Below are 72,089 nucleotides of genomic sequence, written 5' to 3' on the forward strand. Positions count from 1 at the left end.
CGCTTCCTGTTAAAAGGGATTTTGTCCTTCCTTTGCCAGGTGCATGCTCTCAGGGAATTGTCTGATCATTGGGGAACGTTCTCTATGGTCTTCACCTTAGATTATAAAGCTCCCTGATGATGAGGGTTGTGAATCGGTGCTGCTAATTGAACTGAATTAGTAGAATATAATCAATGCCTAAATTAGCTTGAGCTAACTTGTTATTTTTTATTTTGTTCATTTTTATGAATTCATTTATTTATTGATGGATACAATATTAATCTGTGGTCTCAGAGTTAATTTAGTAGCACAGTTAGTCATTCATCCATAGTCATATGAGGAAATTATGCTCTCCCAGTATTTTTGAGGGTATTCAATAATCTAATGCATGCGCTTTTGCTACAAAAGAAATTCACACAAAACATATTCTACAAACTGTTTGCTCTAAGTCAGGGATGTCCAAATCCAGGCCTCAAGTGCCGGTGTCCTGCGGGTTATAGATGTGTCGTTTATCTAGCTATCTGTCGTTTATCTAGTTGATTTAAATGGCTAAATTACCTCCTCAACATGTCTTGAAGGTCTCCAGAGGCCTGGTAATGAACTAATCATTTGATTCAGGTGTGTTGACCCAGTGTAATATCTAAAACCTGCAGGACACCGGCCCTTGAGGCCTGGATTTGGACACCCCTGCTCTAAGTAGCTCTTCATTTCAGCGTGTTATGCTCCCTCCACTTCCTTTATACTTTGCAGGGTTTTCTCTTTCTGAGGTCGTATGTTGGAGAAGATGGTTAAACTGACTGGGGTTTACCTGTGTAGGGCTCACAACACAGCAATGGTAGAGCCTAGTAGTACATGCAAAAAAAGGGAAATAACTGTGTTATTCCCCAACAAACACATAAATAACAGTTAAAACTGTGTTTTGTTTATAGATTTCGTTTGATCAGGTTCCAAGGCTGGTAGTAGCTGTGACGGCTTTTTACTAGTTGCTGCTGGTACTACTGTTGACAGTGCAGCAGCAGCAGCCCTGACAGCTGATATGTTGGTCATTTTCTACACTTGTTTCTAGTTTCTTTTCCTCTTTTAGCTTTTCAGCTCCAACTTTTCACTTGTTTGTCCACCTTTATAGACCACTTTTTCCACACTAACCTGTCCTATATTGCAATAAGGTAGTTGATTGGGCAATCCAGTGTCAGCTATGAAAAAGGGCTGCTGGAAATGCTTGTAGGGCTGGTGTGCAACTGCCCTTCAAGTCACCCAGTAGCCTGTATAATTATATTGACAAAGAAAAAAAAATCATATTGACCATCAGCCCACAAGTGTGTTGGCCCACTGGGCAAACGCCAAGGAATGAAACCACCGGGTTTTAGATTTTTTTCTTGTTTTGCTGATACACTGCACTAATACGTCAGTTGTCCATTCATGCATACCATGACTGATTCCTCTGACTCCTCACACCTCATGTTTATTATTTTGACATCGCAGTTTGTCTTGTCTCCCCTCTTTGTCAGTGGCTATGAGCTGGCTTGGGACAAATTCTGACATTCAGTTTTCAAGTAAAACTGCACAAGAAAAACAATTAAATTAAATAGAAGGATTGAAATTGGATTTGTAAGCTAGCTCTAATGGCAGGGTCTCAGTGCAGCCTTGTGTCTCTCACAGTGTTGACGTCACACCAGATTTTCTGCTTTAAACAAAAAGAAAAACCTGTATTTTTTATTGGACGCGTTGTAATCAGTAATTATACCTTTCCTACTATGTGAGGTAAGAAAATCAGTAGTCAATGTCAGATGGCACATGAACTAAAGGGTAAATTTTCCTATTATACTTGATGTAGCACAGTTTGCTTTTCCTAGCGAGAACTTGCCAACAGTACACAATTAAATAATTCATGGTCAACTCTGCTCCAGAGATGTGGACAAACCGCCAGTCAGCCACAAACTTCCTGAAGCTGATAATCCAAGTGGGAGAAAATCCTGATTTTTTTTCCTGGAAATGAAATGTTCAGTTGTTGTGAGCCTGTCCAACCCTGTAATTTCCCCTGTACCCCTTTTTTCTATAATCAGAATTGCACTTACAATATTCGATGCTGGAATGCAGCGTTCTGCCTCTGGTGGTTTATGTTCTCTCTTATATGTAAATGCACACACAGGCACAGCAATATTTTCAGAGAGACTTCGAGATCAATTACACACATGAGCACACATTCCTAGACATGTATGACTAACTAATACATAATTCATCAACTCATTACCTTCTGCACTACAATACACAGATATATGAGTAACCATTTCACATTGCAGTAATCTCCACTGGAAACATGGTAATAATAAGGCCGCTAATCGGCTATGTCACATGTAATTAGCAATAACTGAGAGTGCTATTCATGCATGTGTGCACATAGACCATTTCATTAGCTTATTGTGTGCTTGTTTAAACTAAGGTTGGAACTTGGATATTGAACAGGAGCAGTTCTACAGAAAGTCACTGCAAAATATCAGTTAAATCCAAGTATTTCTTTTAAATGTCACAAAACTGAGACAGCTGTATTACTTACCTTTCAGTCAGAGTAGCATCAATGACTCTCTGTTTGACACAACATACACTGAGACTCTTTTTGCTGACAGAATCAAATTTAATTGGATCCACAGAGGCATATGAAACACAATGATGTGGCTTTTATACAAAACCTCTTCCTTTTCTTAATGACAATGTTTGCTTTAGGGCTGTTTTGACAACTACAATACTTTAAGCAAAGAGACACAATCTGATAGTTACAAACATGCTTTGTGAAAGAAAAATCTTTTCTCATAATAATTCTTACTGCTTTCATTTTTGAGTCACCTGCACTGTAACCATTAGCATAACAATACACCCAATCACCCACCTGCTTTTGTCCATTTAGCTTTATTGATATGTATAGTTAACTCTTTAAAGAGTGTCTATTTTCTGTTCTGTATTTAAAGAAAAAAAGGTCATTTAGGTATATATGCTGCTCAATAAAACAAAGGAACCTTCATCACAATATAACACATAATCAGGTAAACTGTCAATTTGACCAGCTGACACACATAAACCGCTATGATTGCATTTCACCTGCTCTGGTGCAAATGAGAGTGACAAAACATCTGGAGATGCCAGAGTATCCAGAAGCTTTCACGCCTGTCACAGATAGATCAAGAAATTGGGGATCCATTGTTTGACCTGCCATCACTGGTGTTCTCAGGTGAATTCCTACACAGCTGCACAATGCTGGGCTGTAAGCACAGGTCCTGCTAAAGACTGACTTCACGCCTTCCTCAGTCTCGTTCTAACATTTTAGTCAGAGGCATGTACATGAGTAGCCTGCTGGAGGTGATTTTATAGGGCTCCTATAGCTCTTTGCGTAATAGAAAACATGCTGGTTTTGCTGCTGGGTTGTTGCTCCTATATAGCCCTCTCCAGTTCTCCTTATGTAGCATCCTGCCTCCTGGTATGTCCTTCACTCTCTTGTGACAGGATATGGATGTACCATCCTAGAGAAGCTGCTTTTTCAACCAGAATGGGCTGCAGTTACCATCTAATGCCAATGGTCCACGGACATCAGCTATTACTACTTCCTTTTTGAGAGGTGTCTTGGTATTACCACTCCAGTGCAAGTGTTAGGACTGATGCACTGGAGAGAAATCAGCTGAAACTGATTCACAATAATTTCTTCAGTTCAAGTCAATTTTATTTATATAGCACCAAAACAGTCGCCTCAAGGTGCTATTTCTTGTTTATATGGTTTCCTGTATATCTACATATAATATATAAATGTATTAATAAAAATATTTGTAATAAATGTCCACATTTATTCTAAAAAATGCAGTGTCAGGTTCTGCTTTCTTTGCACAAACTACAATGACACAAGAATTAATTTTGGTACCTTTGCTACAATAGAGGTACTGATAGCTTTCAAATTCATGTGTGCATCATGCCTGTTAGCAATAGTTCACACTTAGTGAACACACATTTTAGAGGAGTTTTATGTCGTTTTTATTTAATAATTTTGGATAAATTAGGATGACCATCATTGCTACAGCCCTATAAAATGTATGCTTCCCAACTAGACAAATTGATATTGAACAGGTTTCACTGGTTTTGTGTTATACTGTGAAGATTGTATCTTCTCTTAATTTTTTTAAGCAGTGTTTCATTGCTGGCTTCATTTTTTTCCGGTATCAAAAAATATCCCAACAACAAATAAATATGGTGGGTGGGGCACAATTTTTGTTCTGCGTTACTAAGTTTGACATAGAAAGCATAAAAACAATCTAACTTTCATTGTCAATGTGGTGCATTAACAAAAAATCTTAGTCATACATTATGTTTTTAAATGCAAAACCTTTTTCTTTAAAAACCTTCCTGGAATATAAAACAATCTTTTGACATCTGTACAATGTAGATGTAGATTTTGTGCAAAAGTTATATTTCTAAAAATTAAAGTACGCCTGAAAAATTGTGCAGCTGACAGTGACTGTAACCGTGTAAGCATGAATCTTACAATGAGTAATCTTGAAGGCAAATAAGGAATTTTAGTTAGGTGTCAGACAAATCCAAGATGCTCTGAATAGAGCGTGTACATCTAATTACATATATACAGTTAAATATTCAATTAAAATTCAGTTCAACCAAATTACTCCTCTGTCCATATACATTCAATCAATATTTGTTCAAAAATGGAGTAGATGAATAAAAATATGGATTTAGTGCTTTATGCAGTCAATAACAAACCTGTGATATATTATTATTTTCTTGTTTGGCTTTGGCTTGTTAAAACCAGAATAAGTTAAACTTTGTATCATGTTCCTTCTAAAGGTGAAAGAGTCCATATTCTGTGTGCCTGCCTCAGCATAGCAAACACTGACTCTTATCACAGCATGATAAGATAGAGAGGTCTCCAGTAAATTGCAATTCCTGACCACTCAGACATCAAGAGTCTCTCATGGTGCAATTCACATTCATTTCCATCGAACCAAAAGTTTAAATAAAATCATACTTTGACACCAAGAGGTTCTTCTGTACCACAGATTGGTGCCAACTGCTGCAAACACACACGACACAAGCATGTCCCACAATGGTTACACCGGATAAGATGTGAGAAGGGTTGGTGTTGAAATAGCTGTCCTCCATATGTCTACAGGCAGACACACGTACGCACACTGAATGCCAGTGAAGTTTTAATTTATTTGATCATTCCTAATGTCTGAAGTCAATAAGTGTTTTTTCCTCCATCTCCCAGAAGCAGTAAATACTCATTTGCAGCTGGGCAGGACTCAAAGGTATTTCCTGCAATGTTCTGAATCGGTGAACATCATGATCCCTGTTTGTTACTTCCTCATCCTCTTCCTGCTCAAGCTATACAACTGCCACATGATAAGCACGGATCCGAAACAAGAAGCGCAATCAGTGAGAGTTTTTGCGATGAGGTCCCAGGGAAGTCAAACATTAGTTTCCTCTCCTTCCAGAGTATATGAGCGGTACTTCACGCGCTCTTCCAGACACACATCCTCTGTGGCAGTGCTGCTGGTGGCGCCTCTGTGCGATTGGAAAGAGAAGTGCAGGGTGTGCCTGCTTTTGGCAGGTCTGCATTTCCCTGTCCCGTTGCTAAAGGAGACAACGAGTTTGCGGTTCTCCTCAGTTGCAGCGGAGCAAACCGGGCCGCTGTTGGCTTTGTTGAAGCGAGGCCAGTCAGCATTTGGGTCACCGGTGTTGGGCACATTGCCAGTGGCGATACTGCCGCTTTTAACATGTGGCGTTTGGCTGTGTGTGTGGCGGTACTCCTCATCAATGTCCTTACCCAGTTTCCACCTCTTCCACTTTTTCAGCATCTCCGACTGCACCTGAGAGAGGAAGTGATGGGAGAGACAGGAGAAACAGTGGTGATGAAGATTGAACAAGACACAGAGGACATCAATAGATGGATGTTCCTTGCCAAAAACTGCATTTAAAAGACTACATATTAGCAGATGGATCCTGTTGTGTCTGCTGGTCTTTGCAGACAAAAGAAAAAAAAAAGTGGAACTTGAAGATGTTTTTAGAGATACAAAAGAACAAATAAAGGAAGGCAGCAGGAACAGAGAAATAAAAAATGTAACCTCACAAAGAAGATACATTTAAAATTAAAGTGGCTTTTGACATCAAAACAAATCTGTCTCACCTCTTTATTGACAAAGCAGTACAGGATGGCAACCAGCAGGCCCTGAAATGGAAGAACATTTAATATGCTTATTGTACTTAAAATACATTTTTCCATTATTAGAAACAAATACCCAGAAAATCACTATTTTTGCCTCATTACTCTCATCTAGTCCCCACAATAAAAGAGTAAAAACAGTTTTTTTCAACAAGAGGAAAAACAAAAACAAAAAAAAGTCATTTTATTGCACTGGACAGCTAAAGCATTTGATCACTGAACTGCCAAAGGCAGAGGCATAGTATGAATGATGGAGAATATAATTAATGCAGCCCAATCTCATTCCTAGGGTGTCAAAATCTCTATTACTATTTTGTCAGAGCTGCTGGGATCTCACAGACGCACCGAAACTTGTCTTATAGAAATAGAGAGACGCTCTCTCACTCCCAGCTTGTCACATATGGATGCTTGCAAACAAGCACGTAATGCCACATTTAAATGCACCGCCATTTTTTAATGTGTAGAGTTATTGTTATGAGGGGGCGAATTGTACCACAAAGTAATTTTTTTGCTAAACCCAATCAGGTAAGTTTATGGTGCAAAGACCTAAATTACAAGCAACAGCACAAGAGCATTCAAAATTAATGTGCAAACTCTTGTGACTTACTCCACCTTTCATCTCCACCTTAATAAATGTACTTTCTAGTCTTGCCAAAAAAGAATTTTATCTCTCAGCCATGAATGCTGCCACATCTGGTTCATCAAGTCACGGGTGCCAGGACAGCTTGATCACATTTCCTGCAACACCAGCAGTATCTGACAGAAGGGTAGGATTTGTGTGCTGCCTGAGTAAGAAATAGTCTAAAAAATAAATTGTGAGGATTAAGAAGGAGTTTGCTGGGCAAAAGAAATGTCGAACCCAAGCTCTTCACCTATGTTTGCTTTTATACGCAAATGTACAACATATAAAAGTGCCAATTTCTTTGTTCTCTGTGACATCTTTGAGTTATACAGACAATTTATTACTTTAGCGTGCAGTTTATGTCTTCCTGGGTATTAATCTTCTGAGGTCCGTCTGTTATATTTATGGGCACATGTGAAACAAGTGAAAGTTGAACTTATACCTGGAAGGAGTTGAACAGGAGATCACAGAAGAGGCGAACGAGGCGCAGAACAGAGCCTTTAGGAACAGATTCATCAATGACAAAGGTGAAGAGGATGGCATGAATCCCAAGCAGGGGAATGAGAGTCAGGGTAGATTTTGCCAGTCTGGAAGAAAGGAGAAAGGGGAAGCAAATGGGTATTAGAGATTACAAGAAAACTCTGAAAACAGGGGACTATATATAGAAATGGCTATAATACCAAAAAAGTTAATTCCAAAGCAAAAAGCTACTAGGGCTAAGTAAATGCTTGCTGTCTGCACTTTCTTTAAAAAAAAACAAAAAAGAAAAGAAATAAAGGAACACATTTCTCACCTGAACTTGTAGTCAGTGTATCTCATCTGGTGAGCTCTAAGTTTAGACATTAAGATTTTAATAATACGGATAAATATGAAGAAGTTAATCTGAAAAAAAGAGGATAAAGAAAGTCACTTTGAAGCAAACACAATGCAATATGTTAGCATATGGTGCTAGAGAGAAGACTACTGCCGCTTTGGTACGCGTTAGTAGTTAACACAAAGTCTGACTTTAAACGAACAAGTCCTCACACTGGGACTGGGCAGACGGATTAAAGTCCCCACAACACAAGCAATTCAAGTGCTTGCGCACAGAACAAGCATGTGCACGTGCGCACACACTGTGATCTAGTGCAGGACACTTACTGATGGCAGGTCATTTATTATCACAGCACTCAAGTTTTTTGCGCTCCAAGTTTGGTAAAGCGTGTGTGCTGTCTCAACACAAGTATTTGTGTAAATATGTATAGTGGAGTGTACGCAAATGCAGTTTATTTAGGTGTGAATCAGGTTGTTTGCACAATAGTTGTACTGCAGAATAGCTCTGGGGTTGTTGCACAATGATGAAAAACTTTACAACAACTTTAGATTTTTACCAACTATTTCAGCAACTGCATTAAAAAGTAATGCTCCCACACAGTAAAGCACTGCATATGTTTAAGTGCACTGGTCATAAGTGTGTCCATCCATAATGTTATTTGGGAACAAGAATCAGAAAACACACAAAAGAAAAGCGTCAGCTGGTTTTGGTATGTGATGTTGTTCAGAGGGTGTGTAAACACAAAGATGTTGTCCTATATAAAATTTTAAATACTGATATTTTGTGAATATTGCACATGTGGTTGTATAAAGTTACATTTTGTCATCAGACTGAGCAAAGTGAAATAGCACAGCACTGAATGTAGGAACTGATAAAATATCAGCTGCAGAAAATAAGAGTCACTATTTTTACACGACTTACATTTTTCCTGCAGTCCTATTTTCAACAGCTGCCTCATCTACACACATTCAAATACAAGTAGGCAGACAAAAGCATTTGGTATCTTTATGAGCGCTCCTAAGCGTCTGCCAAGACATAGATTGTTTTGAATTGTCTTTAAAACATTATCCAAATGTAAACTGACAAAGTTAAACACAAAGGTGAGAGAGAGAAAAAGAGATACAGAGAGTCTTACCAGATAAGCAAAAAGTATAGGAGATCGGATAATCCACCAATATCCCATGTTAATATTCCTCTCCCAGCACCTAGACACAGAAACAAACACACAAACTTATGGGCATAACACATTTTATCAACATTTCCTCTGCAATATAAATTCTTTAAAGGAAACCAGGAGAAAAAAGACCCGCACTCATCTGTCTCCTCAGGGGTCACGGATAAAAGCGGCAATAATTAAACTGTCTTCCATTTGATGTAAGAATTTCATGAATTGATTAAACTTACTCTTCATTCTCATACAGGTATTTCACTGCGATCCATGGCAACACAAATATGAGAGGTGCACCTGAGAATGACAAAAAGCAAAGATTAAGGATCCCAAATCATTTCCTCCAAAGCACACGCAGTAGTCCTAGCTAATATTTATACTTTAGTCTAGTAGTCAGTATCAAGTTATATTATTATGTCACTGCCCATGATACAAAATTTCAATATTTTTTTCTGTCCTTGTGAATTTAATATCTCATTACCTCTTCAAATATTTCCGCTCTCGTCTTATCCAAAGCAGACTTTAAAGGTCTCTAAATATTAAAATCATCTCTGTCATGTCTGCCTTTATCTAAGCTTCAATAAGCTCAATCCCTATGTGTTTATGAATGTGGTCTCAGAATTTTATCAGTCCTGTCAGGCTATAATAACACATCAAGGTGAGCTGGACAGTTATTATTTTAGACATGGATGAGTTGTTTTCTTCAGTGAGTATTTTTAAAAGCTATACAAGAACTTAACTATGGACAGCTGTATAATTAAGTTCTTATTACAGAACAGGAGGCTGAAAATCATACATTCAATATTCATTTGAAAATGTAAAAAATGGTGGAATCTAGGAAATCTGAACTGGAGAAGCACATCTGCTTTTGAATGCTTGTAGTTATGGAATCTGAGGACTTGTTAAGTAGTAGTAGCTAGACTCATTAAATTTTTGTGTCTTTCAAAACAATACTTGACAGAGTTCCACGCCGTTAGGTGTTTACAGTGATATAAAAAACAAAAACAAAACATTTTCTTTCAGTGTCTCGTGGGTATGAATTAGATATCTCACAGTCTTAAAGACAACTGGGTGTTATACATCAAAGTCAATTTGCAGGTCTTGCAGAGTGCTACTGTCTAAGGAAATGTAAAAAAAAAAAACTGTATAAAGCTTTCTTTGTCTCCAGAGAGAGACACACTAATGCAGGCTTTAGGTTTTTAAAAAGGATGAAGAATACATTATTTGGTTAGTCAGAGAAGTTTGAATTCAGGGCTTTTTTGAAAACTTTCTATTTTCAGTCACAGCTTAGTTTTAAGGTCTAAAAACCATTTGTAACTGTCAGTGGTATCCCTCAGCCTCCTAGCAGAAACACCTGTGGTGTCAATTTGAAAATCCTGTGTCACCTTGTTTTCAAGTTATTGCATTCACAAGATTTTTAGAAAACACTTTGAAGTCGAGGTCACTGAGATTCAAAGCCGCCTAAGAGTCTTCGAAGGCGCACCTATTGTATCAATTTGAAAACTCTATAGTGCCTTGTTCTCAGGTTATTGCATTCACAGGATTTTCAGAATACCTGGCTTCTGACCTTTGACCTTTAGCTTAAGGTCACTGAGATTCAAACTTATCCGCCCGCCTGGTGGGGTGACGTGAATTCCCCATCAGCCTTTAACAGTTACGGTCTGGGGTAAAATACACCCTTCTGCTGTGTGTTACACAATATTTCTATATACAAGAAAGTTGTTACACCTAGCAGCTGGGAGACAGACATACAAAACATATTGGTAGCAAGAGAAAACCACTAAGGATACATTCCCACTTCAAACATGAAAAGTAGGTAAGGTGTCGAGTTTTTAGTAGTCTCGAGCTGTTTATGGGATACAATAGCTAGAGGCCGCAGATTTTCTTGCACCTCCTCCTTGCTCTGAGAGCTATTAACATAACTGTTGGCTGACTTCTTGTTGCTAATGTCTGTCGTCTGACTAAATCACCCATCAAAAGACTGGCTGAAAGTCAGAGAACTGTCACTGTTGGACCTTTTGCATTACGTTGATAAGCACAAAGCCAAGTGTTCAGCTGCTGTTTAGCAGATTATGCTCTTACCCCAACCAATGGCCAGGTAAATGTAGAAGTACTTCCTCTCGCTGAATACAGTGATGACTAAGAGGCTATGAAGATAGATGCCTTCCACCAGAAGCCAATAGTTGTTGGCCATTACACTGTACTGCATCATCACCATGGCACCACGACACCACATCACAGCCTGACACAAGACAGATACCATGGGAACACAAACAATAAGCCAAGTTGTCCTTGCTTGCACAAATGTAGCAAATGCAGCTTTTAAACAAAGCTTCACAGAGTAAAAGCTGAAAAATATTTCAGTTCAGATGAATTAGTTTAACGGCATCAGGATATGTTGTTCCAGTTCAGGGACAACAACGACAGTACAGCACAGTGAGTGTTTTATTGTGGAATACATGGGTAGTTCCCCCTTTGCTGTACACCACAAAAATGAAAGTTAAAAAAACTGTTTAAGCAACCGATAATATTTTTAAGTGATTTTTACTTCTTAATGATTGAGCTAAATGTGGATTATCTGACATCTTCCTCGACAAATGTGGAGTGTTTCATGTAAATAGAAGCAAGGGGAACTTGAAGATATCCATAGCTGAGTTTTCACTGTCCACTCTCTATACATTGAGTCACTATCTTTTTGTACTGCTGTATTTCTTAACTGAATTTTTATTCCACTTATAATGTAGTAGAAAATCATCCCACAGTGTAGTGTGTAAAAGGTATATGCCACTTTGCTCTTCAGCTGTAAAGTTAATGTTATTTTATTACCCATTAAGAGTGGCTACAGAACATCCATACAGTGGTTCATTTAATTTATTGCCAGTGATGCAAATAAAGTTAATTTGTGTTACATATATTTTACTTCTATGTTGTAGAGAGATGTATCAAATGAAATGTAAAGTAGTTTTCCAAAAATACAAGCAATGTTAATGTGCCCATAGCCTCTAATATAGTGTGTTTTAGCAACAGAGATAATTAGATGGGCAATAGCAGTATACATTTGAGTGGTATCAGATATCAACAGGTGTCTGCCCTCGCTCATCTTCTGTGTAACAAATCCTAGATAGTGGTCAGACCTTTATGTTTCTTGATATTCTCTTGCAACCGCATATCAGAACTTTAAATTAAATTCTTATGAACCTTTATGAACTCATGACAGGTTAGAATAGCATGTGAATTTCAAACATATATAAACTATATACTATATGGACAAAAGTACTGGGCCACCCACACATTACACCTACTGGAACTGCTCGGCTATGGAAACACATGATGTTAATGCCAGAGGATGTTTGGAACTGAGTCAGCACTGCGTTGGCGACTTTTACGCACTATACGCCTCAGCAGTTGGCGACCCCGCTTTTCAACTTTACGTGGTGTGTCAATTTGTGGCTGAGATGCTGTAGTTTCTTTTCCCTTCTTTTGCAATAACATTACTTATAAAGGTTGTTGGAAGAAAGTCTATAATCTATACATCCTATAAAGTGCCATGTTAGGGCTGGTGTGTTCTTTAGAAGATACAATTCTTTCACAAATGTTTGTAAAAGCAGGTTGCATGGTCAGGTGTTTGATTTTATGCACCTTTTGCAATGAGACTGAAAACACCTCATTTTGAATATTAAGAGGTGTGACCCATTACTTTTGTCCACATGGGGTATATTCGTTTACTGAAGCTTTATTTACAGGAAATGACATGAAAAACAACACCAACAGCATCAATAATGTTTTGTAGAATATGTCTTTCTTATCACAGATTTGTTGGTCTAGACATACCCAATCAATATCTAATCAGCAGTTTATTGAAATATATGTGTGGTGGTTGTTAAAACCTACATGGAACTTATGTTCAGGACGAGCTGTGCAAGTCACACTGTTGAATATAAAAATTATATCATGGTAGAATAGTCTCTGTATGTGTTTGTGGCACATACTGCACTACATTACATTTGCGATCGACCTTTAATAGCAACATCCAGTGAACACTGATGTTTAAAGTGAGGGATTAAAAGTAACGGATAATGTAAGTTATCTATACGTTTGTCTCCTCCAATCACTAATCACCTTAATGTTATTATTTAACAGCCTCTACACTCTATATCTACTGTAATATGGTGGCTATGGCTAAGGTTTCACAACTGCAGGTGAGCTGGATGTGTGTTTGTTCGCTGACCGGTATGTTGACCCAGCTTCGTGCCTGTGAGTCACTGTTGCTTCTCGGATCCAGTGTGAGGGTCAGTAAAGCATCTTTAACCAGAATGGACACAGCTCTCAGGATGAATGAGGCAAACAGGTTCATGTGGATGTTGTTTCTCATACAGTGGAGCTTCCTAAGAGGTAAGAAGTGAGAGTAAGAAGGTAGAAGATGTAAACAAGATGCCTTAATTCAAACCAGGTTTGCAGATTGTGCAGAAACGACTGGGCAGCTGTGTCAAACGCAGCTCATAAATCTAAAATGACAAATCGATTTTTTCCTCCTTCCATTTCTGCTTCTGTAATTATTCTATTCATTCACTTCTGCTTTTTTATAAGTATGTAAAAAACTGTAAACATTTGTCAGTCATTATCCTTCTTATTTCTCTCAATTATCACTCTTTCTTTAGCCTTTTCCTTTCACTTTTCTCTTACCCTTCCTGCTGCTTAATCCCCTTAACATGTCATCTTTACATGATGTACCTGAAGAAGATGAGAATTCCCAGTGCCAGCAGCAAAGCCCCCAGTGAGAGAGAGTAACCCACTGTGTACATGATCCGCAACTGATTGAGGATGCGGCCATACTGCTGCTGAAAGAGATAAAGTCATTTACATACATGCACTGCATACAAACATAGATACAAACACACAATTTATATTCAGCTTTATTTAAACAATACAAAAAGATCCTAATAATTTACTGAACATACGGAGGATTTTCACATGCGGCAGTAAGTTCAGATCATAATGAGTTAACGTTTTAAGTTGCAGTACCGTGTAACAATCTGCCACTGCAGGCAGCTTCAAAAGTGGCCACTAATTAACAAGAAAGCCACACACAAAAACACAGTACTGCACTGTGTACACAGACCTCACCAGGGTCGTCCTCACATTCACTGGTATTCTTCTGTGCCCATTTGCCATCTTCACTGCAGAATCTGTAAACCAGACCATCCTGAACTACACACACAAAGAAACAACCATTGTAAGATTTTATATTAGAGTGGCATATGTAAACTATGCAAATAGTGCTGTCGCCTAAACACAGTGACACTTTTGGATTTAAATTAAAGTTATGCAGTTCAGTTTTATTTCAGTTTTACTTCAATTTTAGAGTTTTACCACTTCACAACACTGACTATTTTATATTGTGAGGCAACTCTTAGTAGATTTGCTTATGGTATCAATTTCAAAATCCTACGTTACCCCATAAACCTTTTCCAGCTGAGGGTAAAAAGATACATTTCATCCCAAAGTTTAACAGATAGCTACAATAAACATAGCCATTATTTCAGAAATTCAGATGATTGTGTCTTTCTTTTTTTATTTATTATGATATTTGATAGACACTTTTTACCCCTCAGCTGGAAAAGGCTGATAGGGTATTGTCATCACCCTGCTGGGAAGCAGACGGGGAGTTTGTGAATGTGATAAATCAAGAAGGAAGTCACCAATTCATTACATGGGTGCATCTACTAAACATCTCGGCTGTGTTCAAAGCTCAGTAACCTTGACCTCAAGGTATAGGGCAGAGGTCAATTTCCACTTCAACCTCCACTTCAGATACACTGACTAGTATTTAAAAAATGTATTGAAAAGCATGTTATTACCTTTCAGATATGTAAATTATGTTTTCCATGGAGTTTTATCTCAGAGTATTCCCTGAACATATGTATGGACCTCTTAAGAATTAGAAGGAATTCATTAAGAATTATGCTGGAATGGTGGTGTAGTGGTTTGCATTGCTTCGTCATAGCATGAAGCTTCCAGGTTTGAATCCACTGCTTATTTTAGGACTTGGCAGAGAAGGAAAATGTGCCTTTTTTAACAAAATTTAAACAGAAACAGAAACAAACATCATTTTCTATGAGTCTTTTCAACAAGTCAAGAAGATGAATTTTCACATTTTTAACAAACTCTCAATTTGTAGCTTTCTTGCAGCAGAATAATATATTTTCGAACAAAAGTTAGTGAAACATAGGTTAGGTCTAAAGTAGTGCTGCACATCAGATGTTTACACACACCCCTGCAAGGCTACAAGTCCTCCAGAGATAGCAAAGATAAACCCCCCTTCACACCTATTCAGAGGCCCTAAACAACTTGGAGGAAGCCTGTGCATGGAAACAAAGATACTAGACAGACAGCTGCAGTCAAAACCCGGGCTTTTCATGCTATGAACCAAAACTGTTAAGTGTTTGAAGCAAAAGCCCGCACACCACAGGCAAATGACTCAGAAAGCTCCACAGGACAGGTGTGCTGCCACCGGAGACACAGTGTGAAGTCTTTACACCACTCATAGGTTGAGAGTAAAGTCAGGGCTGAGTAATATTTGGCCTTCACACTCAATTAAGCACTCTCTGAAACCTCAGTACACCTCAGTACATTGTATTCAGTACATCATTCTGCCAACCGATTGCCTGCTGTACATGAAGAAAAGAAACCAATCTGTCAAGTGTTTGTATACATTATATGTTTTGTTAGAAAACTGGTCGTGTTACCCTGAAATGCATGAGTAATTTTTGAAACATGTCTTCTTACAGTGGGTCATTCACTCATGTAATGCAGATTGACCGATTAATTATTAAAAACCTTGATCTTATAGAAATATAATAGAAAATGCAGCACTAAACCCTGAAACACAGGTGCAGCAGCATCAGGCTGCTATGATCATAAGCTTTTATTAACTCCCTTTTTTTTCACTGTTTCACTGTTTGTACTTATTCACATTAATAGTTAAAAAAAGCGCCAGAGTGAGCACATGGATGTCTTTGTTTTGGTGAACAAGCTGTCAAACACAATAATTACATATTATCACCTTATATGCTTGTTAAGTAAACCTTTCAATTAGCAGTCAAACTGTGCAGTGAGTTAGGTATAAGCATTTTATCCATGTAAATGAAAAAAAAAACAGGTTAATATTATGGCATATAATGAAATGCTACAGATAAGAGTGATAAGACTAGATTTAAATCGTACATTTGCAAACTGTAGCAACAGTACATTGTGATGCAGCAGTGACTCTTTTGTTATTTTTTGTCTACCTCACACAGATATACTCACACAGACCTTTATGGTACCATGGCAGGAACCATGGGCAGGAGACATTTACAGTGGTTCCTGGAAGTCCATCAGGCCAGCAAGCATACAAATCAAAGGTTCTGTTACACACCAGCCCTACAAGGGAAAGCAAATCTTTAAAGTCTGTGCTGGTGCAGATGCATTTTATGGACATGTGTGCTGGGAGGAAAATGAACCACCTGTTGCAGGGGGCGTGGCACCGAGGTGGTCAAGGCACTGGTTCTTGTAGCTGCTCCACTGCTCCTTCACAAGCTCAAGAGAGTTAGCAGAGCAGACCTGAAGGGAGAGAAGAAATTTCTTTTGATGACTCTCAGAAGTAAACGGTGTGAATCAAGAAAAAGGAAACATATTTGAGAATTGGCGTGTGAAAGTGAATAATGCTGGGAGTCATACCTTTTTGCAGCTGCAGAGCATGAGCAAGGCCAAGAGGAGACACACCTGGGACATCCCACTGACGCTGGGAGGATGGGGGTGGGGACCAAAACACAGAAGAGGCCCAACTCATGAGGCAGTCTCAGCTCTATTTCACCACTTGGCCTGCAAACAACATGGAGAAGCTTGTTATAGGCGTGTGTTTGTGTAGATAACTTGAAAAAACAAAGGGACTGTGAAACAGGGAACAGAAAAAGCAGGCAATAATCAGTGATGCACTTCTTCTTCACAATCACAACAGAAATAATTTATATGCACCTGCAAGATAACTGCTTAAAAACAAACACCTAAAAGTCTTTGTTTTTATTTTATTTTTTACACATCCTTTGCCATTAATGTGTTTTATTGACCTCAATATTAGGAAATAAAATCTGTAACACAATCAGTAAGATGGGCTACTGAGTTGCTGACTATCACTTTGTTAGCACAATAATAATATTAATAATAAGAGGAAGAAGAAGAAGATTTATTATTAATAAAGTAATAAAAATATGGGAGAGTCATATCAGGCCTTTGCTTTTCTACATATCTCTGAAAACATGCAGTTTTCTGAATCTGATTCTGATTCACTGGAGCTCAACAGAATGAAAAATGAAATGAAAATAGTATTGGGCAGGGGAAGTGGGTCAGAGGACAGCTTTCAGGGAGATTTTTCAGACTCCTGGTATGTTTGTGTACTTGTTTATGCCAACCCTCACATCTAGAATTCCACACTACAACTATATATACTTCTGAATGAAACCCATCCTTTGTCTATGTCTTAAATTCGACGAGCAGTGGCTTTCCTGTGGCATCAGTTGACCAGCTTCACCAACGCAGTTGGAGAACAAAACGAAATCTGAAACGTTTCTGCAAAAAACACCTTGAGCATGGAAACATTTTTAGCTAAAACGTTTCAAATTCCATTCTATTCCAGTCTCTTTGCTTCTGCTGAAGTGCTTCTTCGGGCTGTGGGTGTGTGTTTCTGTGTGTGGTTACCCCATGGCGCTAAAATACTGTGACAGTGATCTAAAGTGAACTATACTCGGCATAAATAGCCTGTCATGTTATCAGGGCACAAAGATTATCACCTTCATTTTAAGAGCTAAGAGCTGAGAAAAACAACAATACAGCAAAATACCGCTGTGCTTTGTTGCTGCAACAGACCTTTTATCTTGTGGCGCTGGAACAATATTTTTCCTTAGAACCACATGCAGTTTTTACTGACTGAGCAACAAAGTCAAGCAGACAGACAGAAGAAGGGCAGACAGTTCATAAACTCTTACACAGGACACAATCTGAGAGATTAGACTATGCTACTGTTTAAAAATATGAGTGAGCCAGTGGTTTGCACTGTCACCTCATAACATGAAGGATCAGGGTTTTAACTTCCTTGTTAGAGGAGGCCTCTCTGAGTTGAAAGAAAAAAAATGGAACAGCAGCCAAGTGCCTGAGATGACCATACTGTGGATATTTACTCTAACAAACTCAGCAAAGAGCCAAGCGTATATAAAAAAACTGAAACAAAGTGTTTAGAACCAGCAATAATTGGATCCTGTGTTCAAAGCCTGATATATCTTCCTCCCATGTGCTTCACAACACAGCTGTCGTCCAAAAAGTGTACATTACCTTGAACTACACAATTGCATAAGTTTGCGTTTCACTTGGAATTATCATGTGACTCATTTGAATTCATCTAATTTAAACATGTTCCATAAATACTCCATAGAGTTCTAATAATATCAATAACAGTGTTTTTAAGTTCTTGTTTTATTGTTTTAAAGTTTGGTGGGATTATTACTAAAGATGGGTTTCAAAATAAGAAAATATTGACACAAGCTACAACATTATTGGATTTATCGATTTAATGTTCACTTGTTTTTCACTACTGAGTGAAACTAGAAAATTGTTGTTAATGTTTCCAGTTCTCTAATCACATAGTATTAAATCTGAAATTGCAGTTTTATGACACTTTTGGGCACCTCTGGGCAGCGCCTATGTTTTGCTAATTTTTAAAGCACAAAGCAGTAACTAAACCTTCTGTTGCAAATGCACAATGAGTCGTTCAAATGCACAGTTAGATTCAATTTTTAAAGTACTCAGCACAAATTGAAAACATTTTTACCTTTATAGCAAAGGGTTTTTTAGACTTTTCTTGCTCACACAGTTTATGCTCTACAGACCTCTGAGAGCCACAACGAGTGGTCTGTTTGGATCACTCTTAATTTGTAGGAGAAGCTTATTTTCAGATTCTTGGCTGAATGGAGGATATTGTGCTCAGTATTTGCTGGCAATCGCTCTATTCTGTTTTTCCTGCTTAAGTTGGTGTGTGTCAAGTGTGCATATAACCGTATGTCTGTGCATGCAAACCCCACTGGGCTACTTGCATCTGTGTATCTCTTTTTAGATATTAGCAGTGAGGAGAGGACAGTGCATATTACAAGACTGCTTCAAACTGATAGCCTTATCGACCACACAGGGAGATTTTACATTACACATACATAAAACACACGTGCATAAAACACTTGCACATGCATACGCCTACACAAACACATTAACACGCTGTGGACTGCTGATATTTGAATGTATTTCAGCATTTATAAAACTTAGTTTCAGGCAGCACTGTATGTATACCCTAATTTCCAACCCTGCAAACACTTTACCTGCCTTTCACTGGGTGTAGATAGAATATTTAGTGGCAGTTAAATTTAATGTTGGTATCTACAGGCTACAGGATGTATTTAAAGCAGTGAGCACCACACTGTGTAATGCTGTCTAATGCTGCTTTTACTTGATTTCCTTTTATTTATATATCTTTTGTTATATGGTACATTTACTCGAAAAAAAAAAAAACTTTCTATGTACTTCTATTGTATGTGAACCAATGCTTGCATTCTTTTAAGTATCCAGCTTGGGCCCATTTTACACGGTAGTTAAATGGAAAGGGCTCAGCGCTCTTGTCCAATGATGATATGATGAATACAGGAGTCTGTGTGTGTGTTATTAAGCAGAGAGAAAAAGCCAGAGATGGAAAGTGAAAAAGATATTTGCCCAGCTTCTAATCTGTATTACAAAAGCCCGTATGACTCAACATTTCCCATTAAATTATTCCTGAAAAATATCCTTTTCATATGAATGCGCATGTAAATCAAAACAAATGACAGGCCACAAACAATGTGAATGTGCATGTGTATGGTGAGTACTACTGTTACTGTTATTTACTTGAAGAAACTGAGTGTCAGCCTTCACCTGCATTATGCATTTGTATTTATCGCTCTCACACACTCTCTGCCTCTGCTTTCTAGGGAAGAAAGAGATGTAAGTGTAACATCTCTCTAATCACTGTGTTGTTAGCTCATAACAGAAATTATTGACAGTTGACTACAGGAGCTTCCTACGTACCTCGTATGGACTTATACCTTGCAGCAATTCTGTATAATTTTGTTTAAACTGTTAACTATAAAATGAATGAAGAAAGTCAAATGGTCAATCTGATTCTTCCATTAAAAAATGTCATCTTTCATTTTCCTCTTCTGTCGGTATCAGTGTACCAGATGCAGGCTAAGGCCGTGCCTGTCACTCTCTTCCTCCCACACATCTCTATTTAACCGCACAATGTGTAAAGCGCACAACAGACAAACAAAAACAACAACGACAACAAAAACATACAGAAACTGCAGGAAGAGAAAGTGAGGGAAAGAAATATAGCCCTGTGATTACTGCTTCTCGGGCATCATGGACTTTAAGTTCAACTGATCAAAGTAGATCGATTGATCAAAATTAGCTGTTAAACACATGGTTCCCCCATCACCATAATTCAAACTGTACATTTGTATTCAGGCCATAGTTTCTATGGATAAGTGCATTATCTGCTGTGAGTGCCAACCAATTATGTTGTTTAAATCAATAATCATTCCCTATGTGAGGAGGAGCAGGCAATTAGGCATAGTATGGAGAGTACGTAGGTGGTAGCAGAGACAGGAGTGCAGTGGCTGTAACGCAGAGCTGTAATTATGTTGTTTCTGCCTTGGTGAACCCTCCTGCCCCATATGGTGACTGACAGCCAAATGGTCTTTAACTCCAATAATATTCTTTGCAGGACTTTTCCGTAGTTCTCATTTTAGTTTGTTTTGTGTTTGCTTGGTGTTTTTAATGCTTCCTATCAGTACCTCCCAAAAATGCAAAAAACACGTTGCAGTCAGGATGAAACTATTAAAAAAAGATTTCTTCTGTCTGCACTGATTTATCTTTGACTCTGTTCTGGGCTCTCCCCGCTTTTCCGTGCGCATTTGCAAAGCCTGTGGCAGGCAGAATAAGAATCCTGCACTGAACAGGCCTCGGTGACACCGCGTATGACGCTGATTCATTCAGACACAGCATGAAAAGGAGGCACTGGAGTGGTTTTGGTTTGCTAAGCTGCTTGCATTTAAATACGTGAGCCTACATAAGATTAATAAACTAGATGTATAAAAGGTTATCACTTGAGTTAAATGAGTTGGCTTTTTAAATTAATAGTGATAATTTCTTTTCAGTGTTTTTCAAATGTTAAGTTCTTCATTAGAATTTAATTTAACCTGCAATAAAAGAGCTACAGCACCATTTTCTGTGCTATAGAAACCTTTGAAATAAATTTAGACCATTATGCATACAGTAATTCTACATCTAGCCTTAAAGTAGTTAGACTTATAGTAGCATCTGTTTATGTTTTTATAATATTTGCAGCACTTCTGTCTGCACCTCAGTATATTGGAAGTGATTGGAATTTGTGTTTGAGCTGCACAAAACGTTGTGCAATAACAGTGTTTTTCCATACAAAACGTTCCTGCTTCTCTCACAGACCTCACTATGAACATTTGGAAGTATTTTCTGCCAAATAAATAGTCCGAGTGAAAACCACTGTGCAGATTAACTTATTTAAAAGGGGCGATGTTTATGGAAATAAGTACTAATCTTCAGTTTTCAATCAATTTTAAGCCAAAATGAGACTCGTATCGAATGTGTTGGGTTGGCATCTCAAAACCTGAGCTAATACGATTCCAGTGTCTGCATGCTGTCCATTCGACTCTTATACACAGAAGGTGAAGTCACATAGAAGAGCTTGAATTATGGTCTTGAAGGGATCTCTGTTATCTTCATCAGATTAGGTGCACTTGGCATAAGAGTGTGTTTGAGTGTGTTTTGTGTGCGTGCATGTAAGGGAGTGAGCCTGTATTTTATGAGTACCTGAGGTGTGTGATGGAAGTGATCCAGAATCTGCTCCTTCAGCAGATGTTACGCTTCACAAACAGAACAAGTGCCATATTTGTTTTTTCATCTCTCACCTTCTCTCATATGTTCACCTTTTGCTTCCTCCATCCTTCTACTTTATGATCCTTGAACCACTTAGAAGCAAAATGGCTTGTCAGATGCAAGGAGACAAATGCCTGTGGCCAAAGTTTTCTGAAAATCTCCCTCTGTTCCCTGCCTTATCGTTCCTTCTGCCTCCTCGGGGGAGAATTCTTGCCTTGTTTCCTGTCTGATTTGGCTTATGTGGAAAATCTTTGCAGCGGGAAACACAGAGGTGACCAACAGGCACAGGCGTGTATCTTTTGCATGGACCTCAGACACATAGTTGGCATACTATTATTATGTAATTGTGAGGCTTACAGTTCTTTGCTATCCAGATTCATCAGCTACTTCCACACCGTGTGTTTACAATTTTCAGTATTGGCTTAAGAAAACTAGACAGTCAGCTCTCTTTTTCCATTATTCATATATTAAAATAGTCCTATTTTGCGATTCATGTGAAATATCAGGACTTCAACTTTGGGTTGGAAAGAAATCTGGGTACCACTGAGCCAATGGCAGATGGGCTGAGCAGCTTTTAGCTGATTGCTACATTCACAATAAGGTAGCATTTCTGTCTTATGTCATCAAATCATGGCAATACTGCACCACAGGGCAGGTGTCCAACTAGGGGATGACGCATAACGCAGTGTCCAGATGAGCATCATAAAAGTTGTGCGAAGAAAAAAAGAAAGACAGAGAGAGGGAGAGAGCACATGGGGGAAAGGCTTGGCCAGTACATACCATTCTTAGTGTCCAGTGGAGCATGCCAGAACTATGCTCTCTGGGCTTCATAAAATTATTGTCTTTACAATACAATGCACATGTCCTCCACACTAGGACTGCTTGTATAATGAAATGGAAGAATGAAATAATAAAAACATAAAAATAATAAAGTGTATATCATCAAGGTGCTAGAGCAGCCCGTTACTGTAGCTCAGTCTGGGATAAGGACAGGAAATGAAATAGCCAAAGTGACCTGGTTGAATTGTCAAATAAATCTGCTCCCAATTGCTTAATACAGTTGCTCAGTATCTTATGGCTCGTTTAGTAGATTTCTATGTCAAAGAAGGGGAGACCCACAAGCTCCCCTACATCCAAAAGTATAAAGTACTAGATAAAGAACTGAAGAGCTGACCTTATTGCAAAAAATAAACTGCAAAAATGACAGTTTGTGATTTTATGAGGGTTTTGTGATGAACCACTTCTTGGCTCTGAAGTCTCTGCAGACAGCCAGAAAATAATCCAGCACATAACTCCTTAGAAGTTACCGTTAGAAACATATTTTCTTACTTTTGCACAGAGGTTGGCAAGCTACTATATATTTATCATATATTTTCCTCATTACATTAGTTTCATTGCCAGGTGTATGAAGAGTGACTTCTTATCAAAGCTGTCTTGATTTAGTGCTTGGGTTTTTGCATGAGGGTCACACTGTTGTTTTTTGGGAGTGAAGCCAGAATGGGAATGAAGCAACAGTCCAATAACGTGTCTTGGCTGTTATTCAGTTACACAAGCTGGTGCATTCTTTTGCTCACATATCTCTCTGGGCATATGGTCTGTTGTGTGGGTTTTCTCTAGTATTAATTTCCTTTGCGTATTACACTTCCCTGTCTAATCATTCACGCAATGAAGACATAGTAATATTAGTGATCTTTGTCTTTACTCTTTTGAACAGGGTGTAACAAATTGGAGGCGTATAAGTCATGTCAATCCAACAGCTTACGTGTATCATTTGTCTTCATCTTTTTTTATGTGGCTAAAGATGGAGATGTTTTAAACTGTTCAAGAATGTTGAACAGCTCTTTAAACACTTTAACAATCGCTGCAAAACCCGCAAGCAATTTAAATAGTTTAAATTATTATTCCTTACCCCGTTAAACAATTACTGCAATTATGTTCCAGTAATGGATCCAATAATGAATTCTAGTTATTGATTACGGCTCAACTTTGTGGGCTGATACATACACATGTTCATGTGCAAAAGGACAAAAACCCTGATGAAGGCCACAAGCCAAAACGCGTTGGTCAGTCAATAAAGTTGTTCATCTTCCCCTAAGTGTTGCTGGAGTTTCTACATTGTATATTCTGTCATCCTCTGCATGCACCTTGGAAGTAGGTGAAGTTGTGCCAGAAATTTTTGCTGTGATTATCTTCAAAAGGACAAAAAGCCAGACAAAGTGGCTTTGATTCATTGTGTTTCCCACAACGTGAGGGTAATGTAAAGTGATGACATAGGATGATACACTACAGTGACCAGCAGTGACAAAAACATTCAAGAACACACTTGTATGCCTTTTGTCCTGTCTTCCTCCCCCTCACCCCCATGTAGCTACACCAGAGCCTGCTTCTCCTGCAGATTTCTTCCTGTTAATAGGAAGTTTCTCCTTTCCACTGTCGCCAAATGCTTACTTGTTGTCTCGCTGTCTGTGCCTTGATGCAACTGTTGTTGTGACATTTTACTGTATAAGCACAACTGATCTGAACTGAATTGAAATTAAACATATTATGTTATACCAGAAATGTAGTTATTGGAACCAATATCATTAGTATTACATGATGACAGGACACACTATCAAAGTAAAACATTAGCTGAGTTACATTAGCTTAGTACTTGTATGGCATTAGCCACTGTAAACATTTTAGTTTGTGGAACTAATGAGGTAACATGTCACGAGATCTGGACATTACTAGTTTTTTTCCAAAACAACACTGTAAAAGTGCCACTGATTGGGTTGTGTTTAAGGAGTTAGTCTGACACATGACATAATTGGTTAGTTTGGGCACAATAATTAATCAGAGACACAGCAGAGCCAGTGCCAATAAGTTATTCTTCTCATTGAAAAGCAATGAATAATTATGTATTTTTGATTGCTATTTTGTTTTATTTAATTGTTTTGTACAAACAACACTCATCTTGAATATCGTTTTATACACAGTTATTCCTCAAAAGAGGAAAGATGTATAAAATGAAAGTCCTTTCCAGTGTTTCAGATTTTCAGGTTTTGATTGCATTGTAACTCTGCATTGTAGACCTGGGATCTTCAGAAGTGTAGAAGATACATAAAATATGCAATAAAGATACAGTGGCTTGCAAAAGTATTCGGCCCCCTTGAACTTTTCCACATTTTGTCACATTACAGCCACAAACATGAATCAATTTTATTGGAATTCCACGTGAAAGACCAATACAAAGTGGTGTACACATGAGAAGTGGAACGAAAATCATACATGATTCCAAACATTTTTTACAAATAAATAACTGAAAAGTGGGGTGTGCATAATTATTCAGCCCCCTGAGTCAATACTTTGTAGAACCACCTTTTGCTGCAATTACAGTTGCCAGTCTTTTAGGGTATGTCTCTACCAGCTTTGCACATCTACAGACTGAAATTCTTGCCCATTCTTCTTTGCAAAACAGCTCCAGCTCAGTCAGATTAGATGGACAGCGTTTGTGAACAGCAGTTTTCAGATCTTGCCACAGATTCTGGATTGGATTTAGATCTGGACTTTGACTGGGCCATTCTAACACATGGATATGTTTTGTTTTAAACCACTCCATTGTTGCCCTGGCTTTATGTTCAGGGTCGTTGTGCTGCTGGAAGGTGAACCTCCGCCCCAGTCTCACGTCTTTTGCAGACTCCAAGAGGTTTTCTTCCAAGATTGCCCTGTATTTGGCTCCATCCATCTTCCCATCAACTCTGACCAGCTTCCCTGTCCCTGCTGAAGAGAAGCACCCCCAGAGCATGATGCTGCCACCACCATATTTGACGGTGGGGATGGTGTGTTCAGAGTGATGTGCAGTGTTAGTTTTCCGCCACACATAGCGTTTTGCATTCTGGCCAAAAAGTTCCATTTTGGTCTCATCTGACCAGAGCACCTTCTTCCACATGTTTGCTGTGTCCCCCACATGACTTGTGGCAAACTGAAAACGGGACTTCTTATGGTTTTCTGTTAACAATGGCTTTCTTCTTGCCACTCTTCCATAAAGGCCAACTTTGTGCAGTGCACGACTAATAGTTGTCCTATGGACAGATTCCCCCACCTGAGCTGTAGATCTCTGCAGCTCGTCCAGAGTCACCATGGGCCTCTTGGCTGCATTTCTGATCAGCGCTCTCCTTGTTCGGCCTGTGAGTTTAGGTGGACGGCCTTGTCTTGGTAGGTTTACAGTTGTGCCATACTCCTTCCATTTCTGAATGATTGCTTGAACAGTGCTCCGTGGGATGTTCAAGGCTTAGGAAATCTTTTTGTAGCCTAAGCCGGCTTTAAATTTCTCAATAACTTTATCTTTGACCTGTCTGCGGTCTAAATCCAATCGAGAATCTGTGGCAAGATCTGAAAACTGCTGTTCACAAACGCTGTCCATCTAATCTGACTGAGCTGGAGCTGTTTAGCGAAGAAGAATGGGAAAGGATTTCAGTCTCTAGATGTGCAAAGCTGGTAGAGACATACCCTAAAAGACTGGCAGCTGTAATTGCAGCAAAAGGTGGTTCTACAAAGTATTGACTCAGGGGGCTGAATAATTACGCACACCCCACTTTGCAGTTATTTATTTGTAAAAAATGTTTGGAATCATGTATGATTTTCGTTCCACTTCTCACGTGTACACCACTTTGTATTGGTCTTTCACGTGGAATTCCAATAAAATTGATTCATGTTTGTGGTTGTAATGTGACAAAATGTGGAAAAGTTCAAGGGGGCCGAATACTTTTGCAAGCCACTGTATATGATTTAAAAAATCATAGCAATATTAAGGACTGTAAATTTAATATTTTATGTTTGCTCATTGTGCATGACTCTGCATTTGTGCACCTGCACAGATACTGTCAGTGCATTAATGTGTACTAAAATAGAGGCATATAGGACTATCACGGCACCCGCACTGTCTCCACGGTACACTGAAACACAAAAGATGGTGAGTGAAGGGTAAAAACACATGTGCCTGATTCTTGTGACCAACACAAAAAAAAAAACATAGAAGCGCTGAGGAAGCACAACTGAACCAGTGTGACAACAGACAAGACTCAAGGAAATAAAGAAAATTTTAAATTACACAATGTCATTAGACCTCTACATTACACATGTACCACAGGACAACAATTAGGAAAAAAAAAACTTTGTCTATTGTGAACTTAACACTCCAAATTAGCCTTAAACTAGAACTGTTTCACACTGATGTGAATTTCTTCATTATAGTTACCATGGCAGCAGTGAATCAGATCCCCTCACATAAGTGAATATCTATAAAGGATTACAACAATCAAAAACCAAACAATTACCCCCCAAAAATCTCAGTGTTTCAAGATATGAGACATTTAAACATGGTATTTTGAGCTAGCTGTTAACATCAAGTTCTTTATCGAGTTATGGCTCTGATTCCTTTCATCATTTTATATCATATACTAATTTTGTACAGAACTTTGTTTTCCTGGCTTCGTGTTTCCTTTTTTAAATTCTTTTTCTTTAAACTTGAATAGATTCCTACCTTTTTGAAGAATAAAATAAAGAAAAGAGAGCAACAGTTTTGTATATTAGTGGAAAGAATACATAAATTATATATTTTATACGTTTTCTTTAATCTAACTGACAATGATGCTGAGGGGTGGGGGGTCCTGTACATTATTGGACTCCGCCCTGTTGCTTCATCGCAGTCTAATTGCCAAATAGTTTATAACTCAAATGCTATATAAATAAATCATGTTCAGTTCTTTGAAATGATCTCTCCCTTTTAAACTGACTGTGGAAAAATGTTCAGGTTCTCTCTCCTCTGAAGCAGAGGCATCCTCTGAATAGCTCTTGATTAGGAGAAGAGATCCACTATCAGGCATAAAGACTATCTGCACACAGACTGCGACCTGGTCAACCAGAACTTGGCAGCATGCTCTTTTTTCTACTTCCACTCAGTCTCATTAACCTTTAATTTACAGGCTCTTTTCAAGGCAAAGTCAAAATGTGCCCCACAGTTTTGAAGTACAGGCTGCCAGTATGCTTTCTGTGTCCTCCTGGTGAGGTTGTCTTCTGCAGAAGCTCACACCATCACCTGATGCAGAAAGCTCCAACATGCTAGATGACCCCATTGGATAAATGTCTGATGATGTGTTTAAGTATTTGAGAATTTCTTTCACAGATGTGTATTTTGTTTCTTGGTACTTCGAAATGTGCAGTATTAAAAAAGTTTTCCCTAAAAGTTTCTGTTGTTGATCCCTTTTTTCGTATCAGTAGGAAACAGTCAGAATTTCACTGGTTTTGCGTTGAGTTGTTGTTTCTGAGCCTAAACTCAATGAATCTTAACTTCTTCACACAAACAAGCTGTTCTGCTCACATCCAGACACGAACAAAGAGATGAGTATCTTTCATGTTTCACTTTCCCACAAGCGTATCCCACTGAGTCTGACATCTTTTAAATTTAAATGATCCAGATTTGGTTAGGTTCAGGCAAGAACAACTTGGTCAGATTCCGAGTTTAAATTGCCACCCAACTGATGGTAAGCAACTTTGTTACCACATGGTTGTTGTTTTTTAAAGTAAATGGAAAAAACAGAGTCTGTCCATCTTAAAATCCTTGATTTTGTTCATGGCTCCTTTAGAATGTATCCCAATTTCATCTTTTTCTTGAATACAGGTTATAATTTTGACAGATGCTCTTCAGTTTACACCAGAAAATGGACAGAAGAGTTGTTTAAACACTTCAGTCTCTGTTTTTCTATATTTATACAACCAAATCACAAAAATCAAAGATTTTATATTATAAAATATGTCATCCTACTTAGGAGGAATGCTTTGGTTTACACAGTGTTAGATACTGATTGTGGCAGTTTAGTAGTAAAAATAATATAACAAAACAGGAAAATCATCACATCTGATCCACAGGAGGTTCTGAAACAGTTTTCTTTTTTCCCTCAATTCATTCAGCTGACATTTCTTTATTATATTTGTTAGTAGAAAAACAGCTTAGCCTGGTCTGGTTATCTTTAAATCCTTCAATCTTTGCTGCCAGATCCAGGAACAGGGGACTGTTTACTGTCAGTGTTGGATGTTGTATTTTGTTGTACTGCTTCAATTATTCATTCCTCCTTCAAAGTCTATAAAATGCGCTCTGCTAAGTCTAAGCTTTTACGAGTCTCATTAAATATCAAAGAGAGTTATTGTCAATAAAATACTCACATTCACATATTGTAATATTTCTAACCGAGTTAGCATAAGACCAAGTTTTCAGTTGCTACAGAAAAAAAACATCTTTAGATTGAGTGATTTCATGGTATAAAATACTGCTCTATAGCTGCATCAGCGACTTAAGCTGTTGAGATGTAAATTACAAAGTAGTGAAGAATGATGCATACATAATGTCTTAATCCGCTCTTAGGGAAAAAATACTGATTTACATGCTGCACGTTGGGCCTTGAAAGTATTCATTCAGCATGCCCGTTTCTGATCACAGTAAATAAGACTGTCCTTCAATTAAATATGTTTAAAGTATTACTATAATTAATAGTAATCCCACAAAAAAACATCAGTGAATTTTCTCAGTGCTCTCTGATGGGCTCAACCAGTAACTGTGAAAAGTAAGTGAAGTAAGTGGCTCCATTCATCTCTGTCAGATTTGGTTTTAACAAGGAAACATAATTATGTTCAAACTAAACAGACCCATAAGCGCCACAGGCATCACAAGACACAAAATGCAGTTTAACTGTTGACGTACAAGCCAGAAAGATACAAAGAGTGTGTTTGTACTGTATGTGCATGAATTTGCATCCTGAGGGGCCAGCCCATAACTCAACCTAGTTTGTTTGGAGCAGCCCCATTCCTCTTAAATTACATTACAGGGAATCTGATTCAATGAACTGGCTTGAGAGAAGCTCAAAGGGGTAAAAAAAAATAAAGTGCATTAAAAACTCAGCGACAAATTCTGTTAAATTAAAGATAATAAAGGCACAAATCAGTTTTCTGCAAAGGAATTTTATTTGAGAAAAGAGATGTATCAATCTGTGTCAGCCATGTCATTTTTACCGCTGCACATTTATCTAAATGAATGAACTATGCCATCAAATTCTAAAGATAAATACACCTTCTCCTGGCAACTCTACATGAATATAGTAATCTTTTCTTTTCTAGTACTTTTTCAAAACGAAATTATTGCTTCAATTAAATTATGTGTTTCCTAAATAAGAGTGTGGGGTACTTACAGAAGCAACAACTTAACCAGACTCCCTTCAAAAATGAGTATTAATGTGACAAAAAACAAAAAACACCACTTTGACTTTTTCTTGTACAAGTAGCAGCAAAAAGCGGCAATACCGATAACACAAGGTGACATCAAAGTTATAACATGTGGGCTGTAAGAAAGCAACAAGTGTACCTGACTTAAAGATTGTTACCCCTAGCTTTAAAGCAGTTGCCTTATCCGGCACCCAGAACTCCTCCCAAACTTGGAATGCTAATTAGTAGTCCCATTGTCTCAGTGCTTGAAGCACCACATGCATCATATGATGCTTCACTGGAAGCTTCACGGTGTCAAATGTATTTTTACAAAGAGTGCAAAATGAATAATGATGATTTTGTTAGTGCAGCCAAAAACATGCATGTTTTCAACCTATCATAAGGGGGTACATTGTCAAAGTGACACAACAAAATCTTAGCAGGTCATTTGTTAATGCTCTCCCTCAAACTCCCTATGTTACAACAAAAACTTGGTGCAAAACTTTGTGAACATTGAAGAAATCTCAGAGCCTTCCTGTAATGACACAACTGACCTGCACCCTTCTTTGGGCTATTCTACTGCCAAGGACTGTGTGACGTCCTAACGCTTGTCACCAAGGACGATAGCCAAATGAGTCAGAGCTGTGTCAGTGCTGACACAATGAGACGGTGCTGTTTTGTGATGCAAATCACGAATAAAAATCTGCAGAAAATCACAAAAACAAGTTTAACAGGTCCTGATTTTGATCAAACAAGAACATCCTGGCTCAGAAAAATTACCTCTAGCACGTGTTTGACAACCATGACTGCTATCCTCAATTTGAGTGCAGTAGGAACAGTCTCTGATCTAGCTGATCATGCTCGTCCTTTAAGGTATTTAAATAATTTAGATTTTTATATGATAACACATAATGCAATAGAAAAGGACTATTATTTCAATGTTCCATTGAAGGCCATTATGCTATGCATAAATCATGCTGAATCAAGGGGAGGCATAAAAAGTTTGTGTCAACCAGATAGCTCTTCTGAATCTGATAATTGCCTTTCAAATATAGAAATTAAATCTAAAAACAATTAAAGACAGCACATGGTGACATCAGAGCTTAAACATACTGGCTATAAGAAAGTGTATATGTACAGTTGTTGATTAGAGCTAAGGATGAAGCTGGCTCATTTTTTTCACAGTTTACATGTCAGGTGATCTCATTTCAAGAGCTCAGGTGTCCTAGTCCACACCATTAGCAATACCAGGACCTTGGCGCTGGTACAACTAAATGGAATGCAATTATAATTAATGTCATTATCTACAGTTAAAATGCCTTCGGCGAAGACAAGGTCTGTAAGGTATTAAGCTATTATTACATTTCACCTGCACCCTGGGAGTATTTGCTCCATCTGCAGTTCACTTAACATGAAGCTTCCAACTGACTGTAGTTACAAAGCACAAGCTCTTTGTCAGACTCTCACATGAATGTTTGGATTTACAAATATCAGATGTATATGAGACAGATATGAGTACAGAGTGACAGTAAAATGAAAGCTAAAAATAATAATGTACATATCCATGTTTATTTCTTAAAATCTGTTCTGTGTTTAGAGCACACTGTAAAAAGAATTTGTAATATAAAAGTATTTTACAGTGTATTTTACAATTTTTTTCTGCTTTTTTAGAATATCATTAAATTTAGATAAATAAACTGCGATTTTACACGACAAATGTAAAATAACATCAAATCACTGTAAATGTTTGCTTTGAAGCAGTAAAGCAGCAGAACCCACAAAGAAACGGGCATATTTTCAATGTCGAGAAAGCTGTAATTAATATGCAAAATAAGGTATTTTATAATATCTTTCAAAGAGCTTAACTAACCAGTTCTTTGTGGTACTTGAGAGCACATCGCAGCACATAACATACACAATTGTGTATTTTAGAGCTATCAGCTGTTTTCAGCTGCATGCCACACAACACTGTTTACTAATGACACAATAAAAAGAAAACGATCCTGTACAACCTGAGAATGACAGCTGCTATTATGACCAAAACAAGGAAACAGGAGTGGAACTCCACCCATGATTAGTAGGTATTTTCACGCACCAGAGCGGACATCACGTTACAAAGTGAGTTGACATGCTGCAAAGTCATAAAAAATGCCAAATAATAACCAAATACTGAAATTTTGCAGCAATAGTGACTCCAGTTGGAATTAGAGGACACTGAACTTGGCTCTTGGTGAAAAGTATTAAAAAAACAGTATATAAATTGAATCTAAAACTTTAAAACTGTATGTACTTCTATTTAAACCTTTGATCCATATCTCTACATTGCTATTTTTTCATTTATCAACAGTGTTTCAACCGCTGTTTTTCTATTTGCATTTAAATAGTGACCTTAAGTAAATATGATCTGGTTTCTGCTGCTAATATTCTCATTTTCATTTTGAACATGGCAGCTCATCGGACTAACACGCACAGTCACAGATGCACACATGCCTTCTGCGGTATTACCAACTGTTATCTCTTTCTGAGTTCTATAAAAGTGAAAACAACTGAATAAATTAGAAAATCAAACTAGCAGCTTTCCAAACACTGGCCACATCAGCCAACGTATGTTGGGCTCTCGAAGCTGGTAACATGAGGTGTTTGGTGATACAGTGTCGAAGAGAGGAGGTTCAGCTGTTGTAGATAACTGTTCACATTTGCTCATGTAATATTCAATTTTACTCCTCATCAACTTTAATAAAGTGTAAACCCACAGAGTTTGGCCACATATATAAAAAACCCTGATATTTACTATTGATATATATTTTATATTATTAATATTTGTTATTATAGGGTCTTTACCTTACAATAGAACAATAGAACTGAATTGAATATTTGGCATACACCAGCCTTTTCTGCCCATTTCCCTTCCTTAAGAATGTGTTCTTAACAGCTACTTTTTCCACTGTGACCTGATGAAGCTTTAGGGAACAGTAGATTAACCAGCTGAAGGGCCAGATGCGACTTTCAGTTCCCGTGTCAGGTCTTTATTCGATTTTTTCTTATTTCTTAAGGTCATAACTTTCAGGTACTGTTCATCTGCCTTGTAGGCCTGCCACTTCTTCTTTTGTCCTCCATGTGTCCAGTTTCCAATTGTTTTTTAAGGAAACACTGTGCGACACTCTGAGATATGGCCAGTTTTCTTGAGGAATCAACTTGTTGTCGCAAAATGCTACTGCTAATGTACCCATAGTTAGTTGGAACTAACTATATATTTTGTGACAAGCTGCTAGTAACAGAAGATAAAATTTAAAATTGGGTCTTAAGCTGTCTGTTATGTGCCGACACAACACGGGTTCATACCTTGAGTTGGGTGACTTTATATGCAGGTCAGTGTTAAGTGACTGCATGAGATGAGGGATTATCAAGATAAATAAAAAACAACAACAACAAAACAGGAAGGAATTATGACAAAGACCAGGACTACAATGCACATTGACAGACAAAAAGGTAAACATGACTGACTGGCACAAAGAGAAAAGACAGTCATCTGAACAGTGAATGAAGGTAATTCAGCATAGAGGAGAACAAGGTGACTAGACAGGGGAACGTGGGAAGATAAAAGGACAAGAGCAGATGAGACTGGGACACAAAGGAACACAGAAGGGAACAAATTAAGAATGATAAGACAACATGACTTAAATTATATACAAACACAGCAGACAAATAACCACTAATGTACAACATGAAGTAACAAAACCTGGAATCACATGCAGACAATTACAAGACAAAGACAAAACACAGGGGAAACATGATAATGAAAACTATGAATGGAGCACAACCTAACAACCCAGAATAGAACCCAAATGAGTAAAACTAGAAACACTAAACACTAAGATTTGTGGCAGGCAGTTTATTGTAAATTGCACTCTAAATTTAACACAGAAAAGCGTGTCTTATTTTGCATCTGATATGTGTGTGATTGTTGCCGCTAGGAGTGTTTAATTATTTGGAACAAGAGGGGAAAATGTTATCAGAATCAGTGTATTCTGATAAAATCTCTCCCTGGATGCCTCAAAGCTGTGAGCACAGTGACAAAACCTTGGCTCTGCCCTATTGCTCTCTACTAAGTTCTCAGTGTTTTGATGCGAGTCCCACAGTTTCCTGCTCTGCAAAAACACTGAGATTGATTCAAATAGAACTGAACTGAACTTCATGCAATGTCAAAGTGACAGAAAAAGAAATCCGGATGCAAGATGCATACAAGGATAAACTGTATGCTTAATCTATTGTCATCCTCCATAATCACCCTGCATGGACTACTTTCTCTTATCATACTGTCCATTATCAATGGCACTAAAAGTGCTCTGCAGAGAATCAACCACACACAAATATTTACACACAACAGACTTAAGGATGTACCTGCTGGAGTTCATAGTGTGTTCTGTGTATCAGAGTAAAGAAAGCTGTGTGAATTACCAACACAGACCTGCTTCAAACACATGAGATGAAAACAGCAAGACTTTGTGAGAGTGTTGTTCGTGTGCATGTTTGTGTGTGCAGGGCGCTGATACCTGTAGACTAACTCAGCAGGAGTTTTGCTTTGACAACAAAACCAATCATAGTGGATCAAACACAGGCCATGTACCTGCCAACAAAAAAGTGTCTATGTGTATGTGTGTGTGCGTTTGAGTGAAATAAAGGAAATAGAAGGGTCAAAAAGCAAATGACAGAGTGAATTAAATTAGATCTGACAGGTATGACTGACATCTCTCCGTCTGATGTCTTTCTGCTTCAGATGAAAAATAACAGTTAAGAAAGTAAGTAAAAAAAACAAAAACAAAGTGGAGAGCTTCTGTGACTGCGATGGATGTCATTCATAACATTAGACCCTCCGTGTCAAAACAGAGGAGCTTAGATGAGTGGCTTCATTAAGATATCGACATGATGCCTCACCCATTTTTTCAACCAGCCTCTTGGTCTTTTCATTGCCAGATTAAGAAGAAAGAATAAGAAGGAAATCCACACAGACACAAAAAGAAAGGGGCTGCAAAAATATAAAACAGGAGATGGTGAAGTTCTGTGCTTACATGATTTTGTTCTTTTTACCTTAAAAAAAGAACCAAAACTAATTTTGGTTTAAAACCACTGCTGTTTTTAAAAAAAAAAGTAGATTATGACATCTGAAAATTAATTCTTAAATTAAATTAAATCATTTTTCTAAATCAGCAACCTTCTAAATTAAGGACCTTTTGAGCTGTGGCTGACAACCAATTTTCAGACGTAAGGTCGTTAATTCTCTGACATAAATATATATATATGAAACATTTTTTAAAAAACCTTTTACCACTGAATTGAACAACGGTCATCAATTTAGTAGACACTGTTAGATCGTAAAAAGCAGAAGCATCACTGAAAGTAAGTCCTTCATCATGTCTATGGGCTCAAACACTCCGAGACAACCTTGTGCATACTACAAACAAACCTAAGCATACTTGGCTTCATTTAAAAGGAAACTTCAAATATGAAGTCAATGCAGACAACCGATCCAAAGTCATATTTTTCGCCCATCCACATACTGGTAAGAGGTTTCCAGTCCAACATTTCATAAATTGCAGTACAACATCAGCACTCTAGGTATGTTGCACAGCCAAACACTTCCATGAAGCTAAACATGGCTCTCTTGCCAATATGGATTTCTTTGAACTTGAACATGAAGCTCACCCAGCCAGAGGCAGCAGTCTATCAAAGTCCCTGTCCCAGAGATCAGTTAGATGCCAGCACTACACACAACACTGTTGTGGTGCCATTGTGTTTAGTGGTGAGTGGTGAGTTTGGCTTCAAATATCTTTGCTGAACAAGTTCTATAATGGAGATATATGCTCCAATGAAGCCCAAAAGACAGAAATTAATAAACAAGTGAAACTGAAATTTCTTGACTTTTTCCTTAAGTTTTTCCTTCACCTGTTTACCTTTGGGTACTCAGCACAGAAAAAACATAAATATCAGAGTTTCATTGTAGTAAATGAAGGATAACGTCCTTCAAAAAAATGCAGACGGCAAGCGTGTGATTGTTTATCAAATGTATTTTTAAGAGTTAAAGACTCACATGATTGTATGAGTAAATATCACACTGACATCATGTTTCCATTGTAGTAAAAACTCTGTTCTTGTGATACAGCTCATTGTAACCATGTCCGCAATTTATTCAGACAACCCAAAATTATTTATTACAGGAGCAAAATACAGAAATGCAAAGAAAGCCAAATTCTATTTGTCTAGGGCCAGAGCTCATCAGCTTCCCCAAAAGTTAACCCAAATATGTTCCATTGAGAAATAGGGACATGATGAGTAAATAGCTCACCAGGGGCTGAAGCGGCTGAAACGACATCCAGTCATGCATGTTAGAAGGAGAGATGGGAAACTCTGAGCTCAAATAGAGTGCCAAAATGTGAGAGTGAGCTTCCTATAGCTTGAAAGTGTATATGAAGCAGTACAAGTTGGATTTGCAATATTAATTCTGCTTTCTTATGACAAAAAAAGATGTATAGAAGTAGGAATTGCTGTTCTTGCAAACTGTGGCAAATACCAGAATTGATGCCACCACTGCTGGAATTGAGTAAACTTTGGTACTGTTTAGGCTGACAATGCACCCTGCAATGTAATTTTTGCAACCTGGCGCCTAACACGGCTACAGAAAATCAGTCTCTTTCTTTTCTTCTTTCACCTGCTCCCTTTAGGGGTCACCACAGTGGATCATCTTGCTCAAAACATTACAACATCAGTCTCGCTGATGGATAAAATGAAAGTATGGGCAAGACAGCATAGTGGGTGGTGGCTATAGACGTCTGGGAGAAAACCATGGAAAAACTTTTGTGACTTTATGAATTTGTTTTCTGTTTTCACATCTTCTAACCCTATTCCGACTGTGAAGTAATTTTTCATTTATTTATCCTGTGCAGCAACATCTGTAGTTTAGGAGACCAGCTCGGTGAGTCAAGTGTGCCTCAGGAGTGGGCATAAATGGTTATGACACTCTCCTGACGTCATAGTTTGTGAAAGCACCGTGACAGCCGCTTTAAAAGAAGCATCAGGCAAGTGACATGCTTCTTACAGACAACTCACACTATCTTTTGGGTGCATTCAATATTGCTTTCTCATTTTGTTTTAGGCTCGTCAGAAACAATTGCATGTTTCTTGGACAGTGATATCCTGAAGGTATTTGGTTGAAAGCTCGGTTCAGACGGCAGAACAGCTTGTTTTTGACATTTTTGTATTTTATTTTCTCAATCGTTTTCTTAATTGGGTGATTTTAGTAGTAATCTGGAATGAATGTCATGGAACACCGTGTACTCATTTTACTGAGTGTCTGTTTGTTTGCTGTGGTTGCGGTGACAGGAGGTGGCTGCATGCCCGTGTGAATCAGCCTCTTAAACTGGCATGCTTCAGCTCCGCAGCATAATGACATGAGCTGGACAGGTGTTCCACACAGTGATTGAGAAGACAGTCAGTTGTGAACGTGTAGGCTGATTACATGTTTGGAAGTGGGAGAAATTGTGTTTTAAGAGTGCAATAAAGTGAAATATCAGTGATTCACAAAAGACCTCATGTGTGATTCAAGGTTGGAATTAGAGGACTTGTTGTTATTCAAGATCAATGCAGTTGCTGCTCTGTGTGTTGCTGTCCTTGAACACTCATTCCAGCATCTGTGAGTTTAGTCATACATAAAGAAAGCCAAACCTGTGCACGCAGCAGCTATTGTGGGAATGAAAGCTTAATCTTACCATTTCTGTCAGACTTTTTGTAGCAAGGACATTAAATTGAAATTTTAAATATTCACTTTAACACTAGCACTTCTAAAATGGGTGCTTAATGTTTAAGAGCCTCTTTGGTTTAATTCTGAAAGATTTAGATAAATCTTTTCAATTTTTGTCAGATAGTGTTCCACTCTATCATTCACGCCTCATTGCGCTGCTCTAATCCCCAGATACAACAGATGCTAAATATAATCCACTTCCTTTAACTATTATTGTAACTTCCTTTTTCCATTTTACAGTTCTGGTGTGGATACAGTTTAATCAGGAAAGCCATAAGCATCCTGTTAGATAACTTGAAGCTAGGGATCAACCAATCCCACTTTTTCTAGTTTCAATATAATACAATTATTGGCTTTAGGCATCTGCTGATACTGAGTAGCAATGCTTTCCGTAACAGTCAAAACATTCAATGTGGAATACTGTACACTTATAACCCTTAATGGACAACCACCACAAACAGGTTGTCAGTCTATTGAAGGGACAGACAACCATTCACTCACACATTTACATCCACAGCCAAGTTAGAAACACCAGTCAACCTAACATCAACCTAACATGCATGTCTTTGGACTATGGGAGGAAGCTGTAGTACCGGGAGAGAACATTAAAACATGCCAGCTAGTGGATTCAAATCACGAGCCCTCATGTTCTGAGTCAACAATGCTACCCACTACATAGCCATGCCATATGGCTTTCATTTCATAGAAATGTGTGAGTAAAGCCCCATGTAAAGCATCATGGTCAAATGACATTACATAGTAGACATCAGTAGAAGTGGTGCCTTTTTTCAAAATGAGCTATCACCCAATACCTATCACTAGTTAAATGTCCTCACAGATTTTTTTTAACACTTTGGGCATCGATGTCACTCGTGAGGGTATTTATCGCCTAAAGATCTGATGTCCAAGTCACATTTGGAGTCTTATGACCTGCACACAGATGAAGGTAACTCTTATTATGAGTTGGCACCATGCAGTTTAACATTGTAATTAATCAGTAATTTCAGTCCTAAATTTCTTGCAAAAAGTTACCAGACTATCTGTGTAAATCTGTCTTTTGGGTCAAGTAAAATGTTATCTATGTTGTGTTATCGGTTGACTGTATGCCTTGACTGCTGTGTCTGCCTTATAAGACTGACATATGTTTTAATGGTTTAGTAATGGATTTGCTCACCCTTTTCTGTGCCTGACATGTGTGCCCTGTGGGGTTTAATTATTGTCACTAGTGTTAAAGTATTTTCTGTAAGCCAGAATATTTTTCTTGGCTGTGTGGACCATTTCAGTTAAGTTTTGGCTGTATGTATTTCTGGTAGTTGCAAGAACGACATAGCTTTGTAGATTTATATTAAAATGTGACAAGTGAAAAGGAATACTATATCCATTGTATATCTTAGAACCTAGACACCCCTCCAGGGATGCAGTTCAACACCTGAAAAGACCTTCCCACAACTTTGGTCAGAGGCAAATGGCAAATGTTAACCACGAAAATCATTTCCAGTAAACATACAGCTAGTTGTGTTAATTTATGACAAAACTACACTTCTGAAAAAAATCACCTAAGCAAGAAGTGTACATAGTGTACTATATGAAAGTTTACTGACAGAAGTATCTGCAAAATTGAAGCTTGGAGGGCTCTAGTGCATTCCAGTGATGTGATGAAGCATCTAAAATATTATTGCACCATTGCACTTTTATGACATTGCAGTCAGCACAGCATAACTACAGATATTGTTTTTTATTTCATACATTCTTCTTCATTATGAAAACTTGGCACCTACATTACCCACTTTACATTTCAGCCATAACTAGATAATGTCTATGTATTGTATTGCTTGGAAGTAAAAAAAAAATGCAGCTGAATTCCAAGTTCCATGTTATCTTGAATGTAATCAGAGCAACAGAGCAATCAGTGTAATAATGCTACAGGGACATCTGTGTTCAGTCAAACAGATGTTCAAACCTCTCAAGTCTGATACTGAGATATCATTCATAAATTTCTATTGACCTGACAGCGTTCTCCCTGCCACTACTCTGTCTTCCCTCCTTGTCACCATCTGCTAGATGAATCACAAACAGGCTGCGTGAAATAACGCCCATTTCGTTTAACCGAATTATCAGAACAAAAATTTGTTGAAATGATTCCGCTTATCTGACAGTATGATTGCATCTGATCAAGTACTCACATCAGCCAAAATGACACAGAATACAAAAAGCTGTAATTATTTCATCAAAAGATTTGAGCTTGGTGACAATTGTCATGACAAATGATCATTTGTATAACAAAAACTGTAATATTTTCTCTTACTTTCATAAATTTTACCAAAAGAAAACGATTTTTCTGAACTACTGCGAAAAAAGTTACATCTCTAAGTTAAGCTCTCAAACTATACAACAAGAGGGATTGTGGGAATTCAATCACAGGGAATGCAGAGACACACTGTGCAGTCCTTCAACAAGGCAACAAAATACGTGGTCCATTATGGCTTGTTGATTGACTGTGAATACATACACTTTATTAGCCAAAGTATTCACTCGTCTTCTTCACATGCATGTGAACTTGAGCGACATCCCATTCTTGATCCATAGGTTTAATATGATGTTGGCCCAACTTTTGCAGTTATAACAGCTGTTCTGGGAAGGCTTTCCAAGAGGCTTAGGAGTGTGTTTATGGGAATTTTTAATTCCTTTTCACAGTCTCTGCTCTTATTCATCCCAAAGGTGTTCTACCAGGTTGAGGTAAGGACTCTCTGCAGGGCAGTCAAGTTCTTCTGGACTAAACTTGCTCATTCAGGATTTTAGGCCCTTTGTACACTGGTGGGCAGCCATGTTGGAACAGGAAGGGACCTTCCACCACTGTTCCATCAAAGGTGGGAGTATGAAATTGTCCAAAATGTCTTGGTATGCTGAGAACACCAGACCAAGCCCAACTCTTAAAAAATAGCTCCAGACCATAATCCACCAAACTTTACACTTGGCACAATGCAGTCAAACATGTACCGTTTGCCTCACAACCACCAAATCCAGACTTGACCTTTGATTACCACATGGTGAAGTGTGATTCGTCACTTTAGAGAACGCTGCTCTAGAGTCCAATGGTGTATTTTACATCACTGCATCCAATGCCTTGCATTGTGCTTGGATGTGACTGATTTACCATGGAAACCCATTGCATGAAACTCTCTACACACTCTTTATGAGCTAATCTGAAGGCCGCATAAAGTTTCTCACTGTGCAAACTGACGTCAAAGTGACGTCTTTTACATGTCAGTTATGTATGTTCAATTTAGGCACACTGGCGACGTCTTTTTGTTTAGCATCTACTGAACGTTTAGTGTTGTCGTACAGCCTCCGTGTATGGGCTAAAATGTGGTTATTTTGGACATCTTTTCAATGTCAAACTCATTATAGACACTGTTTTTATATTGCTTCTATAGGCACTGCAGTCCCATGTTTCCAGAGGGTAGAGGGCATGTTTTCTGTACAGAAACAGTTATGTGTGAAGGAATGCAGGGTTCTCAGCAGACATTTCCAAGATGGTGCGGACTCTTTAGCTAAAACAAAAGTGAAAAGCTGCACGCTATTTTACAGAGTAACATGAAAGTTATGTAACAAGTTGGATAACAAATTACTTTCCTCTGGAAGTAATTGGGTAATGCACTAAAATGTGCAATAATATAGTACATATGCCTTGCATTTGCATGAATGTAATGTCTTTGATATGCTGCTCCTCCTATAAGACATGAATGTAGTTTTACAGATGGGAATTTAGGTCATATTATTGTTGTGGTTTCTATTTGTATCTATAATTATCAGTTTATTCTTACAAAAAAGAACTTGCAACTTAATATTGTTGGCTATTCATCAGCATTAAAGTAAGTTAGCAATTTATTTAAGCTAACATCACTTTCCATGTACCAGAGTAGACTGGCTTAAACTTTAGCTGCCCTGTGTGTCCTGTAGAGAGCTGGGATATTGGTTGTCCCAACAACAGGAGTCATGACGACAGACATGGAGCATGACTAAAACATTAGGTGTCTGTGAAAGACACGGAGGGGTAAGTGAAATCCTGGAGGGTAAATGGTCGCCCATCTGAGTCTAAATACTGTTTCCACGAGCACTACTATCTTTTACATAACAGCACTGAGACAATACAGAGAATGCACGGGTGAGTGCACGAGCCAAATAAAACCTCATTCAGTAAAGCTCAGATGGACAGAACCAGAACACCTGCGCAATCTCACCACCGATAGACCTGGACGCATCACAGTTCATTTTTTGAGTTGCAGGCATGTGTATCTATCTTAGAGATAGAGTTACATAAAAATGTTTATGTGCCCACACTGGTTTGGAAAAGCATCTGGCAGTGAATTAATTCATCAGCCTTTGTTTACTGCCTATTTATATACAGTAATTAATGAGTAAGTGGCACTGGGGGATTGTCTATTGGGATTCATTCCTGACAGGAAACAGCAGTGACAGCAGATCTGTGTTGATTGTGTCAAAATGTCTGACTTGACTCAGCCAAGTGCCGGAGAGCACAGGCAAACCTCATCTATTTTTCTCTACAATTTCCTGTCTATCTTTCACTCTTTCTCTCCCCCATCTTCTTCTGATCACATTATGATGTATATTAGCTCTTCATGTTTAATGGATAAGTTCTGAAGCGATGGATTCTCTATATCTTCATTCCACTTTTTCTCCAGCATATTTCCGGTCCAGTTGCTGCACAACTAAAAAACTACAGAGGGATGCATCGCTGCAAGAAAAACTGTCTGCACTGAGGATTTAGTTAACACAGATTTAGACTAAGAAACTCTTTCCTCTATATTTCTGCTCAAAGGATATCTTAATGGTTTCTTGACAAAGATATGTAAAGAGACTCTGCTACACAGAAACATTTGACAATGAGCATCAATGAAAACATACAGTAAACACAATAAACATTAAAATATGCCAATCTTATGATGATAAGAATGCAAGTTCAATGTTCAATGTTTTTAAGAGCAGTGGAAGAGAAGGAGATATATGATATTGTCAGTGGACAAAATGACTACTGACTGTCATGATATTGATATGGTAACGGTAAAGAGAGTAATTGATGGTATTGTAAAACCGCTACAATATATTTTTAATTTGTCTTTCCAGGAAGGGTTTTTTCCACAAAAAATGAAAGTTGCAAAAGTTATTCCCATTTACAAATCAGGTGAAAAGCATTATTTTACACTATAACTATAGACCAGTGTCAGTACTCTCCCAGTTTTCTAAGATACTGGAAAAACTGTTTATAAAAAGATTTGATAGCTTTGTGGATAAACATGAATTGTTGACAAATAGCCAGTACGGGTTTAGAAATAATAGATCAACATTTTGGGCATTGATGGATTTAATGGAAGAAATAACAGAATGTATGGATAACAAGAAGTATGCACTTGGAGTCCTTTTAGACCTAAAAAAGCATTTGATACTGTTGACCACGAAATTCTAATAATTAAACTGGAAAAATATGGGTTTAGGGGTGTAGTATTGGACTGGATAAAAAGCTATGTGATGAATCGACAGCAATATGTACAAATAAATAAATTTAAATCTAAATTGATGGATATTGAATGTGGAGTATCTCAAGGATCAGTACTGGGTCTGAAAATGTTTATTATGTATATAAATGATATTTGTAAAGTATCGAAGATACTAAAGTTTGTAATTTTTGCAGATGATACTAACATACTTTGTTCAGGTGTGGAATTGCAACAGGTTTTGGACATGATCGCACAGGAGTTAAAGATATTAAAGAAGTGGTTTGATAGAAACAAATTATCATTAAATTTAAATAAAACAAAATTTATGTAATTTGGAAATTATAAGAAAAAACATTAACACTGAAATTTGTGTTGATAATGTATATCTAGAAAGAGTTAATGCCATAAAATTTCATAAGGCCTGTTGGAAATCACACATCACTTATGTGAGGGGAAAGTTAGCACGGGGCATTGCTGTCTTGGGGAAAGCAAAACAATTTCTGGATAGGAAAACATTGTATATGTTATGTTGTGCTTTACTATTACCATACATGAGTTATTGTGTAGAGGTTTGGGGAAATACATATAAAAGTAATATTCAGACTATAATCATAATGCAGAAAAGGGCTATTAGATTAATAAATCAGGAGGGGTATAGGGCTCACACAAATGCACTCTTTATTAAGGCGCAAGATATAAAATTCCAGGATCTGGTGAAGTTTCAAACAGTGCAAGTAATATATAAGGCAAGGAAAGGGATGCTCCCAATCGAAATAAGTAAATGGTTCTTAGAGAGAGAAGGGAGGTAAAATTTTAGAGGGAAGTGGAATTTAAAAATACAAAGAGTAAGAACAACTTTGAAAAGGATGTCTATTTCAATAGCGGGAGTTAAATTCTGGAATGAATTAAAAGAAGAAATAAAGGTCAGTAGTGATATATATGGGCGATCGTGGCTCAAGAGTTGGGAGTTCGCCTTGTAATCGGAAGGTTGCCGGTTCGAGCCCCGGCTTGGACAGTCTCAGTCGTTGTGTCCTTGGGCAAGACACTTCACCCGTTGCCTACTGGTGGTGGTCAGAGGGCCCGGTGGCGCCAGTGTCCGGCAGCCTCGCCTCTGTCAGTGCACCCCAGGGTGGCTGTGGCTACAATGTAGCTTGCCATCACCAGTGTGTGAATGGGTGGATGACTGGATATGTAAAGCGCTTTGGGGTCCTTAGGGACTAGTAAAGCGCTATATAAAATACAGGCCATTTACCATTTATATAAACCAGTTTAAAATAAAACTCAAAAAAGAAATTTTAAATAAGTATAAGAATGAAGAAAATGCAATTAACCCAAGACAGCAGTCAAAGTGATGTTTATTTTCTTTTGCAAATTAGTAAAGCTAAATATAGTTTTAGTTGAATATGAAAAAATGTTTTTTGTGACGTTATGTTCTAAGTTGCAGGCGTTGTATAAGTTTTTGATGTTCAAATTTAGATGATGAGGAAATGATTAAGATGTAAACTTAAGGGGGTAGGGCTAAATAAGTATATACTTCTACCTACTCCTTTTCAAACAACTGCACGGAAGGATATTATGACATGTTGTTGAATGTATATGTTTGAAATAAAAATGAACTGAACTGAACTGAACTGAAATAATGTTTGGCTGTAGCTTTGACTCTCATAGTTTAAACATGGTTCCCTATTTATATCTAAGATATAAGATAAAACAAGTCATAAAATAGCCTTTTTCAAACTAGAAGACTAAATTCAGTTACGGCAGGATGTGATACATTTGTTCCAATACAGCTGTGTAACTCCATTCCATCCTTCCTTCCAATTACTTCCATTTCATCCTGTCCCTAGCATGCCCCTTGGTCACACCAAACCTCTGCATGTCCTCCTTCACTACATTCATGAATTTTCTCTGTGGTTTCCTCTTTTCCTCCTGCCTAGCAACTCCATCGTCACCATCCTATCACTATACTACATTAGTAAGTGAATCATATACACAGTGTACCTGATAAAAGTGTACTAACAAGTATCTAACAGAGACAGAGTGGAAGAGGAACTCGTGTATAATATTAAGATAAGATAAGACTTTTATATTATCTGGTGTATTAGCTGGTGGATATTATATTATCCACCAGCTGATAGGCTTCCTGTCTGGCTTCTGGATTTGAAGCAATATTAAAATCAATATTGTAACAAATAATTGCAACCAAATAAATGTAGCATTAAAGTCTGCAGTGAAATCCAAAAATGCATCTTTTATTGAACACTAACATAAGTTATTACTACATATAAAATAAATACAATGTAGTTTTCAGAAACAAACACATTTACATTTTAAGTTTTAAAAGCTGATTTTCTTGCTCATTTCTCTTTATGAAGTTGTTGTTGATAATTAACTCTGTCAATCACCTTAGACACGAGAGAGAGAGAACGCTAATATACAATTTTTGCAGTCATGTAGAAAAGATTTCCACAGAATGCTATGCAATCCTGTGAAAAATTAAGTGCACATTTACAAATCCACTTGATTAAGAGATCATCAACAAACTCCGGTATAAAATCAGAAGTTTGGCTGTTTGCTGGTCTGGTTTATTCAGGTCTGTGTTAATGCAATCTCACAATCCTGGAGTGGATGTTCCAGCAAATTCACTGCATGCAAAGCTCAGAAAAAAAAACAAGAGCTACAACTCACACTCAGTTAGTTTGTTAAACATTAAAGTTCATGACAGTTCATTTAAAAAGACCGAACAACTATGGTTTGTTTGGAAGGATTGTCAGAAGAAAGCTTCATCTCTCTACAAAGTTCTACAAGCTATTAAATCATGAGGCATACTGAGTTTTTCACAAGGCTGAATGGAGTCTTGTGTGACTGTACACACATTCTCCCACTGCAAAACTTCCAGTTGTGGGGTCAAATGAAAGTCAAGGCCAAGGACTTAGGTAACGCCCACTCAGATACAATTCCGTTTGTGGGATGGCTAGAGACAGAAGAAGTTCAATTTTACGCTCCAAGAAAGAGAATGAAAGAAATATTGGAAGAACACTATTGGTGTAATTTGAAAGCAAGACTTGCGGGAGGTGTGGGAGAGCATAATGGAGGCTACAGAGATGGTTATTGTAGAGTGTGAAGAGATAACGGAAATAGGGGGAAACTGAAAAAGAAAGAAATCCAGCCAAACAGCAAAGGGAGTGTGTTTAACCCAATCCTTTAGATTTAAAAAGGGAGGGTTATTACCACCAATGGGTGAACAGGGTAATAGATGCAGTCCAGAAACTGTAAGAGTAAGAATGAGATAATAGAGCAGGGGATGACGCAGGTAGTGATAAATGTGAAGGTCTTATTCTTTTCAATTTTGCTGCCAGTTAGAAAAACTTCCAAAATGGACAGATAGTCATTAATGAATGCAGCCACAGTGGCATCACAGGCACATGCATGAATGTCACAGTTAGCTGCACAGAATAAAATAAATAAAGAAATAAAACTAAATATAGCTAATAGCCGCCATCGAAAATTACTGTTGTTAATTGCTGTGAGTTAACAAGCTGTTAGCTATATTTATAATGAGTGTAACAAGCAGGAAATGATGACCCTGTCTTAATTTTATCGTGTATATGCTATATTAAGCACCACATTTCTAAAAATAACATTCATAGAGAAAAGCGAGTGTAATGTATTGTTGATGACAATACTGTATATACACATCTCTCTTTTTTGACATGTGTTTATAACATTGTATAGTGGTGGAAACAAGCAGTTTAACAGAGTTTTTAACGTTTTAACTTTTGTCATTATGAATTCACTGCAAAGATAAAACCTTTATAATGAGAATATGCAAATAGGTTGGAAATGGAAAATCATTTACTGTTCTTTGTTGTGTTTAAGCTATAGTAATGTTAAAGTCTACTGGGTCTTTGCCCACATATTAGACTAGTCAGATAATTGTTTGTTCAGCATGTGCAGCACAGTGGTGCAGTAGTTAGCGCTGTTGCCTCCCAGCAGCCTAAATAGGTGAAACAGTTAAGAAAATGCAGAAAGGAATTTCTTTAGTGTACATTTTCAATTTGGAAAAAAATACTGTTGCAACAACATGCAACAAAAACGTCTACATTTTCAGTCTATTCACATAACATTACTTCCTCAGAGATATTCTGCTGTTTCTGACTTGTTATCGCAGGGATAATTTTAGATGTGACTCTAGTCCAAATCACAGCACATCCATTATCTTTAACTCATATGTGTTGATTTTGTTAGAAAATGTCACAGTTTCAGAATTAGACAAGAGGCCATGTGTCAAGATTCTTTGTTTGATGTAATTACAGGCTGAGCGTTTTATTATTGTTGTCATTTCAGCTTGTCTGCCTGACATCCGTCTCACTCACAGCAATGATAGCCATGCTTCATTACACATAACACAAACTTTGTAGCAAGAGTTAGCAACTTTTCACAATTCATTAATCGCTTTTTTAAAAATACGCACTAAACACTCCCAAACATCCATGGGTACTCTTGCACACTTCCCTCTGTACCATTCAACAATTAGCAACTCAGAGACAGCGTTCACACACCGTGTGTTACTTAGAATAGAGTAGAATAGCCTTTTATTGTCATTGCATATGTTCAACAAAATTGTATCAATTCCATTTTTTTTCTTTTATACCCCCATTCCCAACATATTCCCATTAATTTATTTTTGACAGTCACAAGGACGTATATCCCTGTAACTAACTGTGTTTGTGAAACACACTAAAAGTTCAGCAATTTAAGACATCTGTAAGGCCTCATGTCACATTGCCCTGCAGCCAGTTAAATAGCCACAAGGGTGTCTCATGATGATGACATCAGATTTAGGAGATAAATTATTGTGATTTTAGCTGACGTACACCAACTTTGTTTGAGCAAGCTGGGGCAATCTGCGTTTATAGTGTGTGTGTGTGTGTGTGTGTGTGTGTGTGTGTGTGTGTGTGTGTGTGTGTGTGTGTGTGTGTGTGTACGGGTTCGTACTATCCTGGTGGGGACCAAAATCTGACTTTTACTATCCTGGTGGGGACTTTCTGCACCGTGGGGACCAAAATCCAGGTCCCCTCGGGGTTGAAAGCAATTTTCACACTCAAAATGCGGTTTTACTGTCAGGGTTACAATTAGGTTATGGTTAGGTTTAGGGTAAGGGTTAGGGTTAGGCAGTCATTTTTAATGGTTAGGGTTAGGGTAAGGGGCTAGGGAAAGCATTATGTCAATGGGATGTCCCCACGAGGATAGCAAACCAGACATGTGTGTGTGTGTGTGTGTGTGTGTGTGTGTGTGTGTGTGTGTGTGTGCGCGTGTGCGTGTGTGTGTACAGAATGCGTCACGAGCCACTCTAGGTCAGTGTTGATGAATTAAACAACTGTGTTTATATAGCAGGCCTTCTTTCAACACGCATGCACAAAAAAATACCCACAGATCAACAAAGTTTCACCCTTCAGCATGTTCTGCTATCCCGTCTTTATTTCATAACTAATGAAAACAAAGTAAATGTGCCCTCTTAAAACAGAATAAATGGTAATGGGTATCAGCTTAGTACAATTTTCCACTCAGAAATAAATGGAAATTCACAAGAATCTGAGATTAGTACATTTCCTTCAAGCTCATTGTTGAAATTGACATTTTGCACGGTTCATACTGAGTTCTACCATAACAGAGGGAAGAAAACAAAAAGCCAGGACCCTTGATGTAATGAGAAAACTCAAGGAGGGAAAGCAATGCCTGTAACACCACTGTCACCCTGTAAACAGTGCCAGAGCTTTGCTGGTGTTTTTGTTTGTTGTGCACCTCTCACTTTTTTGTAACCCACCATGTGCAGTGCTGAGAGCAGCGGGGAGGCTGGTGTGGGCAACTTTAAGACATAATTGTACTACTGTGTCCGTCATTGCCGCCAGTTTAATGGAGCCCAGAGATTTTCAGATTTCACAGAGGGAGATGCTGGAACAGTCTGAAAAGATGAAAGGTTCTGGAGAAAACTGTGAAAAAAAGTTGTTTGCTTTTTGAATTGATTTCTTCTACTGAGTGGTGACACCTATCATTCAGCAGAGTACTGCATCAGGTTTGGAGCTCCAGTATTAACGGTGACAGGGTTGTGGTGACACAGCTGGCACACAAAACAACCAATGCAGTGACCACAAACCACACATCAGTATTAGTTCAGGCAAGTCACAAAGTCCAAGTCAGCCAGCAATCCCAGTACATTAGCTGAAACAACCCATCTCAGTGCCAGCCCGTATCTCCTGATGGCTCAACTAATTACCCTTCACAAATCCAATTGGCAAATATTATATTGGGCACACCATTTAAGTTTCTTTAACAATGTACCACCAGGTTCGGTAACCCAACTTCACCTTAGCGTATCCATTTCATGCTGTCTAACGTAATCGATGTCCTGGATGAGGGGTCTGTGCTCTTATTTCCAAGAACAGAGTCATTCCGCCAAATATAAATTACTGCAGAGGAACTGGAACAGTCTTCTCTTGACCAAACTGCTCCTGACAGAAATGTACATGTGCACATTTGTATGCAGGAGAGAATGACTAATAAGAGATTCTCAGTGTAATCACTCTCTCTGTTCTTTAACTCATTGTAATGAAATAATAACAAATGCAGGATCAAATACAGGACTCTACAAAAGAAAATAAAAATGAAATATGCAAGGCTGGTTTTAACATAAACCTTCTTCTCTTTCTCAGCATGTTAACAACAGTCAGGGTCTTTGAAGTTCGACACAAGAAAAACAAACCATCCAATCAGCATTAAGCAGTCGGTTATTTTGTTTTGAACGTGTAATGTAATGCTGTAATGTAATGCAGAAAATAATGCGCTCCTGTGCATGTGTGTATTTATGCTTTCTGATCTGAGGTAACCTATGATGTTTGATTTAATCTTGATAATTAGGTCTCATGGAGTTCAGAAAAGAGTGCAAGTCTAGCCTGTGGTTTAAATGCATCATTGAATATGTTGTAATTTGGGCTTCCATTCACTTCTTATAATGCTATCACGAGCCTCTGTTTTTCTTGCGTGATGCCACAGATAAAAAAGACAGTGAGAATAATAACTGGCTGTTCAACTAAGCGGCAAATGTCAGTGTGTGTTTACATCATCCTTTCTGCTTAAACCAGAAGTCAAAAACAGCTCCTTGTAGTTTACCTGCTAGACTTTACAGTTGCTGAAAAGACTGGAGTTCATCCTTGCACAAGCAAACAGGAGAACATCTTATCGCCTTCAGTGGAGCTACTATTTATTTATTTATAGCTGTTTCTAGAGTGGAGTAATTTAAGTATTAATTAAGCCTTCCAGTTCATCAGCAGCCATAATACATCTCAGCTGTTCCTCACGGACTTTGGTGTTTTATGCATTTAATAAATATTCTCTGTGCATAATGTCAGCAATCCTATAACAGATATTTTTTAAATTTATATATTAAAAAAAAACCTCAAATGCAGTTTGTTTGTTTTCTTTTGGGGGGGGGGGGGGGGGGGGGGGGGGGGAATGACCTTTGGTGCAACAAATTCAGCTTACAAGGCACATTACTGCCTCAGCTGTAAATTCATGGAAAACCAAGTGGCAGGTTTTGCATTTTACGGCCCCCATGCTTTTGTGTGCACCAAGTAATGCAAGTATTGCATTACTTTCATCAAATTACATTTTTCAGTAACAGAGTAATGTAATGTGCTACTGTGTTAAATTCAGTAATCACAACACAATTGCAATTATGTTGTTACTTGCATTACAGAGGTTCTGAATTTACTGTATCTGCATGGCAAGTGGATAGAAAAAAAAACTTCAAACATGGCCTTTATCTTGCGCTACAGTAATCTTTTATTTTAGTTCAAGAGCAGGAGAAGGAAAATAATGGAGCAGTCTACACCTTTTGAGGAGTGAAAAACTTGTAGACTGCTCCCCCTACATGTTTTGAGGAGTGGAGTGAACAGTCAAATGAACAGGAGCACAATGGTAAAGTGAAAACTGGATCCAGGACAGAAATAAGTGGATTTTACTGCAAAGACAACTCCGGCTTTTTGCAAGAATCTGCACAGAAAGCTAGTAAAGAACCCAGAGTGATGGTAAACATTTCAGATCACCATATGAAGTAATGTGAAAGCAATGTAAAGAGTAGTGTAATATTATATCTCCAGGTCCATATTCAATTCAAAATCTTAGTATAATGGAAAATAAAGCATGGTCATAAAAAGCAATTGCTATTAGTAGGGCTGGGCCATATCATCATTCATGGTAATACAGGTATAATGTTAGGCAATGATAAGAAAATGAGATATCGCGATAGAATATGGGTAAAACACGCATGCACAGTGCCTTTGTTTTCATACGCACATGGCGGAAAAAGCATGGCGGCGACGGAGAATGAGAAGGGCGAAAGTGGATCGTTGAATGAAACAGATGAACCAGAATTGGTTTGAAAAAATGGTGCAGCTTCAGTGGTGTGAAACTGGTTTGGCTTTCGTCCGGCAGATACACACCAAAGCACATTTTTTGGTAGAGCATGCAAGCGGGCCGCCGTTATTACCGTTATTACCGAACCGATTTTATGTGGTACGCGGCGCTGAAAAATCGTTCAAAAAATGTTTTAGTACGACTTTGCTAAGCTATGAAGCCGCACCGCTTGATGGATTGTCGAGGCATTACGGCTACCGTAGTCGGGAACCTCGCGGAGTGATACGTACTGTGCTTCAACATAATATTACCGTATTGTGTGTGTATAACCTCTTTTTAAGTTTTGTGCATATTATACATGGTTATGCTCAGGATATGTCGGCCACTTTCCACTGGAAATGCCTTTCGGTTAAATTGTCAGCAAGGAATTTGCATTTGCACTCAAGTCCAACAAGAAAAGTTCAAGCTTCACGCTCCATTTTATCAAATTTTAACAATAAAACACTGCATCCCACAACCGCACAAAGTAAACTGGTGCATGCCTAAATGTGTTAAGAAGAGGCAGACTGTCCCACCTGTATGCATATGGATCACACCTCCCGAACCAATAAGATTTGAAAAGAAAGCAAAATCACACAAGTAGGAGCTGAATGTATGTTTCAACCCGTTCTCACTCCCAAATCGTAACATTTTACGCTAGGTGACAAATCGTCAACATATTACGTTTTCGGGCACCCAAGGCGTTCCTACGTCACGAAATCGGAAAACTGCGGACACATGAGAACCGTTTGGACTCAATCTACACATCTTCGCTTTTTCCCTTAAAATCCCTTTAGAAAACACTATTTCACCTCATTAAAGTGCTGGTTAAGGTTAGGAATAAGGTTATGGTTAGGTTTAGCGATAAGGTTAGGTTTAGGCTTAGGTATACGGTTATGGTTAGGTTTAGGCATAAGGTTATGGTTAGGTTTAGGGATAAGGTTAGGTTTAGGCGTAGGGATACGGTTATGGTTAAGGTTAGGAATAAGGTTATGGTTAGGCATAAGGTTATGGTTAAGGTTAGGCATAAGGTTATGGTTAGGCTTAGTGATAAGGTTAAGTTTAGGGCTGCAGTACAGGGCTGGAAACCGCCGCGTACCATAACAACGTGGAAGGTCACCTTTCGCGTTCCTCAGGAACGCCGCAGGACGTGACAAAACGTCGGGATGTTACGCCTCGGGAGTGAGAACGGGCTCTATGTTTGGGCAGGTAACATGGCCAGTGTGTGCAGGTGGTAATCATACATGGACGTGGCGTGATTATACTGAATGTGAACGAACCTTAAGTCTTATTTAGCTCCATTGATACTGACTCAGAGTTGAATGTTTAGAATGGCTAAAAACCTTAATCGGCTTTGTATGTAGCCCTAGCTTCATTCTTGGAGTACTTCCCGGGAAAATATCAAGGATCATATCAGCCATCACTCACTGGATGCAGCCCCTAAGCATGAAATCACTTGAGTTGCAACACTGACACCCACACACTGTTCCTGCCACGCAGACAGAAAAAGCAATCAAGGTATGACGGTTAGGATATGACATTCCAGGGAGTAAGCGCTGATTTTCTACACAATTGGCATGCTGTGACATGGGGTGATAGTGGCAAATCCTAACAAGTCACTCTGTCAAACCACAACTGCACAATTTACATCTGTGGTTTACAACCTTCACAGCCTTTATATCTTGGGGTAGTTAGTTGGGATTGGGAGTAAAGTGGTCTCTGCCACTTAGTATGGATATCATACTAAAGAGAAACAGAGCACAGGGTTGCATTGCTTAAGAAGAAGGAAGAATAGAGGAACAAATGTTAAGCCTGTTAAAAGTCCAGGAATCCTTAGAAATCTCCAAGCATGGAAAAAACATAAATATAATTGACTTGTAGATACAAGTAAATGCCTAACATACTCAATATCTAAAAGAATTGTGATACTACTTGAGTATCACAGGTGTAGTTTGTGAAGAGTTTTTATAGCAATCATTTCACAGCCTCACATTCACTGTTTTCATAGTAAAAATGTCATTGAGACGTGTTGCTTTGTACAAGAGAGTGTGTTTGTACAACTTCAGGGCTAGACCTCTGGCCGCCGGCCTCATAACCAAGTAAACATTGCTTGGTTATGGTTTGGACGGCCAGAGAGCCCAGTAAATGTCACACACTGAAAATATGTTTAACTTGACTTCCACTGAGAAAGATGAAGAGGTCCATACACTGACAGATTTGGACAACTGTGCAGTGGATTTTAAACTAAGCATTTAAGATGTGACTGTAGGGCAGACTTTCAGAGTTTAGCAAATATAATGTATTAACAAACGCCAATGCTGCCAGTGGAAACAATGCACTAGTGTTTTTTGATGATGTACAGAGCTGCCGTCTCTGGTCTGATTCAGACAAATGCTGTGAAAATGAATAATGAACCAAAGCATACTGTGGAAGCAAACCACACCCAGACTTGCTCAAGGCAAAGAAAAGGAATGGGATAATCATCTATAGCTAAACTGGTCACCTGATCGCAACCCAAAAGAGCATACTTTTCAGATATTGAAGAGAAAACTGAAGGTAGATACCCACAAACATAAATTATTAATGCAATGCTCTTTTAAAAAAACAACAACTTTGATCTAAAGCTGAAAGACTGCACTTCGATCACATCTTGATTGTCTGAATTAAAATCCACTGTGGTGTTGTACAGAGGCAAAATTACACAAAGTTTGTCATGCTTATGGACCTAACTGTACCTTCTAGCAGTACAGAAGGGTTTATTAAATGAAATTAAATCAGTCGTATATCATAAATGACTCGAAAGGGTCCATGTAAAATCCAACTGATGAGATTTCCCCGGTCTTGGGTTGCAAACCCTTTCTGTCTTTGACTATTGATTGAAAAAGTTCTGCCAGTGAAGCCCTAAGACTTTAACATCGATGATTGCTGCAGGTGGAAATGGTTAATGGATAAATATCCTTAGCTTACTTCACCTGCTTTCATGTTTGTAGATCAGTGTCTGTGGATCAATATCTGTCCTTTATAAATCTTCCCTGCATACAGTTGGCCCATCCTGACCAGGCAAATCAAATCTCTGGCCATCATACCATTACAAAAAAGTGGTCTGATGTCTGGGTGAAAGCACCGAGCCCTCAGCCAAGACATTTCTTTTTTATTGAAAAGAAAAAAAAAACATATAAGAGGGCAAGAAGACACAAGAGGAGAGAAAAGGTTCCATTTTTAAGAAATTGGATGAAAGCATCAGAACAAACATTGGGTATTTTGTGTTCAGAAGACTAAAATTCAGAGCAGGTCTATCTGTGCATAGTATATATGGTGTTAAGGATGGATGAAATGAATACAGTGTTCTTGTGACTGAAAGTAGCCACTCATAACCTAATCTAAAATGCCCCTGGGACAAGAGTCCAAGTTGGCTTCTCTAAGGGCAAACCAATCGGTGTGCAGAGAGTTCAGGTGCAAACACAAATAAAAATACATCAAATACAATAAGCAAAATGACAGAAAGCCATTAAAGCATCTATATAACTATTTTCTTTTCTTTCTGTGTTTCAGTGCTTTATTTACACTGTTGAGTTTTCTCATTAATAATCAATCCAGAATTCTGTTATTACATTATCGTTATATGCTGAATGGGTAATACATATATATATATATACACATATACATACATACATATCTATATATGTATATGTATACATACATACATACATACATACACACACACACACACACACACACACACACATATATATATATGTATATATATGTGTGTGTGTGTGTGTGTGTGTGTGTGTGTGTGTGTGTGTGTATGTATGTGTGTGTGTGTATTATCCATTTAGCATATAACGATAATGTAATAACAGAATTCTGGTGTGCACACATAGCTGGTCTATTATTCACAAGAGGTGCCCACAGCGAAGCTCTGCACATTTGAATTGGCAGAATTTTACCCCAGATGGCCTTCCTGATTGACCAATTTATTAAGACACTGAAGAAATAGGATCAGACAATTACAAAACATAACCATACTAAAATTTATCCTATTACAGCTATAAAAAGCTTTGACTGTTTTGTGAGGTCATTATATAATTTAAATTGCAGTCACAGTTTTCTATTTAGTTGTAATGCTCTTCTTTTTTGAATATCACAGTCAAGGAAATGATCACAACAAGCACAACATTAGACCCTTACAGAACTACAACACTGACTGATTTATCTGTATAGGGGCACTCTTAGCCTCCACTGACATATTATATTACACTATGAGCTCTGTCTGAAGCTGCATTAGACAGCTGCGATGAAAGCTGTAAATTACCTGGCAGATATTGGCTAAGGGCTAACGATTTTTACTGTCACTTTTTTTTTTTTAAATCAAGTGATTACATAAGAACAATAAACTTATGGTTAAAGAGAAGACACCTTACTTGTTGATGTTACATCGTCCTTAGCTGCAGATGAAAAATGTTAGGAAACTGGAACTTTTTAGGCACATACAGCAGTAACATTGCAGTAAAGCAAAAGGAAATATAAATACGTCTCATATACAACTTACATCTTTGCAGTTTTGTGTTAATGCAAAACACTAAAACTTGCTTTGCTGGAAGAGCTTGTCTACTTCATGGCTTTGCTAGAGATATTTATCACAACTCAACTTTTCCACAATCCGATTTAAGTGATCACGGACCTTTCGTTCCACATTAACAAACCACACGAGATACACTAACACTGGCATTTCATATTATTTAGTTATCTGATGTCCCATCTCTTTAAAACAGCCCAAATTAACTGGTCCGAGTTTATATTAAAGGCATCTGTGCTTCCGATGATAACTGACGGAAGAAGAGGCACATTTAACAAGGTTTGCCAGTCCCTTCATGTGCCCGGCGCACTCACATATCCTTGAGAATCAGTCATACAAGTGCACAGAGGCGTGGAAGACAAGAAGGATTTTGTGAATGACAAGAAGGATTGCAACTGTGTAAAGGCATTCAATAAGAACAGTCATAATACTTTAAAAACAAAAAGGAAACAATCACCTAAAGCCTCAGCTTGTAGAACACTTCTAAAAGCTGAGATTCACATTTCAGTCAATGATGCCGGAGAAAAATGATGCCGGCTCCAAAAAACATAAATGAATAACACTTAAACAATGTCCCTCAACAGAGACGAAACTCGCATGTGACAATTATCAGTCATCACTTTCTGTGATGACAGAAACCAGAAAATCAGATAAACAGTGCAAACTCCAACCAGTTTGTTTTCTTTCTTTTCTTTCTTTCTTTTTTTTTTTTTTTACCTATGCGTCCAGACCTCCTCTTGCGCTCTTGGCACCCCCACACTGCCCGCTGTTCGTCCGGCCCATCACAGCAGGTAGGTCCACAGGAGACAGTAGACTATGTATCACCGTGTCCAGAGGCAGATTTATAAAGTAAGAAAGAAAAAACAACCTGTGAGTTCTCAAATTAGCTCTAGTCCAGTTAAGCAGCACTGGGTCTTTTTGTTTGTTTCACTCTTGATGTCTGTAAATCACTTTTTAAAGTAAATGTCGCTCTCTTTGCAGTGTGGTCTGCTGTGCGCTGTACTCAACGCTGCGCTCTTAATGGCGCTCCGCGCTCCTGCATTTCACAGAAAGCGATGTAGAACAAGGAGTTCTACTTCCGGTGTCAAGTTTCAAAATACAACTCCACATGATGAACGGCAGGAACAATGTATGTGTGGGTCTATACCTGAGTCAGTCTGTGTAAGCACAAGCACTATCAGAATTGTAATAATTTCGGTGGTTACATTTATTTACCCATAAAAATAAAAATGATTAGACTTTAACAAATGAATGTGGCAATAGAAGGTGATTTAACATTAGGTGTACGAATAAAATGAGCAGGAAAAAAGATGCTGGAGAAAGAAAGGCCTGCAGGGAAACTATAATGAATCAAAGTTATTAAGTAACAGGCCAAAATGCTACACTAATATATCACAACTCCAAAAAGTTAAATATGCTCCTGTCTTATGTGAGAGGTTTCCTTAAGTTATCATGTAGGACTGTGTATATTGTGTCTAAGCCGACTTCACAAGATCAGCGCACATCTATTGTATATTAAGTTTGATTTCAGCTTTAATTTATATATATATATATATAGAGAGAGAGAGAGAGAGAGAGAGAGAGAGATAGATAGATAGATAGATATGATAAAATAAATATAATGTAAAATATATTATATATGTTATAAAATATTATAAAATAGTGTTCAGGTAAAGTTAGAAAAAACAATAAGGAAAAAATAACAGGAAGGTATAACAAATAAAATGACTGGACAAAACCAGGAAATAACTGTCCATCTATCCATTTCCTACCAGTTATCCAATTCATGGTCGATGGGAACGTAGCCTATCCCACGTAGGCCAGTCTGTCCAGGGCTAACACAGAGAGACACAAAATATTCACACCTATGGATAATTCAGAATCACCAGTTGCTGGAGAACCCGGAGAAAGTCACGCAGATAAATGGAGAACATGCAAACATGCGTACAGAAAGCCTTCACCGAACAGTGGATTTGAACCCACTGCTTGTTATGAGGCAGCACACCGTGCCATCATGCTGTTCTCAAAAAAAAAACCAAAAAACAAAAAGGTCAGAAATATAAAACCCAGTGACACCCAGGCTGAGCCCACGCTCTCAGCTGTCTAGGTAAAGCCGACGATATAACGTGTCATACATTTATTTCAAAGGTGTTTGATTTTCCTCATTTTTCTTTTTCCAAATGTCGCAACATGTTGTGATACCTGTAAAACTGGTATTCGCTCTGAACATGTGCTTCGATTGCAGATACTTTCTTAGTACAACTGTATGATGGATATTTTATTTAGGCTATAAATTTTACACCTTTCCCTCGTAAATCCATATACAAAAGTTAATTTGGCATGATTTGATTTATTATGAAACGAAATTCGCTTAACTTCCGAGAGGCTTATTCCTAAACATGGTTAACTTTATGTAGGTCCGTTCCCACCGGTACTTTTAACTGAATGTGATTGAATGTTTTTCCTTTCTAACTCAAGTGTTGGCCCTGAAGAGGCGATCACAGCAGAGTTTTCCATCTGGAATATATATAATAAAAATAAAATACTAAATAAATAATCACTTGATGGTTACCAGTGACACACAGTGATTGGAGTGGGGAGTGGGTGGGAAGAAGTGAAAATAGACATCATTAAATAAATGCAAAAATAAAACTATCCAGCAGACTCAAGAGGTAACACGAATAAATGACTCCAAAGTCAGCACATCTTAAGAGATTCGTTGTGTGCACTTTTTAATGTTTGGTAACATTGAAGCTCCAGTGGTTTGCTGGCAGTAAGGACTCCGTCACGATTCCACCCCCAGTATCTTAAAAGGGAAACAAAAAACAGAAAACGTCAGTAAGAGGCAGCATTTAGCTGATGAATAAATAAATAAATAATTAAGTAACTAAATCTTGTCCACTCTTAGCCATGGATGCAATAAAAAAAATGGTTACATGCAACATTGCAATAAAAAATACACTGTAAAATGAGGAAGTCATTTTCATACTGGTCAGAAAATAACCGAGTTTTATGGTTTTAAAGTGTGTTTGTGTGAGGTACTACCCCCCCCCCCCCCCCCCCCACACACACACACACACACACACACACACACACTCCACACACACACACACACACCCTCTAATCCTGTTTAATAGATGTTTGTAGGCAACTCAACTCAGAAATACCTGCACAGAAATACTTTGAATGGAACAAAGCATAATTTACCTATCAACATGGATCAAAGAGAACAAAAAAGAAAAGAAAAAGAAAATAGCAAGTATATGGTATATAGAATACCACAGGAATCCCTTTCCAATGGGTGCCAGCAGGAATAGGATATTAAGAAATTAGGGGTGTGAATTCAAAGGATTCCTGATAGCTCATCTGATTTCTCTATTAAGAACAATGCATTCATAAGAGCAGCTGAGAAACTGCTCAGACTTTTCTACTCCCAGGAGTTGATCACAGCTTGAGGAAGTAAAAAAGAGTGGAAAAAAGTCAAATATCACAAGCAACCAAAATGACATTTGATTTGTGTTTTGTTGCATGATATATGAAAGAGTAAATGACCTTAGACAACAACCTAAACATTTGCACTACATTAGAATTCTGACAGGAGTTTATATGTAAGAAATATTAAATGTCAGTTTGCATTTTGAATTAAGCATTTACTTTTACGTGACATTCACCAATCAAAGGACAGCGCTCTCCTGCTTGGTTCTGTGGCAAACAATGGCACGTCTGATATGAGCAAGGTTTTCGTTTCTCTTTTTGACCTTTGTTTCTTTACACAGAAGACATTACATGGTTTTGTTTGTATACGATAAAACAAGACTTCAAAGACTTTGTTCATGATATTGAGCTCATCATTGATAACTATAGCAAACAAAAGTAATCTATTTAGGTATTCCAGAGCCTAATATAATAATGGACATGTTTTCTTATTATTTTATTACAGACAGTATGTCTGCAGCTATTCCTTTGACTTCCCTGCCTTCCTGAATGTCCATGAGGCAGTTTTGGTTTGGCAGTGTAGAGAATAGGTAATGACACAATATCAGTTTTCATATTTTATATCATACAGAAGTTTTTAAAATAAGCTGTTTCAAAAAAACAATTTCACCATGTAATAATACAGAAACAAGTTAGATAACATGCTTGTAGGCGACTGAGACCGCTGAAGCATGAAAGTGGGGGTCATGTAGAAAACCCACATGCTGATAAAGCAACAAGATTCATGAGGGAAATGATACTGGAAACCATGTTTATTATCCAGTCTCTTCAATTTCAGCTCTGTAAACTGGCTATATGCCTGCAGTAACACAGGGTCCTCAACCATCAGGAAAATGAAAATATGGTTAAATGGACGTTCAGAGCACTCATTTTAAAAGAAAATTTGCCTCTTCTGTGTCAAAAAGGACAACTGCTGACATTTTTGTCACAGACGATGCTCATAAAAATGACAAATTAGCATTAAATTTTGCTCATTTCTCTTGAACATGTGCAGCCCTTTATTTTTATACAGAAAGTATAAACAGAAAGTAAAGAGAGGAGGTGAGTGCTGTACGTTGGCATCGGTGATGCTGGTCAGGAGAGAGCCGCCATGTGAATTTTAAACTGATAGCACAATGATTCAGGGGAAAAAAATGAATGGAGCCATGAGGCACGGCTAGACTGGAGTAATGAATGAAGCAATATGGTACAGAGAATGAAGCAGTAAGAAGTAAAATGTGCCAAAACTTAGCTGACCAGTGAGGGGTCTGCTGTAGAAGGCTTGAGTCCTACCTATCAATTTTCAAGAGAAACAGACAAACAACAGCAAAAACATTGCTTGTCAGAGGAATAAGTACGTGACAAGGAAGACATATCGAACCGAAATGTTGTTGTGCATACAAAAACATTTACAGTGCACTGAAGCGCATTTCTTCTTTCAAATGAGTGGTTTAAACACAGAGATTTAAAAAATGTCTGACTATCCGGCAGTTTAATCTACTCCCTGAATTTTCTTTTCCACATTATGCCATTAAAAGCGTTTTTTTTCTGATGATTGTCACTTTAATTCCTCGTGGTAATTAATTAACCATGATAAGAGCTGAGGAATGAAATCCAGCTCAGTCACATCACGATTCATCATTCTGGAATGGGTTTGAGTGATGAGGCTTATTTTTTAAATCACATGGCAGGACCTTGAGCTGAGAAGCCTGTCGTCAGCTGCCACAGCCTTTGCATGAAAATCACAAAAAAGCTTCATAAATCTGTCAGATATGTCTGAATATTTTTTTTCTGAGCCTCTTATTTCATGTTAGACATTATTGTCTTTCTCCTCTGCCTTCCTCAGTCTGCCTCCTCTTTCCTCGTATTGTAGGTGGTACAAATCAGTAAGTGTTGCCTCTGACCTTGAGCTGCTAAAGCTTCATCTTAAAGCACGACTCTCAAACGTATGCTGGGCAAGGACGAATACTGCTAGCATACGAGCAAATGTCAGCAGTGTTTTACGTTTTATTTTTTGCAATACGAACGATAAAAAAAACTGTTATTCAAGCTGTGAAATTGAATTGAATGTTTAGGTTCACAGAGAGTTGGAAGCTGAATGATTAACGTGTAAAAAATATTTCCCAGAAACATCTAGTTTCAAGTCAGCTGAGAGCAGTTTAATCAATGAACAAAGAATCATCGGTCTCTCTCTGCTCCCCCCCCCCCCCCCCCCCCTTCCAGACATGCTCTGTTTTGAATCAAAATTTGTCTCATACACTTTTTCCACAAAAAAGGATAACTTGTTTTTTCCCCCTTCCTTATTGAGTTACTAGGCAAATATTATGACTTTCAAAAGTTTAACCAATTCGTGGAAACCACTATTTGAGGTCACTTAGATAATCCATTCTCCATGTATGTGGTGCGGAAAAGTCAAATTTCCACTTGACTATTAGTAACTAATTGGCTTCCAAACCAGTGTTAGGACCACAAGGTGCTGAAAAACTCTGAAAGCGCTTGGATTAAGGATGACAGAAAATTTAATTGCAATTTAATTGTAATACTTATAAAGTGTGAAAATATATTTGTTTATTGGAGAGACCTTAAAAGTTTGGGCCTTTGCAGAAAATGAAGACCACTTTACTCCAAACTCACTTGTAACTATTATCCTGCTCACATCAGGCTATACTGCATCAGTATATGACATGTGGGCTGTTATGGAACAGTGGTGGAGCATGAGACTGCTGCTTGACTGGGAATTGGTTTTCAAATAAAAGTTACAAAGCAGGTTGAAATGAAAGTCATCTCATTGAACAGTCTGCAAAAGACATGCATGTTTTAACAAGGAGAGACTGTGCTTATGTAAAAATTAAGCTGCTGGTATTTTTTGATTAAGTTATTGCTGGATGTAGTTCTTTAAGCTATCTTAAAATTCTAAAGTGATTAACTTTATTGCAAGCTCTCATCATCATACTTCAGTAACTCAGGTCTTGGCTAAACTAAACTGTCCATTCAAGACTAACATCTCACCACAATTCTAACTCAGTGAAGCCTCTGGACTTTCTTCATTGATTAGCACTTGACCAAGGTTTCCCTATTTCCCTATCTGATTATCTTTTTCTTTTTTCTTTTTTTAATTTTAATTAGCTTGGGGGAAAAAAATAATTTCGATCTTCTTCTCCAACTTAGACACGCATGGGAAGAACACGTCCACACAGAAAGGCTCCACTCAATCCTGGCCTTTTTTGCTGTGAGGCAACAGTCCTAACCACTGCACCACCATGTTGCTGTTCATCCAGCCATCCATCCATCCATTCATCCATCCATCCATTTTTTTTCTAAAGGCCACCTAACCCAGCTGCCTTAGGTAAGAGGCAGGGTACACCCTGAAGAGGTCTCCAGGCTGTCACAGGGCTCAACACAGAGAAACTGACAATCATTCATACTTAATTTCACACCTATGGTCAATTTAAAATCACAGATTAACCACACTAACTGCATGTCTTTGGACTGTGGGAGGAAGCCAGAGCACCCCGAGAGAACCCACACAAACTCCACACAGAAAAGCCAAGGAAGATGGTGGAGTTGAACCCAGGTCCGTCTTACTGTAAGGCAGTTACACTACCTACCAGACCATCATGCTGCCCTCTACTCCAAGAAGTATTTTTAATTTCCTCGTAAATAAAAAATACTAATTTAAGTCTATGTGTTTGTAGCAATGAAAACATTTTCTTCTGAAAAGATAAAGAAGATATAAATTAATAATGTCTGTGATATATTACAGCTTATCTAATAGCATCCTACTAAAACACATCCTCAGTATGGGATTGCTGTTATGGATTATGGATTATGAGTTTGTGCTTTTTATGAGCACCTAATGTCAAATTTAAAAAAGAAAAGAAAAAAAAAGACTTTGGGTCTTCATGACTTTAATATCATACAGTACCACATCAATTAACATAAACTGGGACAGCCAGAGGTGTCGAGTCAGCTGGTTTTCTTTTTTGCTGTATTTTGAGGTGTTGATAAAACTTTCCTTCAGTCATAGGCAGTGAGGATCTTGTGACTGGCACAGTTATTTTCTTGTGTTTGGCACATGACTTTAAGTTGTATTCTGCCCTTCTACGCTTTGCCCCATTTGTAATGTCTGTAGCTACTGCAGTTGATGCAGTGACTCTCTAGCATCTTTGTGTTAACACTTTATTATGCTCTATCTTCACCTCTGCAAGTAATCAATACAGTGCTGTTCAAAAAGATGTATGTGGTAAAACCTGCATTAAATCATTTTAAGGCACTTTGAGGTTATAGCATATTTTCCTTTTGTATTTGGTGTGTAAGCGTAAGTGGTTTATCAAAGAAATTATACTGATGAAATATATCCAAAGTGTTAAAGCCAATATAAGTACATCAAAATGTTAAAATGCTCCATATATCTTTTGCATTTTAATTTTAAGTGATTCTATTCAATTTTGTTTCAAACTTCCAAGGCATTAATGAACCATATTTCCCACCAGGATGGCTGCTTGATTTCATGTTTTTAAAGTCCTGCAACTAATTTTATTGGGCTTCAACCCTCCTGAAAGTTGAGCCCAACTTCCAGCTCTCTTGGAAGTTTCTTGAAATACATTAAAAACTAATTGAGTTGCTAAAGGTATCATTATTACTATGGAGTTCCAATTAAATTTGCTTGTGATGAATATAACCCAAACAAACTCATCATATGCATATATGGAAATTGTCTGTGCTTCTCTTTTCTTGCCTGTGCATATTTTTCTGCATGAATGAGGAATCCGGTTTATTGAATTAATGCCCTACAATGTTATGATATTCCGCAAGCACACATTTCCTTTACCACAGCTCACTTTGCAGCCACACTGACTACATGAAAGTAAAATCCTGAACTCTGAGTAGGAAATGTAGAGATAAAGGAAATGTGCTGTGGAAGAAGCAAAGCACAGATCCAAAATCAAAAAGTTAACGATTGACTTTTGACAGATACAAATTGTTTCAGCTACCTTTAATCCTAATAGCATAGTCAGAAATATGCATCGATCAATCCTCAGTATTCTTTTAAACAACCAGCAGACATGCACATATATAGCATACCCACAAGAGATGGATTCCCTTTTTGTCTTTTCTCACAATCCCTCTAATCCTTCCTGAGGCTCTCACTCACCCCCACCACCATCAATATGATTCACCACCAGTTCCTCCTTATGCACACACACAATCAGAGTTAAATGTGTCACGTAAGAGAAGACGCATAATAACACCAAACTCAGACAATTTGTCTTGAAACCCTTGACGCTGTTTTTGATCTGTGGCAGGAATGCAGAGTGAGTCTGGGTCAACATTACAGAGGAGGTGTGGTGGAGAGCGACTCTGTGCAGCATGATCATGTTTTTACAATTCAGGCAGAACCATGAAAGATGTCATTTTCAAAATGAACCCGTGGAGCTGGATAGCTAGGTAAAAAAAAATCATCTGGATCCAAACAAATGAATAGCTGCATAGATATACCTGATGATTATACACTAAGTTGTGTTACTGAATGTTATTTCTCTTTTAGCTCAGTTGATGTCTAATAAGACCTGGGGAAGTATCTATTCAGTGCTTAAATTCTGTTTAGTAGCGCAGATATTGCATATTGGATTTTTTTGAGCTTTTCATTTAAAATCAGGTGTCTGCTACAACTGCTGAAAACCAAGTTATAAGACAGAGAGAGAAAGTTAACCAGACAGCAAAACAATAAACCTAGTAGACTGCTAAAAGCCAGGAGAAGGTCACATTCATCATTCATAAAACTGTCAATCTGCATGATCAACTATGTACATTTAACATCATGTGATACATAACATACTAAATGAACCTTAAAGTATCAGTGTTTGGCTATCTGCCTTTACCAAGGTCAGTAGCATCATTTTCAATCACAGAGAGGTTTTAAGTACGTGCTATCCAAGATTTGTGTTCTTCACAGGAATATTCTGTATTTCTAATGATTTAATATTATTTCTTTTTACTATATGGTGAAGTACTTTACATGTCCTAATGCATTAAAATAGAACTGAAGTAATGTAAGACCTTTTACTTACTGATGTTACAGTTAATACATGCTATCTCCTGGACTGGAGAGCATGAGTTTTAGCGTGCAGTTTAAAGTGTAGGAAGCTCTTGGGTTAGTGCTGTTTTCCTTCTCTAAAAATATTACTAATGCGATAGTGTGTGCTATCCATTTTAATTGGTGTGTGATCTTAGCTGCTGCTGAGCTGCAAGGACCTCATTGTATCCAACGGCCAGTGGCAGAAGTCTTGAGATGAATGTTGTTAGAGCCTGACGGCTCGTATGTGCAAAGCACCTCATTCCATCTTGCTAATGTAAAAGGAAATATGTCCAAAGAACTGAAACATCTGTCATCCAATCTATTGATCAGGTACTCCTACAGAGTGTTTGTGGTGAAGATGTTATGACCTTGCAACTTAAATAATGTGAACTGAGCGGATATATTTTCAAATGGCAAACGGCCATTAAAAATGGTAGACATTTGGAGCTGTGCTAAACCACTGAACTTTAAAAAACTTCAGGAATAAAGCAATAAAGTTATGCTTTGCTTAATGCATTATAATTTCAAACTTGAAATGGAAGAATAAAGACAAACAGAGTAAGAAAAAAATTACCAAGAAAAATAAAATGAACACAATTCTTACTGTACGCAGAACAGCAGTGCTTTGAAGACAACTTTAATCTGCTTTTCACCATTGGTTTTTGGCTTGCCTTGCCTTTAGTAACAAAATATAAAAAGCCTTTTGTGGATGTTCTCACAAAAAGACAAATCCACTGTATCTACAGCTAAACAGACTGGACTTACTGAACGCTAATCCTGATGTTGGTATGTCTAATCAGAGCATCTTAAAGCAACACCTGCTCATCACTGACTGTGACTGAGGGGAAAAAAAGGTTCATTATTATCTCAGTGTTATTATACAGTCGGTATCACTGGTTTATGGATTTCTTGTTCATTATACGAGTAGTCTTTGCAGACTTAAATGAACTTTCTTGAGTGCGATGGGAATTAAAGTTATTACATAACTATGGGGAGGGTCACAGTGTGTTAGTGAAAGGACTTCTGAGGATGAAAGTTATCAGGAGGGACATATCCTTTACTGATATTTATTTAGCTGTGACCTGTAATTATTAATCTATAGTTACTGCCTTTTGTTTCTGCTTATTTATTTAATTATTTGTTTTGTTATTTGTCTTTCATTAAGGCAATTAGAAACTTGGGCATTAAAGACCTATTGGGTATCTGTACCTGATGCTGAATGTAAGCATTCATGTTTCCTTGTGAATGACACTGAGGGAAAAAGAAAAAAAAACATCAGTGCAATGCAGATGGATGAAAGGTTACATGAAGGCCAAGGTGTTGAAAATAACAGAAACCAGAGAGAAAGCAGGAGAGTTGTGGAACAAAGTCCTGTGGATTAAATCAAAATTTTAAATCTCCATCAAAATGACAGAAAGAAGAAAGAGTAAGAAAAAAGGAACAACTCATGACCCAAAGCAACACCTCATCTGTCAAATATGCTGGTGCTTCTGTTACGGAGTGTGTATGGTTTGCTGGTGGAACCAGTACGCTGACATTTATTGATGATTTCAGTGCCGGTGGAAGAAACACGAATGCAGTGGTGCAGGAGACTTCTGTGTGCTCAGACTGAACCAAATGCAACAAAACTCAGTGCATGATATCATCAGTAATGATTGCAAACATAAGCCCAGTGTAACCAAAGAGGTTTTTTTTAGGATGAAGACAAGCAATATCATCAAGTGATCTAGTCAGAAAACATGATTAAATTTATAACAATCAGTAGATAACCATCATTTTACAATCTACTTTTACTGAACCGCTAACCCTGTAGAGTCACAAAGGTTGAGGGATGAATATTTGTGGTGTGGACTGTATTACCAGATGAGTTACCAAGTGCCAAATAACATGGAAGAAAAACTTTCATTCTTAGCTCGCTTTCACTGTCACCAGAGTTTCACCGTGACCTTTGAGTTAATATCGTTTCCTGCTGTTCCTCCATCTAGACTCAGCCCAGAACTCGCAATCACTTTTCACTGAGCTCTTGACCATGCTGAGATTAAACTGAACCGCAGCTGCCCTTTAAAGCAACATAGTGGTCAGCGAAGTGGGTAATTATTGTCTCATCCTTCCTCAGACTTCTAAAACTATCATAGCGCTCCATAAGCCAAATCACCGCTGAATGAAATCAGATCATGCACGTGATAAACAGAGGTGAGTAAATAAAAGTAGCACTGGGTTTTTATTCCTTTGACAGTTGCATTTAACTTTGTATTAGCTAAAGTTAAAATTTTGCTATGTGTGTTGCCCTCATTTGTTAGTGAAGTCTCGTTAAGACTCAAGCTTTGCCTTTTTTTTGCTTTTTTTTTTTTAAAGACTTTTATTTAACTTTTTTTTTTCCCAACAAATACAAGACTGGTTCACATCCAAAATAGTACACAGCACAGCACTAGAATATTACACATTCTCCAGAGTCCACAGAGAACTTGTGATAATTTATGTCCATAGTTGTTGTCCATTAGAATGTCTGTGAAGGTTCTCAGTCATCCAGGTCATCGTAGTCTAAGGAGCTTGGAAAGAAAAGCGTCTGGACTTCTTAAAGTTGCTTGAAGACGTTTCACCTCTCATCCGAGAAGCTTCTTCAGTTCTAAGGTCAAATGGCCGAGAGACCCAGATTTAAACCCAGTGGGAGTATCCCCCCAAAGAGGGACAAAGCACGACATCCCAGTGTACTTCAGACCCAGCAGCACACTCAGACAGAAACTGGTTCACCCGAAAGACAAAACTCCAAAACACAGACTTAACAACGTGGTGTATGCTGTACAGTGCAGCGAGGAATGCCCAGACCTCTACATTGGAGAGACCAAACAGCCACTTCACAAGCGCATGGCACAACATAGAAGAGCCACCTCCACAGGACAAGACTCAGCAGTCCATCTGCATCTTAAGGATAAAGGTCACTCTTTCGAGGATGCCAATGTTCACATTTTGGACAGAGAGGACAGATGGTTTGAAAGAGGAGTGAAAGAGGCCATCTATGTCCACTGTGAGCGACCATCTTTGAACAGAGGCGGTGGTTTACGACACCAATTGTCTGCCATCTATAATCCAGTTTTGAGATCCCTTCCCAGACGCCTTAACGCCCACTCACATTCTGGGCCATCTGACCTCAGGAATTCACATGATAGGGTGGGGCTAGGTTTAACAATGAGCTCACCCGAAACCCTGGCTGATTAGGTCCCACACCCGCTTTCACACCTTGGCTCATGTGATTAGAGGATCACCAGGGGGTCCTTTGTCCCTCTTTGGGGGGATACTCCCACTGGGTTTAAATCTGGGACTCTCGGCCATTTGACCTTAGAACTGAAGAAGCTTCTCGGATGAGAGGTGAAACGTCTTCAAGCAACTTTAAGAAGTCCAGACGCTTTTCTTTCCAAGCTCCTTAGACTGTCCATTAGAATCCAGTTTACAGGTTACTCCCAGTGCTTCCAGTGGTTTCTTCCATTTGTCTACAAAAATTCGGGAGCTCCCATCAATATAATGTCCCAGCCTGAGCAGAGTCATAAAGTCAAAGATGAGCAACTTCCATAGAGAAATGGAGGGAGGCTCAGCCCCCACCCATCTCAACATAATGCTTTTCCTGGCCAACATTAACAGTGACTGAATTACATGCTCATGTTGTACCAGTGAGACAGGAATATATCCCAATAAACACATTAATGGGTTTTCTGTCACCTGATGACCAATGGCTGTACTAATATTGGCGCAGACCTCTTTCCAAAATGACTGAATAATAGCACAATCCCACAAGCAATGGAATCTAGTGCCCACTCTGACCTTACACTTGAGACAATTCGGAGATGTTCCCATATTATACTTACTATAAATATACGGAGAAATATACACATTGTGCAAAATTTTGTACTGCAGTTCTTTAAATCGGTTACAAACAAACATTTTAGATGGAAGGAGCAGGATTTTGTCCCATGCCTGTATATCCATTTCACATTTAAGCAACGTCCCCCAAGATTTTCTCAACCATGCCAATTTGTCCACAATTAGGGCATAAATCTCTGAATAAAACTTTGATATAAAATGTTTATGCTCCCTATTATCCAGAAGAAATTTCTCCAACCGAAAAGAGGCTGTTGAGATTTGTAATGATTTAGCATGTTTTAACACGTCTCAATCGCAAATACTAAAACTCAGTATTTGACATAGAATACTGGGACTTCAGGGATTCAAATGATTTAAACTCACCACGTTTAAAGAAGTCATAAAACCTCTTTACACCTACTTTATGCCATCCCCCAAAAAGCTCAACCCTATGTTTTGCAGCAGCAATACTTCCTCAATATTTAGCCATGGCAGATCAGAATGTTCATGTATCCAGGAAGAAAGAATCCTCGCTTGTATTGAGAGAACATAATTTTCTATGTTTGGCACTTCCCACCCGCCCAGATCTTTCGGTAACTGTAGTGTCTCCAATTTAATTTTGGGTTTTCTTCCTGCCCAAATGAAATCCACCATAGCCTTATTAATTACTTGAATATCTTCTGATTTCAAAATTGCAAACAACATGCCTGTGGGATATAATATTTTGGGTAGGATTACCATCTTAATGAGATTTATTCTTCCCAAAAATTATATCGGAAGTGACCTCCATTAGTGATGTGTCGGTCGCGAACGAAACGGCTCTTAGAGCTAGATCTTTGACATGAACGACGTGAGCCGGCTCCTTATCGCCAGCTGTGTTTTTTTTTTTTTTTCCTCTTTCTCTCACCCTCTCTCGCACTTTTTTTCCGCTTCACTCCGCACGCGAGCCTTGTGCTTTGCGCTGGGAAGAGGGGGGAGGGGCGGTAGTTACACTCGCAGTAGCACAGGAACAGAGCGGGAGGGAGAGAGAGAGAAAGAGAGCCAGGGACAACAACGTCACATTAGAAAGGTATAGTAATCATCCACAACTATTTTCAGTTGCAGATGATAAAGGATTCAGAAAGTTTATTCATGCAGGTCCATATGACAGAGAATGTGCATCTTCTTTTTGTTTTCATATTTTAATTTATATTTAATTGTGTTGTGGTTTGCAGTGTTTTGTGTTGTTTCACTTTAAATTTGTTTAAAAGGAAAAAGCTGAAAATTTAAATAGTTAAAAGTTGAAATGTGAATAGTTGGTTTTTGTATTATATGATTTATTTATTACATTTTATGTGGAGTGAATAAATAAAAGTATATTTACGGTGGCCTCTAGAGACAAAGCACGTACAAACTTCAAAACACGTAAAAACTCAGAAGCACGTAAAAACTCCGAAGCACGTACAAAAGACAACAGAAGTGCTCCAGGATGCTAGGCGCTGTGTTGAGCTTTTGTTACCTAGTGGCTACACAAGCCAGCAAGTACCAATGACCGGATTTGGTGTGTGGTAGTAACAGGTAAATGAACATTTTTTTTAAAATTATTTGAATATATATGAGTGCTTGTGTATAAATACACAAACAATACACATATGCTTTCAATTGTGTTATTTAAGTGATCTAGGTAGCTCTGTTTTGGAAGTTCAGTTAACGCTAGAAATGTGTTTTGGAGTTTGTACGTGCTTTGGAATTTGTACGTGCTTTGTCTCTCGGGGCCACCGCATATATTTATATATAAACATATATAAATAAAACCACTTTTTTTTTACATTAGTAATTCCTTTTGTGCATAATTTTATATTATTGTTAATAATAAATTAATTAAAGCAACAAAACAACCTGAAGAGCCGGTTCGGAGCCGAAAAGCCGGCTCTTTTTAGTGAGCCGAGCCGAAAGAGCCGGTTCTCTAAAAAGAGCCGGAAATCCCATCACTAACCTCCATCTTGTCAGCATCTCTCGAAGATCTTGAACCATGCCATTAATATTTTCTCTATACAAGTGACCAACATTTGGTGTAACTTTAACTCCCAAATATACAAAACCTGATGGTGCCCAGTGAAAAGGTTTAACATATAAAGGTTCAATGTCCCCTCCACTACACAGAGTCATTATAACAGATTTATCAAAATTTACTTTGTATCCAGATATAAGACCAAAGTCCTTGATACACCTAGTAAGAACAGGTAGAGAGTTAGCAGGGTCAGTCAATGTCAGAAGTATATCTTCTGCATAGAGCAGAATTT

The 72,089-nt window shown here is 38.1% G+C and overlaps 1 protein-coding gene across 2 annotated transcripts; it reads right to left on the minus strand.

Annotated features, from left to right (window-relative positions):
* Nucleotides 1–4,690: 4,690 nt before the first annotated feature.
* gcgrb (glucagon receptor b) lies at nucleotides 4,691–57,386 on the minus strand. Of its 2 annotated transcripts, none has more exons than XM_063476667.1 (14): nucleotides 57,117–57,386; nucleotides 16,517–16,660; nucleotides 16,303–16,399; nucleotides 16,112–16,219; nucleotides 13,917–14,005; nucleotides 13,529–13,632; nucleotides 13,026–13,182; nucleotides 10,880–11,039; nucleotides 9,034–9,094; nucleotides 8,765–8,834; nucleotides 7,609–7,697; nucleotides 7,258–7,402; nucleotides 6,158–6,199; nucleotides 4,691–5,840 (listed from the first exon to the last, which is right to left on the minus strand). In XM_063476667.1, exons 2-14 carry the CDS (start codon nucleotides 16,568–16,570, stop codon nucleotides 5,439–5,441), a joined length of 1,578 nt encoding a protein of 525 aa, XP_063332737.1. In that variant the 5' UTR covers nucleotides 16,571–16,660; nucleotides 57,117–57,386; the 3' UTR covers nucleotides 4,691–5,438. The 2 variants fall into 2 exon arrangements, with proteins under 2 accessions (XP_063332737.1, XP_063332736.1); XM_063476666.1 differs by having other exon boundaries at nucleotides 13,529–13,635.
* Nucleotides 57,387–72,089: the final 14,703 nt, after the last annotated feature.

This window comes from Pelmatolapia mariae, linkage group LG6, assembly GCF_036321145.2.
Source record: "Pelmatolapia mariae isolate MD_Pm_ZW linkage group LG6, Pm_UMD_F_2, whole genome shotgun sequence".
Taxonomy (NCBI): Eukaryota; Metazoa; Chordata; class Actinopteri; order Cichliformes; family Cichlidae; genus Pelmatolapia; species Pelmatolapia mariae.

Excerpts from the sequence above, each read along its gene's own strand:
- gcgrb (XM_063476666.1), bottom strand. The coding sequence starts at position 16,570 with ATGTCCCAGGTGTGTCTCCTCTTGGCCTTGCTCATGCTCTGCAGCTGC. Across the intron at positions 6,200-7,257 it reads TCCTGTTCAACTCCTTCCAG|GGCCTGCTGGTTGCCATCCT; the intron begins GTATAAGTTCAA and ends CTTCCATTTCAG. Across the intron at positions 5,841-6,157 it reads ACTGCTTTGTCAATAAAGAG|GTGCAGTCGGAGATGCTGAA; the intron begins GTGAGACAGATT and ends TTCCTCTCTCAG.